The sequence below is a fragment of the Ahaetulla prasina genome, chromosome 2 (genome assembly GCF_028640845.1).
Source record: "Ahaetulla prasina isolate Xishuangbanna chromosome 2, ASM2864084v1, whole genome shotgun sequence".
In the NCBI taxonomy this organism is placed as follows: domain Eukaryota; kingdom Metazoa; phylum Chordata; class Lepidosauria; order Squamata; family Colubridae; genus Ahaetulla; species Ahaetulla prasina.
Genome location: NC_080540.1, coordinates 49758244 through 49830332, shown reverse-complemented (window position 1 = coordinate 49830332; position 72089 = coordinate 49758244). Strand labels below are relative to the sequence as shown.

General features: G+C 38.0%; 1 protein-coding gene across 1 annotated transcript; it reads right to left on the bottom strand.

Moving 5' to 3' along the window:
• Positions 1–25135: 25135 nt before the first annotated feature.
• On the bottom strand, positions 25136–60865 carry LRRN1 (leucine rich repeat neuronal 1). Its single transcript, XM_058168715.1, has 2 exons — positions 60437–60865; positions 25136–28334 (listed from the first exon to the last, which is right to left on the bottom strand). The coding sequence occupies exon 2, from the start codon at positions 28133–28135 to the stop codon at positions 25985–25987; it is 2151 nt and encodes a 716-aa protein (XP_058024698.1). The 5' UTR covers positions 28136–28334; positions 60437–60865; the 3' UTR covers positions 25136–25984.
• Positions 60866–72089: the final 11224 nt, after the last annotated feature.

Genomic DNA, 72089 nt, shown 5'->3' with positions numbered 1-72089 from the left:
AGAAATTCTGACATGGCATCTGGAGACTGTAAGGATCTGGATTGTAACAGAAACAGAGTTGGAAGGGACCTTGGAGGTCATTGAGTCCAACCCCCTGCTCACGGATTGGGGAGCCTCAGGCTTAGAATTGGTCATAGTAAGATGGAATTCAGAAGCCAACCAGACCAATAAAATTCTGCTTTTGATACTAGCAAGTTAATTTGGGTCTGGAATCTGGTCTTCCTCCCTGAGGTCCAATCCTCCACACTGCAAGATGCATGCTTTAAAAAAAATTTTTTTTTAAAGAAATTGTGTCGAATTCCAGTGATTTCTTTTATAATTAACAATTAAGACCATGCAGTCATAGGGCCGGTCCACAACTTATTAAAGCAGTTTGTCTTTCCCTGGGATTACATGGCAGCTTCAGAAGGCAGCTAGGTAATCCCACCCCAGTGCCGGGTTTCAAAAATGTTTACTACCAGTTCTGTGGGTATGGGCGTGGCATGGCTTGATGGGCATGGCAGAGAAAGGATACTGCAAAATCTCCATTCCCTCCCCAATTCAGGGGAAGGTTATTGCAAAATCCCCATTTCCTCCCTATCAACTGGGAATTGGGAGGCAGAGAATAGATGGGGGTGGGCCCAGTCAGAATTTTTACTACCGGTTCTCTGAACTATTCAAAATTTCCGCTACCGGTTCTCCAGAACTGGTCAGAACCTGCTGTCACACACACACACACACACACACACACACACACACACACACACACACACACACACACAAATGCTTTGAAGAATTGTAGACAGGTGTTCTTGCAGGCTCCAGAATACCATTTTCAAAATTATTTTTTGAAGCCTGGATAACTTTATTGCAAATGATGATCAAAGCTTGGCTGCCTGCAATCAAAGCAGGAAATGAAATGGAGGAGAATATGAAGAGCAGGTAGAAGGCAGAGATAATTAGGAAAGGGTTTGGTTTCTTTTTTGAATGGCCTCCTGGGTCAATTGCATTTTAACAAATAAAACAAATGCAAGTAGCTAACAACAAAACAGAATTGAGCCTTGGTTCCGGGTGACCTTTTCAAGGGATAAAGATGTATCAGAGTTCCGGCCAAATTAGTTTTACTGTGTTATCTATCGTTCTTGATACCTTCACATGACATTGTCCTCCAGCAGTCAGTGTTTGGCTAGTCACTGTATCTCACATTCTTATTAAAAGAGGAGAGGAGATGCATTTCTTTCTAAAAACACAGCTGTATTGGGTCAAACTGATAAAATATTACACATGAGGCTATTGGTAATCTGTTTGTCTTTCCATAGGCTTGGATGTTTGAAACATTCACAATAAGAAATAGGAAGTTATCTTGATTTTTGAAACAATAACGTGTTTACTCTATTTGTTTTTAAATGAAGTGATGGTTGCAAAAAGCTGCAGGACTACTGTGATGTGATCTTTTCTTTTCTTTTCTTTTCTTTTCTTTTCTTTTCTTTTCTGTACACTGAGAGCATATGCACCAAGACAAATTCCTTGTGTGTCCAATCCCACTTGGCCAATAAAAAAATCTATTCTATTCTATTCTATTCTATTCTATTCTATTCTATTCTATTCTATTCTATTCTATTCTATTCTATTCTATTCTATTCTATTCTATTCTATATGTCTGTGCATGCTTATGAAGTACAAAACTTCCTTTGCTTGATATTATGAGAAGACCCCCGCCCCTCGAAGAATGAAATATTTTGGGAAATATTAAAAAGGCAGAATATTTTATTTCCCTAATGGAAAAACAGGTGTTTTTTTAAAGACAGAAAACAGACTCAGTCTTTTTTAATAGCCCCCATTAGATATTTTATGCCCATTAAAAAAGATTGGGCCAGCCTATTCAGAAACCAGCCCCAGTTTCCCTGCCCCCAAGCAGAAACTGAGGAGAGCAGCTTTTAGAAATGCAGATTTGGTATTCCATTCAGAAAGACTGGGTCAAGGCAGAAGCTCAGATACTCAGCAAACAAAAGGTTGGCAAAATTAGCTCAGACAAACACCTAGGATTTGCATTTCCTTTTTTGCCTATAGCAGCGGTTCTCAACCTGTGGGTCGGGACCCCTTTGGGGGTCGAATGACGATTTGGCAGGGGTCACCTAAGACCATCGGAAATATGGGAAGTATACTTGCGAGTTGAAAAATCGCGCTCCAATGGTTGACTCCACAAGCCAGCTGCAGGCTCTTCAAATCGCTAGCCGAATTCGGCTTCAGGCGCGATCAATTAAAAAAGAGAGAAATCTTTGCTTTGATGTCTCCCTCTCAAGCCAGCTGCAATCACTCCCAATCGCTAGCCTAATATGGCTTCAGGCACAATAAACTTAATATTTATTTATTTATTTATTTTTATTTATTTGATCATATTTATATACCGCCCTATCTCCCGAAGGACTCAGGGCGGTTTACAGGCACTTAAAAACACATAAATACAATATAAAAGCAATTTAAAAACTTATTCTAAAAGCCCAATAATTAAAAATATAGAAATAAAACCCAATAGGGGAGGAGTCTCCGATTTAATGCCTCCGTCCTCAAGGCAATCGCAAGCAATTCAGATCGCTAGCCAATATGGCTTCAGGCACAATAAATTCAAAACGAAAATAATTTTACGGTTGGGGAATTTTACATCGTGGGGAATTGTATTAAACGGGTTGCCACATCATGGGAAATTGTATTAAAGGGGTCACAGCACTATAAAGGTTGAGAACCACTGGCCTATAGAGCCAGCTATGATCCCTACATAATCCCTACGTGACCCATCGGAATCTGACAACAGCTAATAGAATTTTAAAGGACATGCTCTTGCACAGGAATAGGAAACTTAAATACAAAGCCCAAAAGAAGGTATAAAAGCCACCCACTCCCAACTCCATTTTGTCAGCTGCACCAGAACCATAAACGTTGGTGGTTCTGTTCATTATTAAACCATCTTTCCAATCAGCCTCCATGTTTCCAGTGTCTTTCTCCCAGCTTGGAACTGAACCAGATGGATATTTCTTCCAACAAAATAGAATCTGTATTTCTAAATTTGGATAATGTATTGTATTTGAGCTTGGTGCTTACAAATATTTGTTTTGTCAGCTGCCCCTCTGTTTTCTTGGTTTGCCACAAAGAATCATTCTGTAAGTCCTACTTGGGGATATGACACAAATGCTGCTGATGGCTCCTAATCATCACTCTCTTTTTAAATATGTGCAGTATATCCTGCAGGACAAACTCTGTGACAGAGAGTCAATAATACTTGAAAGAAGATTTTCATAAACTGAGAGATGGCTTGGCTGAGTTAAATGCTCATATTGTGGTATGTGCCAGTCATTTTACCGGGAGGCATTTCTTTTAAGAGATTGTAATCAATTCTTCACAGAAATCATCAGGTACCTATAAAAAAAAATACAGTAGTCTCTCTTCTTTTCAAAAAGTTTTCTAGGTCGCAATACTACTATCTTTTAGATGGCTGGACCAACTTTTTTGGACATACACCGAAAAGGAAGATAATTGTACACATGCACGCACACGCACAAACATATACCCCATGCATTTCCTGTTTTTCCTTCTAATTTCAACAACCAAACCAGGAAATGTGAAGAAAAACAAGCATAGCATGGAGATTGGCCAAGGGGAAGCCGTGTATTGCAAAGGATAGAAAAGAGATACTGGAAACAAAATATGATGGCAATAAGGCAAAGGGAAAGATAACTAGAGGAAAAAATGCAAGAGAAGAGAGAAATAGCCCTATTTAGGAAGTGCAGTATGGTGGCAAGGAAAGCATCCTGTGAGATACTCTGTGAGGGAGATGGATGGTCTCCAAATTTGATACATAAATAAAATTAAATCTACTTAGAGCAGAGCAGCAGTTGTTGGTTCCTTCTACCCATTCCTTTGTTTCATCTAGTTATGCAATTATCTGTGAGTTATGCAAGCCCTCACAGATAATTATGGGAGGGAATATCAACTTCCTATAGATAAATTTCATATAAAAATTTCTACAGTAAGCATTAAAGGTAGGTGGAATTGTCACATTATCCTAAAACAGCATACAATCAATCAATCAACCAATGCAAGCTCCAGGGCTTGGACAATTTTGTTTAAGGAATCCCACTTTACCCTCCTAGGAAGCAGATCTAGCTAACTGGCTTAGGACCAGGGTATTTACGAGACTGCCTTCTGCCACCGATTGCCTCCCAACGACCTGTGCGCTCCCACAGAGCGGGCCTCCTCAGGGTGCCGTCGACCAAACAATGTAGGTTGGCGGCCCCCAGGGGGAGGGCCTTCTCTGTGGCAGCACCGGCCCTATGGAATGAGCTACCACCGGGGTTACGCCAACTCCCCGACCTCTGGGCCTTCAAACGGGAACTGAAGACATTATTTCACCAAGCGGGACTAGCCTAAGAAATATTTTAGTGAAATTTTAAATGGGTTTTAAATCGGTCTCTGACCATTTTAGTGATTCGGCCATTAAATATTTGGTTTTAATTGTTTTTACATATTGTTATTTATTATATTTATATTTGTATTGGTGTGTGTATTTTAATATGGCTGTAAACCGCCCTGAGTCCTTCGGGAGATGGTGCGGTATAGAAATGTAATTATAAATAAATAAATAAATAAAAACTATTTTTGAACTGGAGAGCTAAAAAAAAAAGAGGTAATTTCTGGTTATTATTTGGATGGGAGACAAGAGTCCAAAGCTGTGGTTTTGACTGGGAAGTTTAAAAAACATAAATCTAGAAAACTGCTTTGGCTTCATACCAAGAATATTGCAATGATCTAGCCATATAAATTAGTAGGAGTCAAGATGAATGAAAAGATAGCATTTCTCTTATACTAGCTTCTCTCCGATGGGTCCATGGGTCTTAGTACTCTTACTGCTATCTCTGATGATTACTTGTAAAGGAGAGAGATATGAGTACACAGTGGTAACAAATGATTCTATTTACTATGAAGAGCTTGTACAGCAGTAAGTGTGGAAACTGAACCAAAAGTCATTTGGCTGATTCCTGAATCTGTCATTAATCACTCCATGACAGTGAAAGTAATTCTCTTTTGCCTCAGTGCCAATTTGCCTGTGACCTCCCTGGAAAGAGGAAGCTCAGAGCCCCTTTCATTAACTTTCATGGTTCTTGAGTAAATCTTGTATTAATCCTGAGGTAACCAAGGAAATTTGTATGTTACTTGAGGCCTTATTAACTCACAAGCTTGCCTTTTACCTGGTGCATATGAGCGTGTAGTTTTGCATGCCTGTAAATAAGGTTATTTATCCAGATTCAACAAGGGACACTTGCCACTTAGGTAACCCTGTGAAGGGGGAAATGAATAAGTGCTGCCCAGACTCTCCCAGTGATTGTGAGAATTTTCTCAACCCTGTTGAAGTATAGCCACTAGGTATGCCTTGGTCTACCGAAAAGCCTATTGGGCACTGTTGGCAAGAGAGAACTCTGCCTCCAAGTTTTGCCTCTTGTCTTTTATATCTCTCTTGTCCCAAGCAATCCAGCCTCTTTACTGTGATAGTTCAGGCAATGGACAACCAACAGGCATAATTAGGACGTGTCTGCATTTGTGTCTCTGCATCACTGCTATCAACCAACTCTGAGACTTGCTGTGCATGGGAACGGGATTAGTCTCTACCTATTGCAGTCCTGAGGGAAACAATTTTCTATCTACAAAGTAATGCAGAATAATATTGTTATAATCATAACGGGTTATAGGAAAGCCATAATGGGTTATAGAAACAATTACTAGAAAATATACATGAAACAAGTTTAATTTATACAAGTGTTTAGTATTGCTGTTCTAGTGGATTTCTCTGCTGGACAGTAGTTAAACTAAATGATTGCTAAAATCTCTCCCTAACATTCTATTCCACTGTTTTATTATATATTATACCTATTAGCCCTGCTCACTAGATGCACTAACAGATAAGGAGAGAAATAACAAAGGCTGTGTAAGTAGCTCTAGATCAGGGGTGTCAAACTCAAGGCCCCAGGGGCCGGATCCTGCCCACGGGCTGCTTAGATTTGGCCTGAGGGGCTGCCCTGGAAACACTGAAGGACCAGCCTGTGGTGCCTCTGCCAGTGAAAATGGAGCTTGGGGGCCTGCATGTAGCCCCCTTGAGTTCTGTTTTTGCTGACAGAGGGCTGCAGAGGTGTCGCAGCTGAAAACAGAGCTTGGGAGCCCATTTTCACTGGCAGAGCACTCAGGCCACCACAGGTACTAACATGAGTGATGTCAAGCTGACCACGCCCATCCTGGCCACGCCCCCCCAGCCCCCAAGGTCAAACACAACCCTGATGAAATCGAGCCCTCAATAAAATCGAGTTTGACACCCCTGCTCTACATTGTTTGGATATTTGCATGTCATCTTCTAGAGTAAGGACTTAAGTGAATCAATCTGGCATCTTGTTTAGGATGTTCAACATTTTCTCAAATATGAAAACTGTTGCTTGACAAAGATCATCTTTATGTTTCTACAGCTGCTTTACAGTAGAAACTAACTTGGGAACTTTGGACAAATTTGCAAAGACCCAGCTCTCTGGAAAAAGCTCTAAAGCTGGGAAAGGTAGAAGGAAAGAGAAGAAGAAAACCAGGAGTAAGGTGGGTGGATTCAATTACCATGGCAATGAGTGAGCCATTGGGAGACTTGAAAAACTGATTTCGGATAGATCATCATGGACAAAAATCTACTTAGGTGGTCACTAGGACTCATTTACAGTGACTAAATGGCATATTAATCAGCAGTCTTAAAGTAATTTATGGACTAATTCTTTTCCTTTCTGGCTAGCAGAGAATAGATAACTACAGTGGTGTTTTAGATATTTCGCTGGTTCTACTCAGTTCAGACGAACCGGTAGCGGTGGCAGGAGGCTCCGCCCACCTGCCCAGACATAATCACGTCCCATTTTTGATGCTCTGCACATGCGCAGAAGGTCTTGCACATGCGTGGAGGTAGGCGCTCACCAGGGGTGAAATCTTCCCCGTTCAGACCGGATCACCCAATCCGGTAGTGATGGCAGCAGGTGGTTCAGAGAACCAGTAGCAAAAATCCCTGCCCCCCCATTCCCAGCTGAGCTGCGCAATCATCAGAGGTTGTTTTTTTTTAACTTTTAAAAGCATTTTTTCCTTGGCCGAAGAGGTTGTAGAAAAAATGCTTTTAAAAGGCTCTTCTGGTGATCCCAGCTGAGTTGCCTGATCATCAGAGGCATTTTTTCTTTTAAAGATATAAAAAAAAGCTTTTAAAAGGAAAGAAAAACCTCTGATGATCAGGCAACTCAGCTGGGATTGTCAGAGGAGGCTTTTAAAAGCATTTTTTCTACAACCTCTTCGGGCGAAGACGTTGTAAAAAAATGCTTTTAAAATAAAAATAAAAAAGTTGGCCATGCCCACCCAGTCCCATTACCCCACCACCACCAAGCCACACCCACAGAACTGATATTATCAAATGTTGCATTTTACCCCTGGCGCTCACATTTGCGAACCAGTAGCGAAGGTAAATGAATACCACCCCTGGATAACTAGCAATAATAAATGGATTCATATTTAAATCTATCTATACAACAGTATGGATTTACTGTTGTCTTTTGGTGAATTAGTTTTACAATATGTTTACTTTTTAAATGACAGTTACACCTAGTGATGCCAAAAAAACTACAGCTTAATTCATTTGCCTTTTGTAAAAGAATATTAAATAACTTACATCATTAATTCCCTTAATTTATTTAGCTGAAATCCTTTGCTGTCACTTCTTTAAAAGTGTCCTGCATATAATACAAGCATCAAATGTAATTTGTTGTTTGATATTCTGTTTAGTTACTTTTCTCATGTGTTTGACTACACCTCCTTTGGGAACAGAGAAAAACATTCAACCTCATTACACCCAACTTCTGGAACAGATGCCTAAGAACCAAACTCCCAGCCTATAGGAGCAAAATGCTCTAATTTGTGTTATATTTGTCCTCCCTTTTTGTTAATGGATTGGCAGATAAAAGAAACAAAGGTATGGAGGAGATGTGAGGTGATTTGAGGTTATAATCAGGGGTGGGTTCAGGCATCCAAATAGCTGACTTTTGGTTTGTTTGTTTGGCATTTGAAGCTGGCTGGCTTTTGAAGTAAAAGGAATTGGCAATGGGTATTCTTGTGTGTCACTGTTCTTGCGTCATTTGCCTTGGCACCCAACAAGCTTCCTGCCAGCTGGATTTTTTTAACAATGTTTTTGTATTAAAAAAATAATAAACACAAAGGAAGCTGAAATCCTAGCCTCCAGAATGATTTCCAATAATACCTCTGAAAACAATAGATATTCTTAGTCAAAATAATTGCGACAACTGCCTTTTCCCTTCTTTCTTTCTTTTTCTTTCTTTCTTTCCTTCCTTCCTTCCTTCCTTCCTTCCTTCCTTCCTTCCTTCCTTCCTTCCTTCCTTCCTTCCTTCCTTTCTTTTTTGTATGTTTGGAAATGTTTCTAGCTGCCCAGGAAAAAATAGCTCCAAAATATCCCAGGGACATCCCAGAAATGCTGCTGAAGGAATATTTGGCCATATTTTTGGCCATGGTAGTCATTTCATGAATGTACCTTCTGCAACCATTTAAAAAGTTAATCTACAGAATAGCATTAACCTCATTTCCTGATAAATTTGATATTTCACTCATACAATTCATGAATATGGGTAGAGTGTCTTCTTTTCTTCAAACTGTGAAGATCTTCATCATTTGCAGTTGGTTCATTCAGCACTCTCGTACTACCCACGCAATCAGCTCTGAAATAATGTTTTATTTATTTATTTATTTATTTATAATTACATTTCTATACCGCACCATCTCCCGAAGGACTCAGAGCGGTTTACAGCCAATGTTAAAATACCCACACCAATACAATATAAGTATAATAAATAACAATATTTAAAAAACAATTAAAAACAAATATTTACTGGCCGAATCACTAAAACGGTCAAAGACCGATTAAAACCCATTAAAATTTCGCTAAAATATATCTTAGGCTAGTCCCGCTCAATGAAATAATAAAGTCTTCAGTTCACGTTTGAAGGCCCGGAGTTGGCGTAACCCCGGAGGTAGCTCGTTCCATAGGGCTTGTGCCGCCACAGAGAAGGCCCTCCCCCTGGGTGCCGCCAACCTACATTGTTTGGTCGACGGCACCCTGAGGAGGCCCGCTCTGTGGGAGCGCAATCGGTGGGAGGCAATCGGTGACAGAAGGCGGTCTCGCAAATACCCCAGTCCTAAGCCATGGAGCGCTTTAAAGGTGGTAACCAGCACCTTGAATTGCACCCGGAAGGCTACCGGCAGCCAGTGCAGGCCACGCAGGATGGGTGTTATATGGGAGCAACACGGTGCCCCCTCTATCACCCGCGCGGCCGCATTCTGGATTAGCTGGAGCCTCCTGGTGCTCTTCAAGGGGAGCCCCATGTAGAGAGCATTGCAATAGTCCAGGCGGGAAGTGACAAGGGCATGAGTGACCATGCGTAAGGAGTCCCGATCAAGGAAGGGGCGCAACTGGCGAATCAGGTGAACCTGATAAAATGCTCCCCTAGCGACGGCTGTCAAGTGTTCTTCTAGAGACAGCTGATCGTCCAGGAGAATGCCTAAGTTGCGCACCCTTCCCCTGGGGGTCAGTATTTTCCCCCCAACAGTCAGCGATGGCGTAAGCTGACTGTACCGGGACGCCAGAACCCACAGCCACTCAGTCTTGGAAGGGTTGAGCTGGAGCCTGTTCCTCCCCATCCAGACCTGCACGGCCTCAAGACACCGGGCCATCACCTCGACGGCTTCGTTGGGGTGGTTTGGGGTGGAAATGTACAGCTGCGTATCATCAGCATACTGATGATAATCCACCCCGAAACCACAGATAACCTCGCCCAGCGGCTTCATGTAGATGTTGAACAGGAGCGGCGAGAGAACAGACCCCTGAGGCACCCCACAAGTGAGGCGCCTCGGGGTCGATCTCTGCCCCCCTGTTACCTATTTCTGTCCAAATAGGCATAGGATTCACTCCCTAAAGTTTCTGTTTACAAAATCAGCAAAATGTATGAGAGTCATTGAAGAGACAGGTGAGAAGACATTGCAGTTTGAGCAGATTTTACTGGTTTTTTCTTTTGCCTCGAAGTAATCTAAATTTCTGTAAATTTCTGTTACAGAGATTTACAGAAATCTCTGTAAATTTCAACAAAAGCCTGGAAAGCATCTCCACTCATATGTAGATTCATTGTTTTAATGGATTTCCTTGCAATGATTCCTTGAAATCATATGTTTAGAAACGATACAACATTAAAAAAACAGGGTTGCATAAGAATGCAGCTTTGGTACATGAGGCTATTATATGGGTTACTTTGCAGACTATTTGCTTCTTAATGTCTTTTGTAGGACCTGAAAATCATAAAAACTTCACTGCCCTAATACTGTAATGGAAAGCAGCTGTGAATTGTGCCTGTCTAAGATCATCACGTTCAAATTCTGTTCAAAGTACTTTAGAAAAAAGTTAATGCATTGTGATAGTTGTTCCCATATTGTGCTGTTTTTTTTGTTTTTTTTTAAATCTAACACTATCATGGGGAACAGTTTCTTTAATTTACAATTTTGTGGATCTATTTTCTGCACAGGTTATTGCTAGTACATCAATCAGTTGAAACTGCAAGGTTTTTTTTAAAATCACTATTGAAAAAGCCAACTCTTCTAGAACCAGAGTTGCTTAGTTAATAGATAAGATCAGAAGGCCTTGATGTGAACTCTAAGACTAAATGTTGCTGCCCCCTCATTATGAATTTATACAAATATGTTTGACAATTTAGTGCACAATTGGAATCATTCTTTGGGGTTTAGCCTATTTTATTTATTTTGATAAGCCTGCTGTAGGCTATAAGGAGGTTCAAGACCCAGTGACATCATGGCTATAATACTTGAATTTGAAAAGTTTGTGCATATTTTTAACTGTTGCATGCATATGGTGTTAGAAAGGATCATGGTCAAAAAACAGCATAAATAAATAAATAAAATAAATTCAAATAAATTTGAAAGTTTTATTTTTAGGGTGTTTAATGATTTCTCTGACTATTATTCCTTGATTGGTTTTGTACTTATTTTTTTTTTAATTTTGTAAGCTGCCCAGGATCGCAGCGGTAAAATGGGCAGCCATATAAATTTAATAAATAAATAAACCTTGAAGGGTCATACACTTTATGAATGAGTTGTTGCTGAGAATAGCAGTCTCACATACGTATTATTTTGATATTTTCTCAGGCATTAAAATGTCCTACCACCAATTTGATCCGCTCTGCAAATTTCCCCTTGTTAACAACTAGTTCCATTTGGAATCACAATCCACGATGACAGAAGTAGACCTCCCATCATTTTGTAATGCTTTACCCAATCCAGGATTTTAAAAAAAGAAAGTAAGTTTATCTTGATTTAAAATAGAACATTCAAAATGCTTGCTTAATTTTAACCAGACTCCAAAGGTCTGACGTATTGACCTTTAAAGTAATAATAGTTTTATATTATGGGGAGGATCACATTTTTATGTTGGACATGCAAAGGTCACTGGGGTGGGGATGAACATTTTTATGCTGTGTATGTATCCCTATATTTATTTCAGCAAGCACTGTTTATGCATAAAGAAAGAAGAAATATATTCATTGCGAATTTACCAAAAAAGTTTGGCAATTCAGTCAGTAGAAATGGCTTGGTGAATAAGAATTTATCATTCATATCAGTCACTTTTTAAGTGCCATTTCAAATGCACATTCTTTCTTAGCTGGCTTCGAGGCATTCTGACAATCCAATCAATGAAACCAATATAACTTCATAGAATATGAAGGTGAAAAATATTTCTGAAATACAGGCTCATATCTAAGACATTCATTCATTGGGAAACTTTAAAAAAATCATGACAGATTGAATGCAGAAGATCTCTTAGATATATGTTATATATTTTGACCAAGTATTTGCATGACAAAATAATTAATTTCAATATGATACTTATCTACTGGGACCAAAATTATTGAATTCAAGGAGATCTATAAGTTTGTACTGCCAAGTTCGTTAAAAACAGATATGCTGATAAGCATATTTACAAACATGACCAAATCTTATATTAAGGTCAGAATGGTAGCATCCTGCTTTCCATACAATTAGAGAATGAAAAAACTGAGACCTGAACAGTTCAGGAGAGGTAATTTAGAAGAAGTAACTTGGACTTAGATTGCATACTTGTGGATGCCTAAAATTATTTGAATTGCTTTTCTTTTTCTTCTCTTCTGTCATTTAGTTAAATAAATCCCAATTGTTAATTTCTGGATTATTGTTGAGTTTCTTCTTCATTCCTTGTTCCCTGGCAGGACTAATCTGGTGTTTAACAACCACTGAATACCTTCTTCAAGACCATCTCTATCAGTGGTGAGTTTCAAATTTTTTTACTACCGATTCTCTGAGTGTGGCTTGGTGGGCGTGGCATGGCTTGGTGGGTGTGGCAGGGGAAGGATACTGTAAAATCTTCATTCCCTTCTTGATCCAGAGGAAGGTTACTGCAAAATCCCCATTTCCTCCTGATCAGCTGGAACTCAGGAGGCAGAGAATAGATGGGAGCAGGGCCAGTCAGAATTTTTACTACCAGTTCTCCAAACTACTCAAAATTTCCGCTACCATTTCTCCAGAACTGGTCAAAACCTGCTGAAACCCACCTCTGATCTCCATACTCTTCTACAGAAGCAGAGCTGACCTAAGTGAAGGGACAGGATGAGCGTTACTACAGGTAGTCCTTGACTTACAACAGTTCATTTAGTGATCGTTGAAAGTTACAACAGGATTGAATAAAGTGACTTATGACCCCTTTTCGTAGTCACAACCTTTGCAGCATCCACATGATCATGTGCTCAAAATTCAGATGCCGGTGCATACCTATGATGGTTGCTGTAACCTGGGGTCATGTAATCACCTTTGGTGATTGTCTGACAAGCAAAATCAATGGGGAAGCCAGTTTCAATTAACAACCAGGTTACTAACTAAACAACTTCACTGATTCATTCAACAAATGTCATAAAATGGGGCAAAACTCATTTCATAAATGTCTCACTTAACGACTGAAATTTTGGGCTCAATTTTGGTCATACGTCGAGGACTACCTGCACTGCTGCACTTACTACCTCGAACTATTATATGTGTACAGCATATCCAAAGGTAGTTATTTCCAGAAAATTAGCCCTGTCTCAGTCCAAATATATGCCTATCCCATGATAGTCTTGGTAAACTTTACCACCTCAGAAATCACAGACTTAGGTTATTGGTTTTCTACTCATCCAAATAATTTAGCTCAAGGTAAAATTTCATTCCAGTTCCTATCTGGTGTACAAGAACCTGCTATGGTGTCTAAGCTTTCTTTTATTTTCTCTTGGTGACAATTAGATATTTTTTTAAAAAATACAATGAATTTTATGTCCTTTAAATATACAGGATTGCAAACATGTAATTACTTGAAGTAAATTATACTTCAAATAAACTACTTTGCAAAGCCTGGGAACAAACCTTTGGCTCAGGTCTGAGGATCCTCTAGTTCATCATCCAGAGGGTATTACAACAGTATTGGGGCAATCTGGAGCCAGAAAAATGCCCTCTGCCTGTTTGAAGTTCTCTGAACAAGAGTAGATTGACTGCCACATGCTTTGCCTCTCTTGTGCTGAAGGAACTAATGCTGATAGAAGAATCAGGGATGTATGGCCACTTCCCACCTGTAATGCTCTCAGCCATAATTCATGAAAAATGAAAGACAATAAGGCACCAATCTCCTTTCTAAGAAAACAAATTAAAGAGTGGGATGTAAATTGAATATTTTACAGTCCAGACAATTAGCAACTGTCTAAATTTGTATCTCTCTGGTGGAGATGAAGGCCTAGGCCAGTGATGTCAAACTAGAGGCCTGCAGGTCTGATGTATCACGTGCAGGGCACACCCATCCTAGCTCCAAAAGACAAAAATATCACAATACATCACGTGATGTCACATGACACAATAGAGTTCAACACCCATTTGGCCTAGGCCATATGATTTTCCAAGACACAATTGAGGTTGATGCTTCAATTATTTTCTTGAATCTAGACATTTTTCTTCTTATAGAGACTGAATTTTGAAAACAAGAAGGAAGGCTATTGAAGGCACTGAAATACTAATATATCTCTTTATATTTTTTTCAGGTGTGCCAACTTGACATCACTTATCAAAGTAGCTTAAAGAATTCAGTAGGAGAGCTTTTCACATGATGCCCTGTTTTTAATCTTTTATCAACCATGCTCTGCAGAAATAAAACATGTGCCAGCTCAGCCAAAGTTTAATGCTTGTTGAAATCACCTTTATACCTCAGAATTTGGGGATGTGCTGCTGCTTTAATTTAGAATGAGAGCCAGGGACGTCTGAAGGGTCAATTAAAAAATCAAGATGGCAGTCACAACCATGCATTTGATTGATTATGCACCATCAATAATGTCAGCCTCCACTTTAATTTAGTGTTAATTTCTCCTACTAGATTATCTATTTTAGATAATAGACTGATAATATTTTAGATAATAGACTACTAGACTATTTTATTACCTTGTTAAAAGTTTGCTCTACTGATTGTCTTACATGCTTTATGGAGAAGGGGGGGGGAGGTTTTCACTGTTCCCAGCGTCGGCTGACATTGTATGTGGGGGAGAGGGGAAATGCCATTTTCAAAACCAGAGGTTTGAATTGTGTTGGTGCGTGAATGTAACGGCAGCTGCTGATTCCACATTCCATTCAGAAGATTGACAGAGGGAGAATATCGGAAGTGAAACTACACGTGGCTGAGGAGAAAGAAGACATTGGACTATTACTGTATGACCTCTAGTAGGGGGAGGGTTCAGGAGAGAATATGACTCTGGGGTTTTGATTTACTTCCAGTTCCAGCTTTGCTTTTCACCGCATCCAGACTTGTATGATAAAGATTACCAAATTCTTCAACATGATGAAGTTGGGTTTTTATTTTCTCAAACACTGATCTGGGGCAGGCTGACATTAAGCTGGAACTCACCCAAAATCAGTCATCCCGGATCACAACCGAGGGGACTGAAAACTTTTTTTTTCCCCTTAACGATGTCGGAGCACGAATGCGAACCTAATGAGGAGCAGCTGGCAGACATCTCATCACAGGACTATCATAGAAGAGTTGATAACGAATCTTTTCTGGGGAGAAAGCCAACCTCAGAAGATGAGCTGGAGGAGACAGGAGCAGCCTTGGCAGCCACAACGGACCCTCCCACATACTCAGAAATTTCTACAGAGTGGCTGGGGACACTGAAAAAACCACATAAAAAACTCTCTGCTTGGCGACAGGAGGAGCAAATTAAGGATAAATTACAAATTGCAAAAGCCGTCAAACTGTATCGTGAGGCAAAAGAGCGACAGAGAGAGCGTGAAAGGTATGAAGACCGTAATACCGTGGGATACCGTATTTCCTCTGATGGCTTGGAGATGGACCCTGCCAAAGTCCGAGCAGTACTAGAGTGGGCACCTCCTCGCACCCGCAAACAATTACAGAGCTTTCTGGGATTTGCTAATTTTTATCGTCAATTCATTCCCTCTTTTGCTGACATTGCCCTGCCAATCACCAATCTCCTCAAAACAAGAGGAAATACTAAACCCAAACCATCCTTACCACTGAAGTGGTCAATGGAGTGTCAGGCCGCTTTTGAGAAGTTGAAGCGATTGTTCGCCGCCGAGCCTGTCCTCAAGCACTCTGACATGGAATCCCCATTCGTGGTTCAAGCTGATGCTAGCGACGTAGCAGTTGGAGCAGTTTTACTCCAAACCAATGCTAAAGGTGAGCTACAACCATGTGCTTACACATCTCGTAAACTCACTGAAACAGAACAGAGATGGGCCATCTGGGAAAAGGAGGCTTTTGCAGTGCACTGGGCTCTCCAAACATGGAGACAATTCTTAGAGGGGGCCAAACACCCTTTTGAAGTATGGACTGATCATAAAAACTTAGAAGCCCTGAAAACTCCCAGAAAGCTATCACCAAAACAAGCTCGATGGACCCAATACTTTAACCGCTTTAATTTTGCCTTGCGCTACATTCCTGGGGGAAAGAACTTCCTCGCGGATGCCCTTTCCCGTTTACCTCAGTACAACAGTGCTCGCAAGGAAGTAGCACGACCTATACTCCCAGTGCAACAGTTAGCAGCCCCGGCGATTACTCGTACCCAAGCTCATACCGATCCAATGTTACCAGACGACCTCACCAATTCGCTCAAGGAAGCCTTAAACAAAGATGACTGGTTCTTAGCCCATTCGCACGAGTGCACTCTTCGCGATGGACTAGCTTGGGTGGGAGCAAAGTTGTACGTGCCTGCATCTCTGAGAGAAGTCATACTTCTACGTTGTCATGATGCTAAAATGGCTGGCCATTTTGGATTCGTCAAAACCTTACACCTCCTGAAAAGACAGTTTTGGTGGCCAGGTCTTAAAAAAGACATTGAATCCTATATAGCAAGCTGTCCTGTTTGTGCATCAGCTAAAAGACCACCAGGGAAACCTCCTGGGTTGCTGCAAACAGTAGCCCGTCCAGAAGCCCCATGGAAAGAAATTTCCATGGATTTCATAGTGGAATTACCTGAAAGTGGAGGAAATACAGTAATCTGGGTGGTTACTGACCTGTTCTCCAAACAAGTACACTTTATCCCATGTTCCAAAATTCCTTCTTCAAAACATTGGCAAAACTGTTTGTCCAACACATCTACAGACTCCATGGGTTCCTAAACGAATAATCTCAGACAGAGGTGCAATTCACTTCTAAGTTTTGGAGAGAATTCTTGCGGTTGATAGGCTCCACCCAAGGTTTAAGCTCCTCCCATCATCCTCAGACTAATGGCGGCTGTGAACGCTCGAACTCAGTACTGGAACAATACTTACGATGTTACATTAACTATCAACAAGATAATTGGGCAGACTTATTACCATTTGCGGAAGTAGCTTACAATAATTCTGTTCATAGCAGCACTGGATTCACCCCATTTAAAATTGCCTCTGGTCAAGAATTTGTCCCCATTCCCGAACTCCCTGAACAAAAACCATTGATTCCGTCCCTGGCTGAATGGATAGAACAATTGCAAAGTACATGGAATATTACACGAAAAGCAATTGATGATGCTCATCACTCACACAAAAAACAAGCAGATAAAAAGAGAGCTCCTGAGAAAAAGTTCCAAGTAGGAGATAAAGTTTTCTTATCTACTAAATATCTACAAACAACTCAAAAATCTAAAAACTTGGACCAAAATATGTGGGCCGTTCCCATCTTGAAATTCATAAATCCGTAACAGTCCAACTGGAACTACCTAAATCTCTCAAAAGAATTCACCCAGTTTTCCACGTTAGTTTGCTCAAACCTGAGCACACATCCCCTTTAGACCAAATCCTACTAAGGCCCCTGTACCTATCCTCATCAACGGGGAAGAACATTTTGAAATTAAAGAAATTCTAGACTCTAGAAAACATAGAAATAAAATCCAATATCTAGTAGCATGGAAACACTTCCTCTATCACAAGCTGAATGGGTTAACAAAGAAGATATTCGCCCCAAAAACTGGCACTATTTTATAACAAATATCCGGATAAACCCTAACTTTTCTTTTCCTTTTCCAGGACTAACGTCCTTCTTTCAAGGAGGGCGAATGTCAGCCTCCGCTTTAATTTAGTATATTTCTCCTACTAGATTATCTGACTATTTTATTACCTTGTTAAAAGTTTGCTCTACTGATTGTCTTACATGCTTTATGGAGAAGGGGGGGAGGTTTTCACTGTTCCCAGCGTCGGCTGGCATTGTATGTGGGGGAGAGGGGAAATGCCATTTTCAAAACCAGAGGTTTGAATTGTGTTGGCGCGTGAATGTAACTGCAGCTGCTGATTCCACATTCCATTCAGAAGATTGACAGAGGGAGAATATCGGAAGTGAAACTACACGTGGCTGAGGAGAAAGAAGACATTGGACTATTACTGTATGACCTCTAGTAGGGGGAGGGTTCAGGAGAGAATATGACTCTGGGGTTTTGATTTACTTCCAGTTCCAGCTTTGCTTTTCACCGCATCCAGACTTGTATGATAAAGATTACCAAATTCTTCAACATGATGAAGTTGGGTTTTTATTTTCTCAAACACTGATCTGGGGCAGGCTGACAAATTCATTTCTGACTCCTAGCAACCACACAGAGTTGCTCCATGATGATCTATTCCTAACCTGTTCTTTAAGGTCTCCCAACGGTCACTTATTGCCATTGTAACTGATTTGCAGTGAATATTGTGGTGGAATTAAAAAGGAAGGTTTTAATTGAAGGCATATGGCTGCCATATTGGCTTTTTAATATCACTTCTCTGCAGATACCCATGATTGTGTACTCTACAAACACAATTCTGGAAAAATAATTTGGAACTATTTTTAAAGACTTTATGGCACTCTGAAAAAAAAAGTAAGACTTCGTAAGACTGGCATGAGCTTGAATAAGGAAGTTCTCTAAGGCAGCCAAATTAATAGCAGAGAAGTGCTCTGCTTAAGTGTTTCTTCCCAATTATATCTGACATGTGTAAAACCTTATTTACAACCATTGATTAGTTATATTGTTCTTATTTGAATGTTTGTTCTTTTGTATTTTAATGTAATATTACCTCATTGGTTATATTTCTATAAATTGCTTGCAGATATTTGCATGACAGAAGACAGGGACTTATTTTAATAAATAAAATTAACCTGTAGAACTTTTATTGTAGCGCAGCTTGTAATGTGAACACCATAATTTTGTTCTTTAATTTGTACGTATAATATACACATATTTTGTTAGGCTGCTCAGAACGTGTAATTATCATTGATACTTATGAACATTAGTATGAAATGTTATAGATGTTATCATCTATATGATAGATTTTTCCACGGATATTGCATATGTCAATTTTTTGTGATATGGCAGAAATAGTTCAAATGATTAGTCAACTCTTATTGAGATTGATTGTGAACCTTAAAAGTTGTTGTTTGCTAAATAATCTAGACAATTTATCCACACAAGGGCTTCTGAGGATAGAATCAGATATTCCAAGGAGCAGAAATACAATGCAAAGAATTGCAGCCAGCAAATTGAATTAGGACTGGAGTATCTTCAGGATCAGCTTATCCCAATGTTTCTGACTGTTTGAAAGAACAGAGAGAAGAGGGTATCTCCAGATCCCTCAGGAAATAACATCAGTAAGGACCTTGACGAAGCATCTTTTCACTGACTGCACATCCCCCATCCCCTTGGCACAGCAAGAACCGTAGAATAAAACTTGCAATCTGTTAGTTTTAGAAAGGTCATTAAATGGCCACAATAATATTGTGAAATGGTCCTTCTTATAATCTAGGAATTGGTTGAAATAGGAGGAAGAAGATGCGTAGGATATGTTCACTGCCTTGGGTTGTTTGTAAAAATAATAAAGACAGGATACAAAAATAGTTACTTTACTGATCTCTGATGTTGAATTTTCATTTAGACGATTGTTTTGTTACTAGTTTCTGTATTTTCCCCCTATTTATAAACACAGAATATAGGAATTGCTTATTCAGTAACAAATGCAATGGCATATAAGGTCCATAAATAATAGTTAAAAATAACTAAAAGTTTTGGTACAGTGCTTATCTTGCAGACAATGCTGGTGGATAAAGATCTATTGTGGGAGGGAGGGAAGGGGAGAGAGAGAGGTGACAGGGGAGAGGGAGAGAGAGAGAGAGAGAGAGAGAGAGAGAGAGAATAAATACAGATCAGATCTTATGTAGCATTTTCTTTTTTTGAAGCAAATTGACAGTTTAAGTTCATGGTACATGAAATAGTGGATAAGAGTTGTATTTTTCCATTCTGATGCAGAATGGCTAACTGAACTTTGCTTTATCTTTTATTCTATTGTAGGAAATTAAATGTTTTTCAATAAAGTTATAGCTTCCCTCAGGACAGCTGAAATTGGAACTGAAGTGCCTGAAAATCTATTCAAGTTTCTGTTACAAAGTTAACTTTAGATCAGAAATGAAGTGTAAAATGAAAGGTTAAAATACTGAATATGTTTACACTGTGAGTTATGATCTAAAAATCATACCATAAAGATCATAAAGCCTTGCAGCATTTCAGAAACCATTGCTTAGAAAGCAAAAATTATAATCTGTTGTGGAGGACAGAGATAAAAATGAATTTCAGTATATTCCACTTTTAATCCTCAGCATTGTTGTTGCAACACCATTATAGACAGCATTGATTGAAGAGAAGTAGCATCATTCAAGGTGTGACAATTTTACCTGCCCAAAGCACTCTTTCGGTTCCCTTTTTTTTTTAATTTATTTACATTTATATCCCGCCCTTCTCCGAAGACTCAGGGCGGCTTACAGTGTATAAGGCAATAGTCTCATTCTATTGGATATATAATTGGATATATAATTCTTGTCCATAAAATTCCCTTTTTGATAGATTCTAGATTAGATAGGTAGGTAAATAGGTAGATATAGAATCTTATTTACTCTTTTATTACTTTATTGCTTGCTTATTCAATTCTTTTTTTCTGATTTTGCTAGAATTTTGTCCCAATTTGCCAGTTAATTATTTTTGATGTTTTGCTGAAGGTTATAACTAATTATCAACCTATATTTTTGCTAGCTGAACTAAGAGGGGTTTTTTGCTTTGCTTTGAATGTTGGGTGCAAATTAAATAAGAAATGACTCACAGAAACTTTTCAACACATTCCTGGTGAATAAATGCCTCTTGATTTGAGAAATTTGAAGGTGAAATAAATAATAATATCATGTTTATAGGGTGCTTTTTATTGATGCTAATCCATGTAGTAATTGCATAGTATTCTATGTAAGAAGCAGGAACATACCCTGGGAATAGTTATCTACATCATCATCATCTACCCATATGGCTAGAGGGAAAACAGGAAAAATCATGTGTAAATACATGTCCATTTAGTCCCGGAGAACAATTACAAGATCAATGTTATGTGCTCAATTATCTTTTTATCACCCAGGTTAATCCACAATAAAATCATCTTGGAAAGAGATGCTAAAATTGTAGTTTTCTTTGCTGCCTGTCCTGTAAAATACACATTCAATATTTGTGTCCAAATCAATTTTTCCATTAGTCACAATCAACGGATACTAGCAGGCAGGATTTCACTACCTGTTCTCCCTAGATTAATTCCATAAATTGGCCTATCACATAGATGATATAATACTATGTAGAATAGTAAGAAGGCATAGAAATATCTGGACAGAAATATTTAATTTTTATCAGCATAGGTCAAAGGCATAAACAAAGACAGCGGGAACAATGGAAATACATGCAGGAACCCAAGCAATCTTTTTTGGGATTACATCATGGATTTTTCTACTTTTACCCAGAGTTTACTACTGTAATTTTCTTTGTATTATCTGAAGGAAACTAAGTTAACCTAAATTGTTATAGAGTCTTCTGCTCAAATGTTTGTCCAACAGTTTGTTGAATGTGAAGAACAAAGTCCAGCATCCTAAAGTTTTGCTTCATGACTACTGTTAGATAGGCAGGTAGAGAGCATGGCTAAGGGGACTTTGCTCAGATCAGCTGGTATATCCTTGTAATCTTTTCTGGAACAAGATACCCTGGGAACAGTTATCCACATCATCATCATCTACCCATGAGCCTACCTTTGAAAATATCATCATCTACCCATGAGCCTACCTACCTGTATCCAGAAGCTGCTCCTGGTACGTAATGCACCAACTCATTTAAAGACAAGGAAACCTTGATATAACTCTAGTGGTATGGCTGTGGTATTTGATTTATTTCAATTTAGATTTTTAAGGCCAGCCACCCATTTACTGTTATTGGCCAGTACAAGTCAAAGAAGCCTTTGGAGTTTGATGACCAGGTAGAACCAACCATTCCAGGGTTTATCTCACTTGACATTGATAGCATGTCACGTATCCTATAGAATACCTTGTCTGCAGAAGTTCAGATGAAGTCTCCCATTACAGTATTCCTGAGCAGGGATCTCCAACCTTGGTCACTTTAAGACTTGTGGACTTCAACTCCCAGAGTTCCTCAGCCAGTTTTGCTATCTTAAAATGACCAAGGTTGGAGACCCCTGTTCCAAACGGCAGTCATGACAGAACATTACTGCAGGGAATTTGGTGGTGGATGAATTTTGGATTTGTATGGAGAAAACTTTCATGTTTGCTTCTAGATGATGTATGTGTTGTAAACTGCCAGTTTGATTAGGCAGTTAATACATTATTAAAGCTGGATGCAGTGTGTGCAGAGATCAGCACCTACCATTATTTTGAATGTCACAAAATAGAGAAGTGGAAGTATTAGCAGAATTAGAGGGAATGGTTTTTTTCATTACTCTACTTGGCAGATATCTTGGTTCAGACAACATGAATTGAAATCACTTGATTACCCTGAAATGCTATAGGCATGTTCCTTTATGGTGACAGGGATAGTGTGTAGTAATTTAAAATGTTTGTAATCACTTATCTGTGTGCAACAAAGATCAAATTCATTAATAATCTGCTCTCCTTTTAACTCCTTTTAAATCACTCCACGTGTAGTTCTTGGTTCTCAGGCCCTGACAGGTTGTCCAATCACTGATGGGAAGTATAATCAAAGTTGCACTGGCTGATTGCTTGGGATGGGCCAGAAATCAGCTAAAGCTTTGCTTACTATTTGTAGTTTTGAGCTGGCCTAGTAAAACTATTTCCTGAATTAGATTTGTACTGAGGCAAAATGTTTGCATGCTTTTTTATGCAGCACATAACATTATTTCTCAAAGCAGTATTTAACAGCCAGAAGTCATACTGCATAACTCAATCTTCAACTTATTGTTCAGCATTCAACTGCCATTTGTGACACTCTTGTGTGAGTGTTCATTTGTTTTCACAAAGAGGAAAATTAGACTTTAATTGGCTTCAGAACGTTCAGAACAAAAAGTGTAAAAAAATTTGAAACATTTGGCCTAATCTTGCTTAGCTAGTTACGCTCTGAAAAATACGTTTGAATGGCACTGTGGGAGATAACTGTCATTCATTTAAAGTAAAAAATGCAGCAAGGTAGATTATATTGAAGGTTAAACTCCTCTGGCTGAGTAGCTTGTGCTTGATCTGAATCACATTGACATATCCATCCATGATTAAGGTCCCCAAGAGAAAGCACTTCCAAATAAATAAGTCGAAAGATTAAAAAGGGAAATATTCTGAAACAAAACATATATAAGGCATTAACCAGTCACTTGCTAAGCTACAGCATAAAAACTGCACTAGGAGGTTATCTTCTCAAAGAATGAAAAAAATGAATGAATTTTCAAAGAATGACTTCAGAATGCAGAAGGCTACCAGTGCTGCTGCCACTGACTTTATTATTTTTGCCCAAAAAATAATCTAACCATACTATACCAGCTGTCTTAAAGTGATTCTGCCACAAAATGGACTCAAAGCTTTATCCACACATACGTAGTCCTGTTGAATTAGCAAATCACAAAATAATTGTTTTTGTCCACTCAAGAATTTGTTCCAAGAATCCAGATAAGTTTTCATCTACATAAGTCAGGGTTGTTAATCTTTGGTTCTATAAATGGACAGGTGGACACCTATTCCATTTATTCCATGTCACAATTACACAAGTCCATCTTTTTTCCCCAACGTATAGGTCTGAATCTAGCCAAACTGGCCAGTTAACATGAATGAGTGTAACACATAATGAGAAAATATACATTTTTCAGACACTGGGAAATGCTATGGGGAATAAGGGCAAAACACACCAACCATGTCCTACTTGCTCCATAAAATTATTCCAGAATAACTACTAATTTTGTTTTATGGAAAATCTGGAACAATCAAAATTTATTTCAGCTGTGCTGCAGCTGATCTGAAAGGATTAAGAAGATCTTCAAGAACATGATTTGTTTCAGATTTGAAACAACACAAATTTTGTTTCACTACTGTAGATGTTGCTCAATTACATCTTCCAGCTGTTGTAGCTTTGTAAAAATGTTAGGAGTTATAATTAAGCAAGAGCTGGATGGGTATAGACTTTTATCATCTTAATTTTGCTAATGCATCTTTGATTATGGGACTCAAAAATAAATCAGAACCCCGTGATTTATATAACTGTTTCATAATAAATATTAAAAAGGGCAGCTGCTTAAAAAAATAATAGAAATTTTGGACTATGGACAAAAAGAAACTTGACTGGAATTTGACTCAGAACCTCCTTCATGCCATTTCTTTTGACTTTAATAACAATATAGGTAGTCATGTTAAAGTGGAAGCTCTTTAACTGGACTTTCAAAAATCTCAGCTTTCCAAAGTTTCATCAAAAAATTTTGAGCAAATGCAGCAAATCTAGAGTAAGAAGTAAGATCCACTAATAGTAACTGGCTGAAGAACACAAAGTAGAAGTAAAATGGCCAGTTCTCACAAAGAAGGAATAAAAAATATGTGTTAAGATTGGAAGCATTTAATTCATGACTAAACTGACCTAACGAAGAACTATAAATAGACCACATTTACTGCAGGTATCAATAGAGTATGTGGCTTAAAAATGAACTTAAGACTGCAGTGCTAAAGAATATGGCTGGATCCAATTCTGTTTGTAACTTATCTTAATGGCAATGGTAACTTCTGTGTATTTCATGCTTCATATGTTTTAGAAAGTAAACAAAAATAGCAATAGTACTTAAACTTATATACCACTTCATAGTGCTTTACAGCCCTCTCTAAGCAGTTTGCAGATTCAGCATATTGCCCCCAACAATCTGGATCCTCATTTTACCCACCTTGGAAGGATGGAAGGCTGAGTCAACCTTGAGTCTGGTGAGATTCAATCTGCCAAACTGCTGGCAGCTGGTGATCAGCAGAAGTAGCCTGCAGTACTGCACTCTAACCACTGCGCTACCATGGCTCTAAATGTATTTCTAAATGTAAAAATGTATATCTGTAAGGATAACTATTATGAAATTTATATAAAAGCTAAACTTTTTCTTCAGCACATATATTTCTGATTAATCAATATTTGTAGCTTCACTATATAAACTGTGAATATTCATATTTACTAAGGATATTTTTTTTAAAAATGATTCTAATTTGACCTTAGAGAAGTATCATTTTATAGAAGAATGAATATATTTTATGTCAAAACGTAAATCACCCAATAAAGCTGGTGATGAAACCTAAAGATACATTATTGCAACTCTTCTAAAAAACAAACAACAAAACTATAATTTATTGTACTCTCATCTTCATTCTATGCCAGGTGTTGGTGGATTACACAGAAAAAACTACAGTATTTAAAGTTTCTACTAAATATAATAAAAGATAATTAACATTTAGTTTGTTACATTGAAAAAGTGTACATATTTTAATTGTTTTGTTAGCTTTACCTAAGTTTCTTCAACTATTAAAAAAGAAAAATCAATTGTTCATAGTCAAAAACATTCAAATCAGTTGATACAACATTACAGTACAGCCAACTAAAATTGTTCAAAATCTTGTCATCTTATCTCAAGTTTAAAAGAGTCCTTAGACCAGATTATGACAAAGCTGGTTTAATGTATTTTCAAGTTGGAATCATTAAGATTTTGTAGGATACTGTACTTCCTGTTGATGGCTTCAGAAGAAAGGGGATCAAGCGACTTGAAAATCAAAGGGTAATCCTAGCCTTTAATTTTTTTAATAGTTAGATCAACTTTGTTAAATTAAGTACAACTAAAAAATTGGAAGCTAGGTGAAGCTGCCATTTTTGTGTGAAAACAATTGCGATACGCTATACTAAAAAAAATTGAAATATCCACCTGTCCTCACCACTCTGCCACAAAACTAGCAAAGTCAGAAAATACAAAAGTCTTCAAACTTGTCACTTTTGCAGAATAAAGCAAAAAAGTCTTTGTGCTCCTTACTACCAGAAGCAAAATATTATCTGAGTTACCACATATAATAGCTTCTGGATGTGTCCACTTGAGTTGGCTTGGTTTCTGCCGAGCCTTCCTTTTCTTTTTCACAGTCACCTTCCCAGAGATTAATAAGTGGAGGATAGAGTTCATTCAAAGGAATGGAAGAGGTCTTTTGCATATATTTTTTCAATGAATGATGATAGTTTTTCCTTTTAAACCTTTTTGCAACGTAGACAGAAACAGAGGCAAGACTAATAACAGCAAACATGGATCCCATGACTGCAGCTAGGGCTGTGCTTGTCTCTTGGTCAGTAATATCAAGGGCAAACGCTGCATTTTTTGTAGTAACATTTACACAAGACTTCTGAGTTTGCTGATGGATATTAGATACCGTGAGACAGACTTCATAATCTGTGGAGGGTTGCAAATGGGTAAGATTGTATTCATGCACATCAACTGGGACCCTTGCAGTGTATGTAATGTGTGGGTTATCAATCTTCATAGTTGCAGATGACCATTTTAAGTTAGATGTCATAACATTAGAGTTAGCTTTCCAAGAAACTAGGATGGAATGAGACTCCGCTTGCTTGACATAAATTTTCAGCACCTGAGTACCATCAAGAAGTGTTCCATTCACCCTTATAGTAGCCACTCTTGTATCTGCACCTTCTATATTTTGAGCTACACATGTGTATCTTCCTGAATCCTCCATCTGAATATTTGATATTTCCAGTGTGCCTTCACTACTAATCTTATATTTGTCTGAAAGAGTTTCCACAGTTATTTTATTCCCAAGTGGAGTAACCCAATAAATCTCAGGCTCAGGTTCTGCCATAGCCCGACAATCCAAAAAGACAGTCATGCCAATGTCCAAATTCAAGTGGTTTGGGAAAGTATCATGTGAAATCATTGGAAGACACTGTTCACTGGAATCCTGTACTAATACCTCCTTTACTTGTTGTCCTTTGTATTCTGGTGGCATAGCACAAAACATTGATAAGGGTTCCATGAAACGAATATTGGTCTTGTTTGAATTGATCCAGTGAATGACACAGTCACACCTGAGTGGATTACTGTGAATACTAATCTCCCGCAAATTTGGCAGGGATTCCACTGTTTTTTGGTAGACCGCATTCAAGGCATTATTATTAAGCATCAAGCTTTCCAGAGCAGGAACATTCCGAAATGCTAAACGATGTATGTAAGATAACTTTGGGTTATTGGTTGCTTCAAGCTTTGTAAGTTCAGGAAGATTGTCTAGTGCATACCTATCAACAGACACCAGCTCTCCCATGTTGTTGATCCCAAGTTCTTTCAACCGAAGCATGTTTCTGAAATCTCCTTCTTGGATTTTATGGATTGGGTTTTTGTTAAGATCTAAAAATTTTAAATTTGGGACTTTTTCAAGGGCAAGCTGAGGAACTTTAGCCAATCTGTTATCATAAAATGAGAGACTTTCAAGACTATCCAACCCCACTAGAGCATTTCCAGGGATATCAGTCAGATACATTCCAGCCAGAACTAGACTTCTTAAATTGGACAGTGATTTGAAGTTCATATCTAGTATTCCAATCACAGGATTTTCTCCAATCATCAAAATTTCCAAGTTAGGTGTAGAATCAAACCAACGACTGTCAATAACTTTTAATTTATTGGAATTAAGATGAAGTCTTAGAAGATTCTTCAAGCCTGAGAATGCATTTGCAGAAATTGTACTGATTTGATTATGGTTGATATAAAGTTCCTGTAGATTGCACAGGTCTTGTAGGCAATAATCTGTCATCTCTGTGATCTGATTTTCCTCCAAGTGTAAAGTAGTTAACTGAGAAAGATTTGATAATCCCACATCTTTTATGCTAGTAAAATTATTTTGTGAAAAATCCAACTCTGTTAAATTGAAAAGTTGCTGGAGTTCATCTGTGGTCTTGGCAATATTGTTGCTTTGTAAGAGAAGGACTTGAGTATCACTGAAAAGGTTACTGGGGATTTTTGTTAAACGAAGATCATTGCAGTCAACTGTTGGAGCTTCTCTGTAGGTTGACTGAGGAGTAAACCAGGGTCTTATTTCACAGACACACAATTGTGGGCATTCGTTTTTTTGTATGGAAGTTGCTTGAAATGAATTTATGAGCAATCCCAGTGCCAGCTGGCAAATCTTTAAAGCGAAACTAATATGAGCCATATTGTTTTCTTCTAGCTTCTCCTTATTAATCACAAGAGCAGATCAAATACAGCCTGACAGCGTAGGAAATCAAGTTTTTGTTTTAAATGTTTGGGCATCCAAAGAACGGAAGTTTTTCTTATGATTTTATGAACAGCAAATATTCCAATGATTTTTTCATTGATCTTTAAGTTGCTTCTGTCACTATAAAGCAGTATGTCTGAAAAAAAAGAAAAATAAATTTCAATTCACATATTTCAACATTAAAATCTTTCTTTACTTTTTTTCATTTAGTTTAAATACTAGTACCTTTCTGCATTCAGATAATATTTAATATAAAATAATTTAAAACCTGTTAATATCTGAAATACACTAAAGTGTACTAAATTGACCATGAAGTGGTTGCATTTTTCAAACAGATTTTTTTTTTAAATGCAAAGTTTAAATCAGAATCCAAAGTAGTTAATTAAAAAAAAAACAACCTCTGGCAATATACTTTACCATGGTTTTTGTACCACTTAATACAGCAGCCTCAAAGTACATAACATTTTTTTTTACAATGTGGCCAGATGCAACATCTGGAGTATATCTACATGGTTTTATTCACCAAATGCAAGTTATAGGTTAATAGTAGTAGTGTATAATTAATCCATTTTAAAAGCATAACAGGATACAACTAGCACATTTTACTGAAAAGTCTTTATAAAAATGTATAACGGAGTCTGTAGCTCCTTACCCAAAACATAGAATAGCATCATTTTGTGTTCAGTAGTATCTTATGCTCATTACAAGTACAACCCAAATAGATTTTGAGAGTTTCATAACAAAATTATGATTACCGACCCGTATGCTCCCACAGAGAGGGACTCCTTAGGGTGCCGTCCGCCAGGCAGTGCTGACTGGCGACACCCAGGGGAAGGGCTTTCTCTGTGGGGGCTCACACCCTCTGGAACGAGCTCCCCCCAGGACTGCGCCAACTTCCTGACCTTCGAACCTTCCGCCGCGAGCTTAAGACACATCTATTTATTTGTGTGGGGCTGGCCTAGGGTTTAGTTTTTAAAAATTAGTTTTAAATGGGGTTTTGTACTATTTTAATCAATATTTTTAAATTTGGCCTAATGTAATAAGTTTTTAAAATATTGTTTTAACTTGTATTTATTCTTATGTTTTTTATGTTTTTATATGGCTGTAAACCGCCCTGAGTCCTTCGAGAGATAGGGCGGTATAAAAAATTTGAATAATAAATAATGATGTCTCTGACCATTTTGAAGGGCCTAAAAGACCTGGTTCTATGCTTAGGGCCTTGTTGGGGCAATAAAAGTTGACTTTGTATATAATATACAAATGGATGAAGACTATTGCTTAACACAATGTAAGCCGCCCTGAGTCTTCGGAGAAGGGCGGGATATAAATTCAAATTAAAAAAAAGTGTGTTCACTGAGCTACTTCTTGGTTGTACCAGAGATGTGATATTTGATATTTCTCTGTTGCTTTATATTTTAAGCTTTGTAATACTTGACATTGTCTTTATTTTATTTTAATGTGCTGCTCATTGCCCAGAGTTGCTTGTTGAGATGGGCAGCCATATAAATTGATTTTAAAAAGTAAATAAGCAAACTATTTTCCTCTGTACATCTATTTTTCGTCAGAATAATCAGTGAGATAGAGTTGGGCTTTTGATTAAAACAAAAACATTTTTATTTTTTCAAATAACATTAGTTTTAGTACAATTGATTCCATAAATTAACACTCTCCTTATGAAAATAATTCGGATTCAATTTTATTTAGGAGATTGTTGGTTTTCAATTTTATATTTATAGAATAAAAATGATTCCTCCTATATTGGTATTAGTTATACTGTATTAGTTATACAGTAAAACAGAAAAACAGTATGCTTTAGGATGAATATTGTTCCTATTAATATTTGCATACCATTAATTGTATATCATATATTTTGATACTCCAAATAAATATATATCGTTTTAGGCAAGCAGCAGTTAGTTAGATGACCTTGGTTGAACAAGGTAAGCAGGAATATCTGTCTAATATATATATTGAATATATAATATATATATTAATTCATAGTTCAATATATATTGAACTACGAATGAAAGAAAAATCTCAGTGCTACAGACTAGATTGGGACATAAAACAAATTCCATCACATTACAGGAAAACTTAATTTGCATACTTACCAGGAGTCAAGATTGACTCAACAGTCTTTATCTAACCCTTTACAAGTTAACAATGAGTTAAAATTTAAAAATATAACTTAAAAAAGTAAAATTTAATTCCTACTTAGTGAAAATGCTCTTTAGAAATACCCTGTTTCCCCCAAAATAAGACATCCCCTGATAATAAGCCCAATCGGGCTTTTGAGCGCACGGCAATACGGCTCTTATTTTAGGGTTCAAAAAAATATAAGACAGGGTCTTATTTTCGGTATGTTGTGCCATATTCCTATATATACTGTATGGCTAGCCATTAATTGTACAAATAAATTAAATCTATTGCATGCTAATAGATTACATAGATTAATTTCACATTTCTTCTTTGTTAAACTTATCGCTTTGTAAAAGTATCGCTTAAGGAGTTAACAGCAGAAAACACATTATAAATAAATGGGGGGACTTGAACATATTGGAGTCTGATTATATTTATAAATACAGTTTTTGGCTTTTAATAATAAATCTCTACTTATCCAGGGTTTTCTAATTAAAATGAAGACGCCAGTTTACATAGCCAATTTTAATTTAGCAATGGCTCTATTGGAAAAAGATCAAATTTTAGAAATACATCATAGAAATAAATATACCATAGCTATCCAATGAAAACTTATCTGAACAAAGTAAATCTGCAATTTTCAGCTGACAAACATTTTACAGAAATAGAAATGCAATTTTATGAATGGACATAATCACACAATCAATAATAATGCCAGGCAGCAAAGTAAATTGGATTAGAATAGAATAGAATTTTATTGGCCAAGTGTGATTGGACACACAAGGAATTTGTCTTGGTGCATATGCTCTCAGTGTACATAAAAGAAAAGATACGTTCATCAAGGTACAACATTTACAACACAATTGATGGTCAATATATCAATATAAATCATAAGGATTGCCAGCAACAAGTTATAGTCATACAGTCATAAGTGGAAAGAGATTGGTGATGGGAACTATGAAACGATTAATAGTAGTGCAGATTCAGTAAATAGTCTGACAGTGTTGAGGGAATTATTTGTTTAGCAGAGTGATGGCCTTCGGGAAAAAAATGTTCTTGTGTCTAGTTGTTCTGGTGTGCAGTGCTCTATAGCGTCGTTTTGAGGGTAGGAGTTGATTAAATACTATAGATTAAATACTATAGCAAGCAGCTGATGAAAATCAAATTGAATTAGAAAACTGAAAACTTTTATTCTATTCAGAATTTTAAAATGTGCCTTAATAAATCCAGGCAAGGTTTTGTTTCTTGCTTTGTTTCTTTAAAAAGTATGTACAACTTTCATATAGTTACATATTTTATCAAATGGTGATCTGGCAATGGACTTAAAATCTGGTTATTCACAAATATACAGCACAGCGGATAACTCTTAAGAGTAAAGATAAAGCAATAATAAAGGATTTTCTTTGCTCTGGTAATATTTGAAAAGAGGTCTCAGTTTGCAAAGACTAATAAAATTGTCTTAAGAAGGAATCGTTTAAGGAATTCTTAAATAACTTGTATGAAAATTGGTGTATTGTGCTTAACAGATCTGTGACTATTCTTGCCTGCCTGATGGTTAAAATAGTTATTATTCTACCTCTTATTTTGTTGATGATTCTATGGCATTGGTATGTAAATAAAGCAATTAATTTCATATACAGTTGCTTATATTGTACCAAATACGTTAGTGAAATTATTTTTTTAAGTGCTGGATGATTATTAAAATGCTTGAGACAAGAAACTACATGTCAATCACAGAACATGCACACAAGTTCAACAAAAGAAGTGTTTCCCAACTATCTAGCAAGTATCGTAAAATTGAAGCTATTGAATGCATATTACATAGCAATAGCACTTACTTATATACTGCTTCACAGTGCTTTAGCCCTCTCTAAGTGGTTTACAGAGTCAGTCTACTGCCCCCAACAAACTGGGTCCTCATTTTACCGACCTCAGAAGGATGGAAGGCTGAGTCAACCTTGAGTCTGGTGAGATTCGAACTGCCAAATTTCAGGCAGCCGACAATCAGCAGAAGTACCCTGTATTACTGTACTCTAACCACTGTGCCACCGTGGTTCTTATATAAGACTCATTCTCATTACAACTTTCTCATTTCACTACTTTGCCTGAAAAATAGACTACATCCAGTGAATTAGGAAATTAGCAATTTTACTTTGATTCAGAAAGCATTTGGCATCTTCCAAGCAATTTTCAACAGACTGTTGAAAGAATGTTTTGAAAGAATTTTCAAACCAAGTCTGTCCAGCAAGGCAGAAAATTATGCTGGCATATTAAAGTATGTAATTTCTAAAAGCTACCATCTTGGTTAAAAAGCTTCACCTGGTTAGTAAGCATCCACATATGAACATATCTTTATAGTTAATAGAGAAATTACTTATAATAAACTAAGCCTATAGGTATCTACAAATGATTAACCATAAGGTACTGCTTTGGAAAGGGCTCTGGAAATTTCAGGTATTAAGCACCTTTGAAAACCTTAAGACATGGTTTCCAGTTCTGGCTTATTATGGAAGAAACAAACCATGCTCTGGAAACTCATTTGTTAATCTTCCTCACCTGCTAGAAGGAACCTAGCAAGAATATTCAATGAAAGGTTCAACATTGTCCATTGATATTTGAAGTATCTCAATAACTCAATAACTATTTGCAATGTAAATACTCTGTTACATTAAAATTCCTTTCTTTTCAGGAACTCCAGGTTTTAAGCAAAGCAGTATTCTATTAAAGCTGAAAAATAGAACGTAACTCAGAATTTTAATAATAATCCTTAAATTCCTCGATGCAAGAGGTGGCCATTACATTTGTGAAGCATAAATTATGTGAAGCCAAGCCAAAAGGTGGGGTGGATAAAAATCAATGATTTTTTTGATTTTTTTTTTAAAAAAATCAGATTTTTTAAATTTAAATTGGATTTTTAAAATTTTATCAAATTTATTTTAATAAAATGCTTGATTTAAATCAAATCCACCCTGCCAATAGCACATGTTTTGTATGGTAGCCCTTCTCCAATTTTGAACCACTAGAACTTGTTCAGTCCAAATTCCTAAGATTGGCCCTTCAAGCCCCAAAATATGTTTCTAATGGCACTTTGAGGCTAAACACAGGCCTCCTGAAAGTAGAGAAAACACATATTAAACTACTGGCTTAAACCATCCTTTGGTTGCCCCAGGGATGATTTTTAATCCACATAGAAAAAGATAGATGACAAGTAAGATTTCATCTCTCCAGGTCTTTTACTCAGCATGGGATATAATCAGGTCAGGGCACTCATTAAACAGTGTGTAGCAGAAACAGAGCACCAATTAGACCTAACCAGGTCTTCAACCTAACCTCAATGAATCAAACAGGTATTCTGCCTCTCCTGTGGCATATGTAACCATTCTTGAAGTACCTCACCACACAGTGCCTTTACTCTGGTACAGTGTCATGCTCTCTCCTCAGCTGTCCAGGAAGATTCCCTATCCAGAGACAGGGAATGTTTCTCTAGATAGGGAATTTATCTAGCTTCTGTAACTTTGGAAACACAGAAGCAACAAAACATATACTTCTCCAGCGCCTGTAATACAGAGACATTTGTATTAGACTAATTTTATCATTGTTGAATTAATGGTAAATTTACACAGGACAATTCTACATTTGCCTCCTGCTCTCAGATACCAACCTTGCTACAACATTCAGTGTTTCCAGGTTCTGCATAACAGCATTTAAAATATATCAGATGACCTGTGACAAACAGTTTTAATGACCACCCTAGACCGTTATTATAGATATTTTTTTGTATTAAGATTTATTGTATTTATTGTGTTTTATGCTTTGTCATATTTTTATGCCCATTTATTTTTATCCTGCTTTTTAGATTGTTTTTGGAGGTTTTGATGTATTTTTTAGCTTTTTATATAATTTTATTTTTGTGTTTTACATTTTTTATGGTTTTAAATACCTTATACCTCCCTCCCCTTATATTATTCTTTGACAATAAATTTTTTTTGGCAAAATGGAATGCAGAAATGTGTGCCCACAATAAACCATTCTGAGGCTACAACGTTATACAGCAATGTAATAACCACTTAGGTGTTTCCAACTGAGTGTGTGACTATAAAGGCACACGATTGAGACCATCCATTCAGGATGATGATTCAGTAAAACTGGCAGATGATCTAAGCCAAATGAGAGTATTTCTTTCTAAACTATATACATTATGGAAGATAACACAAGATGAGGTGATCACCACTTGTTTATATGACAAAGTGGAATTGAATTTCAAAGACTAGTCCATTAATGGTGGTTACTCATGATAGATATATGCACTTTTCAATTTCAAAAGCAGATTGCTTATATTTCTGAATATCAACTCCTAGGTATAACAGCAATAGGGGGAATCTAATTGGCCATTGTAGAAAGCAACGTTATAATAAGCTAGACCTGACTTGATTCCAAAAGGCTCTTTCATTAATTTCTCCACAATATAATTTGCTTCTATGCTATTACTTTTGTTAGATCATTTTGTTGGATTGTTACCATGCCAACTTTGTTGCTATTTGGGAGGCGAGTGGGGGAGTGTCAGGTCTATTTGGAGGTTTTTTGCTGGCTTGGTGGCACAATTAATAACAACTGCATTTTTAACTATAACAGTTATGGTGCACAGCCATCCAAAGAAAGAAAAAATGATAAACTGCAACGCTGCTTTTCCAACAATCCTTAGTTTATCTGGCTTTAGCAAAATAAGCTTCACCAAACCATATTAGAATGATAAGAAATAATAAATTATTTCAACTACTTTCTACATAACCAAACTGATTTTTGTTCTGTTCTCAATGACAGCAATATCCTCAAAAGCATTTAAAAACCATGGGGAAAAAATTAACCCTGGGTGGCAAATACATCTATATATTAGTAGTTTTTGCCATGTGAAACTATGGTCAATCATTTCATTTCCCCCCAGAACAAAGTCCAATCCAGAGAGCCAAGAATTAGTAGGAGATACTTCGAAAAGGAATTCACATTTTTAAAATAACTGCAGTGGTCCATACCAATTACAGTGCAATTGAGAAATTGTTAACAATTTCTTCAAAGAATGCTCAGAAAATACAGTTTCATATTATTTCTATTACCTCCATATTACAATCACTTCGTTCAGTGTGCAAAAATTCAGTGTGGCTCAGGCTGTAAGATAGCCTGTTATTAAACACAGCTGCCTGTAATTACTGTAGGCTTGAGTCCCACCAGGCCCAAGGTTGACTCAGCCTTCCATCCTTTATAAGGTAGGTAAAATGAGGACCCAGACTGTTGGGGGGCAATAAGTTGACTTTGTATATAAATATATAAATAGGATGAAACTATTGCCTTACACAATGTAAGCCGCCCTGAGTCTTCGGAAAAGGGCGGGATATAAATGTAAAAAAAAAAAAAGCTAAGCAATATTAAAATCTTCCACTCCCCTCAGGTTACTACATCAAATTAGATCCTAGTTCATAGTTTTAGATCAGTGATGGTGAACCTTTTCAAACCAGAACACATGTGCACAAGTGTGCACTGGAGCACCAGAAAATCAAAGACTAGCCTTTTTGGCTATTTTCAGGCCATTTTTCAGGCCAAAAACATCCCAAAAATCAGCCTGAAAACATCTTGAAAACGGCCTAAAAATCAGCCTGAAAATGTCTTGAAAATGGCCCAAAAATTGGCCTGAAAACGGCCCTGTTTTAGACGTTTTCTGGTGCTCCGGTGCCTATGAAGACCTGCTGGCTGGCACGCATGTCCACAGAGGGCTTTGCGTGCCACCTCTGGCATGCTTGCCATAGGTTCGCCATCACGGTTCTAGTTACTAACTGCTTCTTTCTTGAAGGAAGATTTAATGACAGAGACAAGTCTTGTTGAGAACATCTGGGATGAGTTTGACACTGTGGCTCCTGAGGACGTGGACAGGCTGCTGGGAAGGCTGAATGCCACCACATGTTTATTGGATCCGTGTCCCTCCTGGTTGGTGCTGGCCACACAGGAGGTTACATGAGGCTGGCTCCAGGGGATTATTAATGCTTCTTTGATGGAGGGTGTTGTTCCTACCGCCTTGAAAGAGGCGGTGGTGAGGCCCCTCCTCAAGAAGCCTTCCCTGGACCCAGCTGTTTTGGGAAATTACGGTCCCATCTCCAACCTTCGCTTCGTGGCGAAGGTTGTTGAGAGTGTGGTGGCACGTCAGTTACCCCAGTACCTGGATGAAATGGTCTATCTGGACCCGTTCCAGTCCGGCTTTCGACCTGGGTATAGCACAGAGACGGCTTTGGTCGCGTTGATTGATGATCTCTGGAGGGCTCTGGAGGGCTCTGGACAGAGGTTATTCCTCTGCCCTGGTCCTTTTAGATCTCTCAGCGGCTTTTGACCATGGTATCCTGCTGCACCAGCTGGGGAGTTTGGGAGTGGGAGGCACCGTTTTTCGGTGGTTCTCCTCCTATCTCTCCGACCGGTCGCAGACGGTGTTGGCAGGAGGGCAGAGATCGACCACGAGGCGCCTCATGTGTGGGGTGCCGCAGGGGTCTGTTCTCTCACCTCTCCTGTTCAACATCTATATGAAGCTGCTGGGTGAGATCATCAGTGGTTTTGGGGTGAGTTACCAACTGTACGCTGATGACACTCAGCTGTACATTTCCACCCCAGGCCACCCCAACGAAGTTGTCAAAGTGCTGTCCCGGTGTCTGGAGGCCATGTGGGTCTGGATGGGGAGAAACAGGCTCAAGCTCAACCCCTCCAAGACGGAGTGGCTGTGGATGCCGGCATCCCGGTACAGTCAGCTGCAGCCGCGGCTGACTGTTGGGGGCGAGTCATTGGCCCCAATGGAGATGGTGCGCAACTTGGGCGTTCTCCTGGATGGGCGATTCTCCTTTAAAGAACATCTGACGACCGTCTCCAGGAGAGCTTTTTATCAGGTACGCCTGATTCGCCAGTTGCGCCTCTTTCTAGACCGGGATTACCTATGCACAGTCACTCATGCTCTCGTCACCTCTCGTCTGGACTACTGCAATGCTCTCTACATGGGGTTCCCCTTGAAGAGCACCCGGAGGCTTCAGTTGGTCCAGAATGCGGCTGCGCGGGTGATAGAGGGAGCCACTCGTTGCTCCCATATAACACCTATCCTGCGCAAGCTGCATTGGCTGCCTGTGGTCTTCCGGGTGCACTTCAAGGTGTTGGTTACCACCTTTAAAGCGCTCCATGGCTTAGGACCGGGTTATCTACGGGATCGCCTTCTGCCACCGTTTGCCTCCCACCGACCCGTGTGCTCCCATAGGGAGGGCCTCCTCAGGATCCCGTCAGCCAAACAATGTTGGCTGGCGACCCCCGGGGGAGGGCCTTCTCTGTGGGGGCCCCTATCCTCTGGAACGAGCTTCCCCCAGGACTTTGTCAACTTCCTGATCTGCGGACCTTCTGCCACGAGCTGAAGACATATTTATTCTTCCGCGCAGGACTGGCATAGAATTAGTATTTGTAATTTTAAATGGGGTTTTATGGTTTATGTATTTTAATTTAGGGTCCAAATTTAATTGTATCCATTGATTGTTGATTTTATCTGGCTGTGCACCGTCCTGAGTCCTTCGGGAGAAGGGCGGTATAAAAATTATTATATTATTATTATTATTATTATTATTATTATTATTATTATTATTATTATTATTATTATTATTATTATTATTATTATTATTACCTTTTTCATTTGAACATAATTCAGTGTGCATCACATAGGATTCTGAGGGACTTTTGTCTCATCATAAACAAGAAGAAATTGGGGGTCTCAATAGTAGTTAATTGAGCAAATATTTTTCCTAAATCTACTTTGTCTTAACCAGGTGGGATTGCATAAATTAGATAAGTAATTATGCTTACTAAAAACTTTACCATTATACATTACTTGATGAAGGACACTTTCAATCCAATTATACTAGCATATTATGTAATTATACTGGCATGATTGGATTGATAAATTAGAATTTTCAAGAGTCTTATATCATACAGGTAGAAACATTGTACATAAAATAAAGTTTGAAAGAATAAGATCATGACTAAGAAATATGATTTTTCAATATATTGGCTAATTCAACAATCTTCATAAATCATTTTGGTTAACTTGCAAATAATATTCATGCCATCATTTTCTTAACTATCCCTTATCCTCCAATTACCAATTTCTAAAAACTAGGTGAGGAGGGAGAGAAGAAATTGCAGTTGTATTTTATTTCTCTTTCAAAGAATTTGAAAATCAAGGTATAGCAACCTGATGCCCTGATATGCAAGGAGTTGTCAAAAAAATGTAAAAGAATTGGTATTGAAATTAGACTTTATTAATTAATTTATTAATTTAAAAACATGGTGATTTATACCAATGCTTCCTACAAAATCCAACCCCAAATTATATCCTATTTCAGTTATCTAAGGTCCTACAATAGAGCAAACACGAAAGATTAAAGAGTCTGTGATCTGCTTCAGAAATATATTTGTCAATAGGGTAAATGGGCATTACCGGTAAATAGTCAATCCCAGTTGGAGTAAGCATGAAGTGATGCTCTTGGAACAGGACAACCTTGCATTCAGATTATTAGGACCTGAGATGGACATAACTGAGCAGAGAAGGACTCAGAGTTATGCTAGCTGAACATAAGAGTGTAGTTTGCAGTTGCTATGAAAGAACCATAAATTATGTGTTTAAGATCATTAAGAAAAGAAATAAACTATTAAACTATTTAGATACAAAAATTCATAAAATGACATCTTTAAGAGAAAAGTTGAAAACCAGCCAACTGATTTAAATAAATAATAGGACAAACTTCAGTCAAATCAACATTGTCAATTCATTATTAATTAGGATTGGATGATGGCCACCAAGTCAGATTAGTTAAATAAATTCATAGAAATTAAAACTGGCTATCACTAATGGTTAACTATAAGCAGTAGTAGGAACCAACAATACTGCTCCTTTGAAAGACAATCACTGGGGTCCAACTGCTGTCTCGTATCCTTAATGTGTGCTTATCAAGTACATCAGGTTAGCCATGGTTGGAATTAAGATCCTTAACTACAGTATATCAATCTTTGGACCTTTGAGCAATGCAATTATATAATGTCATTTATATGACAAAAGCCAGGAGCCAAACAGCGTAATTAAACATTCACTTTTAATTCTTAAGAAACAAGGATGACACTTTTTTAAAGAAAAAGCAGAACTAGAAGAAATTAAATTAAAAAGTATATTCCAGGTATAGAAAATCTAGTAGTTTTACCTAGAATTATTCTTTCTGAAATGCATGTGTTCTTATTTGAATGCAATGAAGTTTCTGGGGGATTCCTACTGCCAAAGAAAACATTTGTAGATTTAAGATCATCAAATCAAAATTAATGATACAGTTCCTAAATATGCATTTATTAAATTACTAATGACGTAGGCTATTAAAATAATATTAATTGTGCTATACTAACATATACAAAGTTGATTTGTTTTTTTATAGCTTGTCTGTTCAAAAATACACTAACCTGGAGAACATATTTTCTTTCACTTTAAATGATAGCAAACTGTTCACACAGCAAAATTATAATTTACAGGAAGCGTTCTACTTATATCCCAGAATATGATAAAGGAAATGTTCATTTGAAAACTGGAGAAAAATAAACTTCATTATTGACACAAATAAACAGTAAACTGACCTCGTACTAAATCTTTTGTTAGTTGAAGTGCTTTGTATTTTTAGTTGAAGCTTAGTTAACAAACTTTGAAACAGGTTTTATAACATTATAAGTAATGCTGCATTAAAAATAACAGATTTTTTTCAGCATGCTGACTCTACATCTCAAAAAGATATATTATTTTATGTCTGTCAGAAGATTTATTTTAGCTTTTGTACTCCATTTGCAACAGTACAAATTCATGGCATACATAACTGCATCTTACAGCAGGATATATATATAAACATCAAGTTGGTTTTCCTGCTGGAATAAAGAATATTTGTCACTGTATATAATACTGCTAGGAAATATATCTTTGTAACATCTGTTCCATTCATTCTACCTAAAAAATATTTTTCAATGTAGTGACTATTACTATCTCTTAGTTTGACGTAATTTGTACACATACTAATTAGGCTCCAAAATGTTACTTTGGAATCAAAGTACCATTAAAATCAGATATTCAGAAATTATATCAGCATAAGCTTTTTTATAATGAATATTACAAAAATACCAAGACGTTGCATTTTGTACTTCATTCCATAAGCTTGTTACACAAGCATGCTTCTACATTTGCTTATGAAGATTTAGGATTGTCCTTCATTTATCTTTGGGAAGTATATTTCTCTTCTGGAAAAATGTGTGTATGTGTAATTATATATACACATATATGCCAATTAATTTCCATCTACTAATCCAGCTTGCCTTCCTTTTTACAGGCTTATGTGAATATGTGCTTGTTTCACCGAAAATGCCTAAGAAATCAACATTTCTTAGAAGGCATATAAGCTTGTTTCTAAACTTATACAAACTCAGTCACTTTAAAATAACATCTTACAAACATCTTAAAATGTAACAGCTATTCCTCACATACAACACAAAGTTATCTTTTATTAAGCTACCGTAAAAGGAACAACTGTATATTTTCAGGAGTCTTCTCAAACATCAAAGTTCAGAAGTGTCAATACTCTTCCTATCCGGGAATGGGACAACTTGCCACACACAACTTGCTGTAGCCAACCTGCAGTGGACGAACTTGCCATGGACAACTTGCCACAGAACTATTTAACAATTCTATTTAATTATTTAAAATTAAAAAAAATTATTTTAATTTTTGCCAAATTTTATTTTGCATCCTTTCTTTAATGATTCTATTCCACCATATCTTTGATATAAATGTAACTCTTGTCCTGCAGTGAATTGTCCTATGGTGAGATGGCTGTGGAGAGTTGTCCTGCAGCGAGTTGCCCATGGCATGTTGGCCATGATGAGTTGCACTCTTGAGTATCTTCACATTATGCATGCAGATCTGGGGTGATAGTAGCTGAACAGGATTACAGTATAAACTGTCTGTGATTATACTTGATAATAAAAGATTAGCAGTCATGAAGGAATTTGTGTAGGACATGCGTTAAGATGTTGGACTAGGATTGGAGAGATCAGGTTCTAGATATTCTTCTACTATGGAAGCTCACTAGCCAAGTATGAGCCAGTTACTCTTATCAGGGCTCACCCACCATCTTATCCAGTTATGTGAAACATAGGAGGGAGTCCTATATGCTTCCATAAACTCTCAAATTAAAATCAGGCTATACTAAAAAATATTCATTCATTCATTCATTCATTTGGCCCCTCTGTTTTTTCAAACATGTAACATTGAATTTATGTATGGTTTGTGGGTCAAACTAAGATTAAGGACATACAATTCTGAGGTGCAAGTTTTAGAGCATTTGAATGGAACAGCCTGAAATACAGAAAAGCAAGCCCAAAATTATTTATAGATATAAATCTTTAACAAATAGAAAACCTTGCTTTGTCTTGTAAGATCTTCATATTCTTGAATGTTACAATGACAGACAAATAAGCTTGCTTGTTTACCAGAGATGTTAAAAAACTGTCCACATTTAAAATTAATATACTATTAAAACCAGTTCAAAAAGCCAAGCCTATCCAGAGAGAAACAGAAGTATCGTTATTATCATTGTCTATTGTCCCTACAACTCCTATCTAAATTTAGTTTTGTAGAAATTGTTGTAAGGATTGGATTTTAGTTCTGTACTTGGGTAACAATAAGTAATATTTCTCAATATCAGTATGTTTTTCTATAAGTAGCTCTGGGCTATTTTACAGCACTCCAATAAATACTTTTTGCTGCTTTGAACCTGTAATATATTCATGTTTTCCCCCTCCTCATATAGAAAAAAGAATACTGTTGGGTTGGGTATGCGTTTGTAAATAAATGAAACAACATTACCGGTTTTGAGGAAAATTTCTTACTTCTCTACAATGCAGCTCAAAGAATTCAGGAAATGGAACAGTTTTGGCAGCTCTGTCAATTTAGCTTGGCTCAAAAGGAGAGATTTATCTAAAAAGCTTGTGGCAATATTTTAACCATGTGTACATAGGCATTGGCATATAACATTACCTGCATTGTAGCTTTTTTTTTAAAAAAATCATACATTGTTAGCAGTCTTTAATACTATTAGCTTTGGTATCCATGACAGCACAATTTATGGTAATTCTCCTTTTTCTTATATTTATTTCTTTTTATATAACCATTTCCAGAAGATACAATAGGGAGATGACTCCTTACTTCCAAAATAAGTTTTTGAGGGATTCCCTCTCAAATGTTTTAATATGTACAAAAGCTTTACTTGTGATATATTCACACAGGTCATTACACTTAAATAAAGTAAAAAAATTCAGAGAAGAAAAGCTAAAGCAAGCCTGAATATTTAACCTTGAGGAGCAAAAAAATCAGGATTTGATAGCACTCTTCAAATATACCCCAGGAGATGTTACAGACATGAAGGCCAAGATTCTAGACAGCAGAAGATAAAATAATGGACTTAAGTTACAGGAAGCTAAGTCCAATTTAACGTTATTAAAAACAAGAATAGTTTAACAGTAGGATGAAAACTGGTGTCCCTGTTCTGTGGAACACTTCCTTCTCCTCCAAGTTACATATGACCCCCACTCTGGCCGTGTTCAAAGGAACTCTGAAAACCTGACTTTCCCTAGGTCTAGGCTTACAATGGATGGCAGGTCCTAAATTTTTGAATATCTTTTCATGGTTGTTTTTCTTCCACGGTTTGGGTTTTAATTGTATAATTGATTTCATTGTATACTGCTGAAAGTTTATAAAGTTCTGAACAAACAAACTGGAAAAAATAATGGGCTTTGTTTTGAGTAGAGGCGGAAATTTATTGGTTATGCTCGAAGGATGGAAGGGAGGGAGGAGGGAGGGAATATGATCTCATGGATCTAAAAAACAGCTCAGTTTTAAAATTCAGCATTAACTGTACAGAATATTGTTCTGTTTCCTGGTTATATCTCATAAGCAGAGAGAATATCTATAGTATATCTTAAATTTGGAATTGTTAAATCTAGATTGATCCTATCTTACTATTGTAGCAAACTAATCTTCTTTGCCATAGTTAGTAACTATTTCAATTTTTATCCTAATATATTCAAATATATTCGGGGTTGTCTTTCTTCCATTTCCTTTTCACAGCAGTCCTTTCTTCTCCTTTCACTCTCTTCCTTTCTTCATACCTACCTCCTATTCCTTCTTTACTTCCCTTTCCTTTCTCCTCCTCCCCACTACTTCCTCTCTATCTAACCTTCTCTCCTACTCTTATTTTCCCTACCTTACACCTCCTCTCCTCTTCCCTTTCTTCTTTCTCTCTCCCTCCTTCTCCCTTTCCCTCTCTCTCCCTCTTATCTTTCTCCATTGCTGTATTTATTTTCAATATTTCTAGTGTCCAGACAACCCCGATTTTCTCATTTATTATACATATTTCTCAAACCTCCCCTCCTATATTTTAAACATCTTATTCCATTTATATCATAAAATCAATTAATGCAACTTTCCACCTCTTATTTTCTTAACATTTTTGTTCACAGTTCAATACTTATTATTTTCTTCCAATAGTGTACATCATTTTCTAACATTTCAATTTTATTCCCCTTTACATATTAATTTCAATCATTTTCATTTATAAACCATGCTATCTTTCATATTTCATCTGCTGGGTTTTCCATTCTTTTATATATTTAAAATTTACTTCCTTACCATCAACTTTAATTCTCTCTCATTCCATGCATTCTCAGACACAAACAGAAAAAAAACATATCATCTACCACTATTTTAGTTTCTTTTCTTCTATTCATTTTTCTCCTACTTTTAACCATTTTCTTTCAATCTCTCCCAGATCTCATCTCTTAATACTTTTCTCCCTTTCTCCCATTTTTTCATCTTCTTCTCTCTTCCTTTCTTGAATCCTCTTTTCCACCTTTCTCTGACTTTTACTCTTTTAATATTCCCCCTCAATTTTTCTCTATTTCCTCCTCTTCTCTTTATTCTGTCACTGCTAATCCCAATGTAATCATCTATTTTTTTTCACTCTTTTAATGTTTCCCCTCAATCTTTTCTTTTTTTCTTTTTCCCCCTTTTTCAAAATTTCTTTCCCTCTCTCCATTTTTATTTTTTCACTACCAATCCCAATATGATCATCTATATTATCCTCACTCATTTCTTTTTCAGCATTATATCTCATAATTTCCTCATAATTTCTTTTTTATTTTTAAGCCACAGTTCTGCTTGTTTATTCCCATTAATAGACTCTCACACCATCTGAAGCATCTCCCATAATTCCTCCCAATTCTCCATATTTTTGATATGAGGAGAAAAACTTTTTAGATTTGTTTATCTTAACTTATATATAGTCCAAATTCAAATTTGTTACTTTGATTTAATCCAAATTCAAGTCCATATAGCATCTCTTTTCTTCTTTGTTTCTGAAAATGTCCAATTCAAATGTACTTTTAAGCTGTTCCAATTAAAGTCTTTGTCGATTCCACTCCCTTTTTTTACAATCTCAAGACAGCTGTATAAACAAAGCCTCCTCCTGACTTTCCCACGTTGATCTAAATAATGCGATACTTTCTTTCCTCCAGCAGATGTCTCTATCCAATTCACAAATGCTTCAGCAACAAAACGTCACTTGTTAATACACAAAGTTAATTACTTCCTGTCTCAATCCTTTTGTTAGCAACCGATGTTTTCCTTCAATTTTCTTTCCCTTTTAGTATTTTTAGTTTCTTCCAAAGCCAATTTTAAATTCAGATGGAAAGTTCCTTTTTGGGGCTTTAATTACAAAGTTCAATTTTACTTTTTGCTTTCTTCTATTTGTATTTCCACATGCCAATTAGCTGCTAATTTCAAACTGAAAACTTCTTTTAAGCTTTAATAAGTTTTCTTCTTACCTATGAATTGGCAAATCACTCATCTGGTAACAATACTCCATTCAATCACCACTCCTGCTCAGATCTTTTTGTGTGGCTGCCCCAGCTCTAATGGCTGTCTTCCCATGCTGTCGAATCGAAGGCTGATATCAGCGCTCCAGGGAATTTCCCACTTCCCTGTTCGCACTGATCCGTGCCTCCCTTCTTCGCTGTCTCTACAAGACAGCTATGGTCCACAAAGGACCCCCAAACGGCTGGGATATTGGCGTTTCCTCCGGAGCCGTCGGGAACTGCCGCCCCACAGCGACGTTGGCCATGCCCCTCCTTTGCCATAGTTAGTAAAGCCAAAGAAACTATAAATCTTACAGCACAACGGAAGTTGTTTGCCCTTATAAACAACCTCAGAGGCTCTGCAACATTTGTCCTGCACTTTGCCGGCCAAAATGAATCTGCCCCTCCGACTCTCTGTGCAGGCCTGTGCAGCCTCACCCGGCATGTTCAGGCTAAAATGGATCTCGGGGGCGAGGGGCAGATCTGCCCTTCCAATGCTCTGCAAGGTACTGGGAGACCTGCACAGGCCTAAACAAAACTGCAGAGGGGCACACACATCTGAGAGGCTGGAGAGGAGACTGCTTGTTCGATCTTCGCAAGGTAAGTGATCTGGCGCAGCAGGTTGAGTGGGGGGTGGGTAGGGGGGAAAGCAATTGTGAGATGCATGAGGTATTTCAGTGGGTCGGGGATGACTTGGGTGGTTTTGGGCCTGTTCTATCACATGGCCTTCTCCACCCTGAAATACCTCATGTGCACTTAATGAGCCCTGCATTCGATTAGCGAATGTGTGGGCAAAAGGAGGGAGTGATCCCTTTCAAAGTATGAGGTTCCCTCCCATGCATTCTCGGGTTATGAATTGAATGGGCAGGCTCCGTTACATTCGTACCTCAAGGACTATCTATACAAGCACATCCAAGCTCAGATGATGGGGTAAATCCTTTAAGGTATTCAGGCCTTCAAGCAAGAGATTCAGAAGAACATGATTTACCTTCCCTATACAAAATTTAGACCAGCCGCAGCTTATGTGTTACAAACTGAGTGTTGTATTACAATCCTAGTGTAAAGCATATTAGAAACTGAAGAAGTCAAATTCGAGTGATAACTTGAATAGTATGAAAGTGTCCAAATCCCAGTCTTATATCACAGACTAAAACAGAGCAGAACAACCCTTTGCTTATAGGAGAAGCTGGCAGACTTTGGAATATGTTTGACGTTTATTGGGAACAAGGTAACAAAATGTGATTCTTAATACAGGTAGTTTTCAACATACAACTGTAATTAAGACAAGAATTACAGTTGCAAGTTGTGCTGGTCATTATGTGGTTATCACATGATTTTGCCAACTTTATAATATTTGTGGTAGTCATTAAGTGAATGCTGTGATCATTAAGTGAGCCCATAGGATCTATTTTTGCTAGAAAACTGAAAATTATGGTAGTAAATTATGGTCCTGACAAGAGAATATTACATATGACTGTAAATCACTCTAACATCTGTAGTCATGAAAACCTTCGAAAGGCTAGTGCTGTCCCACTTGAAAACCATCATGGATCCACTGTTAGTCCCCTTGCAATTTGCATACCGAGCAAATAGATCAACAGATGATGCTGTTAATATGGCTCTCCATTACATCCTACAACAGTGATGGCTAACCTTTTTGCCACTGGGTGCCAGGATGGGGTGGGGGTGGGGGAAAGGTTCGTGCACGCATGTGCCCACACCCATAATTTTATGAGCCCCGCCCTGTGCATGCATGCGCAATCCCCCCTCCCCGCTCCTGGCACGCGATGGCCCAGTAGGCCCGTTTGTATTTTATTTATTTATTTATTCGATTTGTATACCGCCCTTCTCCCGAGGACTCAGGGTGGTTCACAGTTTTTCTTTTTCACTTGACTCCAGGTCCTCTCTATGCATCTGGGAAGGGCAAAAACAGCCTTCCCCACCCCCTCAGAGGCCCTCAATAGGCCCGAAACAGCCCATTTCCCAACTTCCAGTTGGACAGGAAATGACTTTTTTGCTGTCCCCAGCCTCCAGAGCCTCTCTAGGAGTCTAGAGAGAGGGTCTGGAGGCTGGGTACAGCAAAAAAATCACTTCCTGACCAACCAGGAGTTGGGAAATGGGCCATTTTGGGCCTCCAGAGGGCCTGGGGAAGGTTATTTTTGCCCTCCCTAGATGCATAGAGAGGATCTGGAGTCAGGTGAGAAAGAAAAACGGGCCTTCCCCACCCCCCGCAGGCCCTCCGGAGGCAGGAAACAGCCTGTTTCCCTACTTCTGGTGGGCCCAGAAGGACCAAAAATTAGCTGGCTGGTGTGTGCATGCGTGCTGGAACTCAACCGGCGTGCCCACTGATATGGCTACGCGTGTCCCATAGGTTCGCCATCACGGTCCTACAACATCTTGGATCTCCACAAGGGTCCTCTTTGTAGACTTTAGCTCCACATTCAACACCATCATTCCAGACACTCTTCTAACTAAGCTAAACCAGCTACAGCTACAGGTACCTGAACAGACTTGTAAGTGGATCACAAGCTTCCTAACAAACAGGAAGCAGCAGGTGAAGCTAAGCAGAATCACATCAGATATCTGTACAATTAGCACAGGGCCCCCCCAAGCCTGCGTGCTCGCCCTACTTCTCTTCTCTCTGTATACCAATAACTGCATCTCCAACAATCCATCTGTCAAACTACTGAAGTTTGCTGATAACACAACAATTATTGGTCTCATTCGAGACAATGATGAATCCATGATGAAGGGAGGTTGAACGACTAGCCTCGTGGTGCGACCGGAACAATCTGGAACTGAACACACTCAAAACCGTAGAAATGGTGGTAGACTTTAGGAGAAACCCTTCCATACTTCCACCTCTCACAATACTAGACAACACAGTATCAACAGTAGAAACCTTCAAATTTCTAGGTTCTACCATATTGCAGCATCTAAAATGGACAGCTAACATCAAAAACGTCATCAAAAAAGCACAACAAAGAATGTTCTTTCTGCGCCAACTCAGAAAGCTCAAACTGCCCAAGGAGCTGCTGAACCAATTCTACAGAGGAATTATTGAGTCTGTCATCTGCACTTCTACAAGTGTCTGGTTTGGCTCTGGAACCCAACAAGACAGACACAGACTTCAGAGGATAATTAGAACTGCAGAAAAAATAATTGCTACCAACCTGCCTTCCATTGGGGACCTATATACTGCACAAATCAAAAAGAGGGCTGTGAAAATACGTACAAATACCTGACATCCTGGACATAAACTGTTTCAACTCCTACCCTCAAAACGATACTATAGAGCACTGCACACAAGAACAACTAGACACAAGAACAGTTTTTTCCTGAATGCCATCACTCTGCTAAACAAATATTTCCCTCAACACTGTCAAACTATTTACTAAATCTACACTATTAATCTTCTCATCGTTCCCATTACCCATCTCCTTCCACTTATGACTGTAACTTTGTTGCTTATATCCTTATGATTTATACTGTAATTGATTGTTTCTTGATTGCTTAATTGTAGCCTATGACTATCATTAAGTGTTGTATCATTAAGTGTTAATTTGTACCCTATGACTATCATTAACTGTTGTAAGTGTTGTACCTTGATGAAGGTATCTTTTCTTTTATGTACACTGAGAGCGTATGCACCAAGACAAACTCCTTGTGTATCCAATCACATTTGGCCAATAATTTTTTTTATTTCATTCTATTCTAAATGTGGGCTGACTGCTGAAACCAAAATGTGATTGCGTGACTGCGGGGGGGGGGGCAGTAGTTGGATTTCAAATTCAGATCATAACTCCCTCTTTTGGGGGGTCCATTGCAACTTCAAACGGTCACTAAGCAATCAATCATTAAATGAGAACTACCTATACAGATAAAGAGACTCTCTATTAATACATATGTATAGTGATTTATCTGCCTCCTTCTCCTAACAATCACAATAAAATAATAAAATGAAAAACAAATGAAACAGTAAATGTAATTAGTTAGTTTGCTAGAACCATCCTTAGATTGAAAATTAGCTAGTATTACCTATCTTCTCTCTGGCCTCTTATTATCAAGAGGCAGCACACCGTTGGATGAAGACTAGTGCAGACCATAGGAATGGTCAATATACTGCAGTATTAGGCATTCATTAAACAAAATGCAAAAAAATCAAAGCTACAGTCTCCAGCAAAGGCAAAGAATGTTTATGGAATCCCATAAAACAACACAGCAAGCAAATTAAAATTCAATTTGATTTTTGAAGACCTGCTGGATGATGACTAGAAATAGTGGTCTTCCTGACATAGAAATGTCACAGAACTGAGTTCAGAACAAAAATGGATTCTGAAAATTTATTTCAGAATCATTATCTACTATGGGCAAATACCGCTTGGTACTGAGAGCAAAAGCAAGATAAAGCCTTCACCAAGGTTTAGCACTCTTTACTAGAGGCTCCATGTACTTGTATAATCTGGGTTACAGCTGAGGGAAGACTGGAGCCCAAGGGTTTATGTAAAGGGGATTGTTGGTTTAGGGCCACTTTTTTTGGGGAAGTTTGCTTTATTATTTTATATTCTTAATGCTAGTGTGAGCTGCCCAGAGTTATATGGTCAGCCATATAAATCTCGTAAAACTTGTAAATAAATAAAACATAATAACAACCATTCTGTTGCAAGACCTTATAAAAAAGGTAGAACATTCACCTGCAAATTATAATGACATAAATATGTAACTGCAAAGGACTCCCCTCCCCCGAGAAATAAATCTTGTACCATTTTCAGACCTCACAATGGCCTGCCAGCTGCAGATGTACCAAATTTGTACTATAATTTGTGCAATATATGTTTCCCCAGTTTGTGAAGAAATATAACTATTTTTGTTATGATCAACTAACCACAATTTTAATGGCAGAAAGAACAATTCAAACTGCAAAATGAATTCTGAAACATGATCCATTATTTTTTTGTTTTTCTGGTTTATATACAATAGAAACTCTCACTAATGTTGAACAGGTTGAGTCAATTGGCCAATAACTACAAAATCAGTTCAGCTATTGTAATTAAGTATAAATGCAATTTAATATTATTGCTCCATTATAACAAATGGGAAAAAAAACAAACTAAGACAGTCCATGAGAAACAAGTGTATGAAACAGAATCTGACACTATAGCCTATGTTGCCAAAAGTATAAATGGCAGGTTTAGGAAGAAGAAGGTGATACCGATAGCTGGCACCACTGAGGTTGAAAAGTCTTGCTTTAGACATGAAAGGAAGCTGGGTAACTTCGAGCCAAAAAGTCTCTCTCAGCTCAACTCACTTCATAGGATTATTATTAAGGGGAAAATAGATGAATAAGGTGTGTGTTGTGCAGTTTGCCATCTGGAGCCCTTTATAAAAATAATTAAGGCAGAATATAAATACATTACAAAATTGATACAAAAAACTGAATACTCCGAGTTGTAGGTGCTGGGGAATTTTGGTATCTATTTTGTGACTAATTTGGAGGAGGCTAAGAATTTCTAGTAATCATAATAAGTCATGTTTAGGAAGAAAAAGTTCCATTCTGTTACCTGGGAATTGCTAAGGACCATGTCACATTGATCATAAGGAGAAACTGTTGAAAACAAAATAATATAGGTAGTCCTTGACATACGCCCACAACTGAACCCAAGATTTCTGTTCTTAAACAAGACCATTGTTAAACGAGTTTTGCTGCATTTTACAATCTTTCTTGCCACAACTGTCACTGCAGTGAATCACTGCAGATGTTAAGTTAGTAACCACAATTGTTAAGGGAAAATAGCTTCCCCATTGACTTTGCTCATCAGAAAGTCACGAAAGGGGATCACATAACTCTGGGACACTGCAACCGCTATAAATATGAGTCAGTCACCAAGTGTCTGAATTTTGATCACATGACTAGAGGGATGCTGCAACAGTCTTAAGTGTGAAAAACTGCCATAAGTCACTAACTTTGAAGGGTCACTAAATCAATTGTTGTAACTTGAGGACTACCTGTACTATGTAACGCAAATGGCTGTATAATCCTTGCTGCAAAGCAGGAACACCTCTGAAGACTAGCCTGAAGATTAGATGCTTTGGAATCTATGTTAGGTGGATTTATGGGAACCCCTTTGCAATGTTTAAACTTACCTCTCTCCCTTTCCTTAATTACTGCTTTAATTTGCCTATCTGAGCCATTCTTTTTTCTCTCTCCCTTGTGCAATTTCTGCCAAAAGGAGGGATAGATTCTATATGTGGTTCCCTCTGCATATGTATCTGCGAGAATGGTTTGTGTATGCAAGCCTGAACTATGCAGATGGGTACTAATTAATTTTGTACACGGGTACCTTATTTTACAGGCAGTTAATTTAAATTAGCAATCATTATTCAACGTAATATAAATGTGTATTCTTACTCAGGCTCTGTCCTTTTTTTGAGAGTTTGGCCTTTTAAAGAAATCTGCATGATTCTCTATAACCACATTAAATTAAGAATCATCTTTCGTTGGTGCATCTCCCTTCTGATACACAACCAAAACACAATGTAGACTATATGTTTAATTTATTTTGGTTTTCAAGGAACAGGGACATCTCAAATCTCTCCCCCATGAGCATGAATAGATTGTCAAATTAGAGTTCTTGAAAGGATGGTAATTATATTATGATGGTATACCAAAACCACTAATACATGACTTAGATGTCTTGGAATGCATTGTGGTTGGTCTTACTAATCGCTGATGCTTTAAGTGGAACCGAAAATAGAGAACTTTGTAGGGCTGTCAATAAGACTTGTAGGTGACTTCTGTGATCTACTTCAAAGATCTTCATACTGAATTTGGAAGTTGAAGTATGAAATAGATTGCTAGAGATATGGAGAAAGAGGGCACAGCATAAATCTTATTATTAAGTTTCTAGCGTATTAAAAGTCTGCAGCAAAAAAAGTTTTCTTTAGCATGTTCTAAACTCAGCATGCTCGGTTGAGTAATTTTGTGCCATGAGGACTAATGTCCTCATTTCTTCTCCCCAAATTTAATTACTGAACTCTTAGGAGCTTATTTTTAATCAGTTTTTGTATGTAGGTTTGAATAAACTTACTTGCATTTGAGCCAGTTTGGATGATACCATTGGTGCAGAATTAGTTTATGGGGATTGTCTGATAATGCTTCTTATACAGTTAGTTTAGAGCAGTTTCATTTTTTGGCATCTGCAAACGTAGAATATTACAATTCTTTTCCTCGAATGTAGCTTGCAACTTCTAACTTTTAAGCAATGAAAGGTATCTTAGTTAATTTTAACGTCATCAGTGCTTTCCTGAGAAAGATGAAGGTGCTTTGTTTAAAGAAGACAATTATGAGATGTAATCTTCATAACATCCCTTGGAGCCAGACAATTTTAGGCCAGTCTGTACTGTTCCCTGGTTGACGAGGTGATTGAAAAGAGTGGTTGCTTCTGAAAGTAACAAGTTGACCATGTTAAGTCAGCTTCATAATGGGCTATGGGATAGAGGCTGCTTTTATTCCATTAATTCCGTTCCAAACTTCCATTAATACATTTCAGACTGATCTTTAGAAGAATTCATAGACACCATATTATACCAGTGCTAAAAGCACTGCATAGGCTGCCAATTTCCTACTGGACAAGATACAGAATGTTAGTTATTATCTTTCAAGCCCACTGGCTGCCAATTTATTTCTGGGCAGGACACAAAATGCAGTTATTATCATCAAGCAGTTATTCAAGTGCCCTATGGCACTTGAATTAAGCCTGAGAGAATATTTTTTTTGTAAGTCTTCCCCTTGGTTTACACACTTTTGCTTTATGTGAATTCAGTAATTTGCAACTAATTGTTTTTGACCAAGAGTATTTGGATAATGTAGTGCTTAAGACTAAAGCTGTAAAACTTATGAAATGCATATGTCGATGCAGCTGGAATTACCAAATCTGACACCACAATCTGTCATTCTTTTTCTTCCATTCTTTCAAGATCACTTTATCTGGATTTGGTTTTAACTAATTCTTTTTTAAAGAGAATGAAATCCTAATATAAAGCAAAGGAAGACTGCCCCCCCCGCCAATCTATCTATTTGTGTATCTCTGTATCTAGCTATCATCTATCTATCTATCTATCTATCTATCTATCTATCTATCTATCTATCTATCATCAATCATCTATCTCATTTTTAAACTGCTCATCTTCATCACTAGGGACTATATGACTTACATTTACCTTGAAGTAATCTAAATCAGTTCACCTATAGTTGCCCTAGGCTCATGTCACAATAAGCTGTCTATGTTGCCATTCCAGACTTTAGAATGCACACACTAAAGTTCAGAACTTTACCCTCTTTACTGACTTTTTAAAAAAGTTAAATCAGGCTTTATATTCCTGATTTTAAGTGTTCGCAATAGTTACTATTTTATTTAAACAATGATTTTGATTTATTGTAATGTATAACAGTTCTTAATAATTGGTAGTCAAATATGTTCAATAAAAAAAACCCAGATAAAATATGAATTATTTTGCTGAATCAGATCACTGCGTAGTGGCACAGTGGTTAGAATGTAGTATTGCAGACTGGATCAAGGTTGACTCAGCCTTCCATCCTTCCGAGGTCAGTTAAATGAGGACTCAGATTGTTGTGGGCAATATGCTGACTCTGTAAACCATTTAGAGAGGGCTTTAAAGCACTGTGAAGCAGTATATAAGTCTAGGTGCGATTACTACACTGATTAGTGTTCCCAATATGTTATGCAACTTACTGTTCCATTAAATTATAATCTAACAATTGATATTCATTTGTGCTTTTTAACTGAAAAAATGGGCAATGTGATACTTTTTAGTAATGAAGATTATGAACATAAATGTTTTATACCATGAATCTTTTGAATAAGGAATTTATGGATGTCTGTTTATATATTCCTCCATTTAGTTCAAAAGTAGTAGTAAACTACTACAGCTGATCTGCTTTGTGGGGCTTGAGGATTTTGCCCAAAAGTTTGTCTGAATGGCTTCATTCACTGAAAAGGTAAAATAGCCTTAATTGGCATTGGTTTTCCATCATGGCTGCATTTGCAAACCTGTTCTAAAGCAATTAAGTTAAATTAAATTTCCAATATTTCAATGCCCAGTTTTAGATTTATCCATTAATCTTACTGACATTTTTATCTATCATCTATTATTTCAATCCAAATTAAAACTAATTCAGCAAATGGAGCAAAAACTCAATAACACAAGTCTAAACTTCGCAACAAGCAGATATCTACTAGATAATTTCACATTACGAAATATAAAAGTTAATGTTCTGACTGTTTCATTAGCTAGCGTTAAAAAAACTAAACAACTAATTACTTCAGAATCCCAGGGATATTAGCAGTATAATAGCATGACAACATCTTATACTGTAATGTGGTTCAGTTTGCTTTTTAATCAATTCAACCAGTTTTATATCTTTAATGATAGTACAGAAAAGGAAATACTAATGAAAATTTTTCCAATCATTCTGAATTCAAAAATTGATTCTTACTTAATATATTTACTAAGTATCATTTCAAAGAATCTTCCTAATATTGTTATGTTTTCTTTCCTCTTTCCCATTTTCAGATGCAAGTAACAAGAAACCATTCTTATTTACATAAGTTTTTAAAATGTAAAAGTTTTTATGTTTGATTCCATTTTTTCTCACAATGCCACTACAGGTAGTCCTCAAGTTACAACCACAGCTCAGCCCTAAAATTTATGTTGCTATGTGAAATGTTTGTTAAGTGAGTTTTCCCTCATTTTACAACTTTTCTTGCCATAGTTGTTAAAAGAATCATTGCATTTGTTAAGTTAATAACATGGTTGTTAAGTGAATCTGGCTTCCCTATTGACTTTGCTTGTCAGAAAGTTGCAAAAGGGGATCACATGACCCCAGGATTCTGCAACTGTCATAAATATGAACTGGTGGCCAAGCTTCTGAATTTTGATCATGTGACCATGGGGATGCTGTAACGGTTGTATGAAAAACTGTCATAAATCACATTTTTCAATACTGTTGTAACTTTGAACAGTCAGTAAATGAACTGTTGTAAGTCAAGGACTACCTATATAAGATAGTTTAATTTTATATTGGCAATCTACTTACAGCTACATAATAAAGGTCTGAATTAAAATCAAGAATTCTGCAAAATTTGTTCATAAGCTGATGAGATATTGAATTAAATGATCGGGGACATTCATTCATCTATCAAGCAGTGGCAAGTTCCTGGAACATACAATAGCCTTTTGGATAAAGTGTTTAATTAGATGGTTGGTTGCGATTAACTTTTACTGAACTGAAAACAGGCACAATGAGATTATTATGAAAAATAAGTAAAAAGGGAAGAAAGTTGAGGTATGTGGTTTACACCTACCTTTCATCTAATTTTCTCCCTTGCTTTGTATAATTTTTCACTAGCAGAATTGAAAAACCTTTTTAGCTTGGATGGATGAAGCATCACACATATATTGTTCATGTAACTATGGTAACCTACAAATGACACCAATGTTCCTGTTTTATACACAAATGAAAGGACAGCTGTGGGGATCACATGCTTGCCAGAAAGAATGATATCTATGAATGCACCAGTGTAGAATAGTGGTAAAAATGTTGGATTGGAAAACACAGGTTCAAATCAACCCTTAGCTATAAAGCTTACTGGATGACTTCAAACCAATCTATTTCTTAGCTCAATCTACCTCACAAAGTTGTTGTTGGGGAATAAAAATAAACATGGAGGACTGTGTCAAAGTCTTGAAGGAAAGGTGTGACGTAATTCCAAGAAATAAATTAATAAATTGGTATAACCTTAGTCTCAAATTTACAACTTTTGTTTCTTAACTAAAGGTCTTCAAAAATATATAAATTAAAGCTGCAGTGGAGGCAACATTTATTCAAAATATCCATGGCCTTTACTTCTATTTATGTGGTATCTATTTTCTAACTGAATATGAATGACAGTTTGGGTGAAAGTTTGCACCCAGCTCACATTTTCTCTTCCTTTGTTATAAATTAAATGGACCTAATGAATTTTAAGCAAATTAAACTCTGAGGAAGATGGGCAGTTTAGAAATTGGATGAATAGATGCTTAATAATAAAAGCCATATTGTTAGAAATCCTCCACAGCCTCAAATTACATACTTTTTCTAATAATTTCTAGGATTTAAGTAATTAAAAGGTTTAGGGAATTTCCAGCTGCTAATACTGTCCAGACTAGTAATATAGATTTCCCCCCTAATTTCAGCTATGCTTAATTCAAGTATAGAAAACAAACCCAAATTTTCTATTGGACTGGATAGTATAAATTACATTTAGCCAAAATGATATTGAGATCTCCTTATGATGCATTACAGGAACCTAGTTAAATAAATCAATTATCTTCCTCATTTATTTAAGTTATTTCCAAAACAGGGATTTTTATAATTATATGAAACTTAGAGATGACTACTTTGACCACTTCTTTCAACTTTAGCAAACTCAGATTAGAACAGAAATAATTTATGGCTTCTGTACCATATTAAATTGCAGTGCCCCTTTATAATTTATGAAGCCAATAATAAAAAACATACTTTCACTATCACATTACATGAAATTTATCATTCCATCTTCATGAAGAACTTACCTTCATCTCAAAAGTCAGGAGTTAAAGCATTCTGTTACTGAAACTCCATTCCTGTATAAACTTCACTGCTTCTGGCATGAAACATTAACTACCAACAAAGCCATGAACAAGTATACTACAAAAATGTGTCATGAACTAACACCATTAGAGCAACAAAAGGGAAGATTTCTGGACATCTATTGTATTGTATACTTATTATAAAAAGACTAAAAATGGAGGTACTAGTTCACTGAAACCAATTCCATGATTATGGTCTAATTAGGAGAGGAAAATCAACCTTCAAATAAGGTGCCACAGATTCAAACATTTATTTTTAGAAAGATTTTCCCAATTTTTGGTCTCCATTATGTTTTTTGAACTAGAACTCCTGCCATGCCTGAATGCTGGTCATATTATTTCAGGCTGCATGATGTCTAGAATACCTGAAGGCCATCAAGCTGGGAAATGTTGATCTAAAAGGAATGTAAGAGGAAAGCTGGAGGGCAAATCTGGACTTGGAGAATTAACGGTTGGCTAAGTCTGTCACAAAAAAGGAGATCACTGAGCACAGAGACCATCTGTGTGTCTCGTCTCTTTCAGTAGACTTTTGCTTTGTAATTGACTTTAGTGACCCATTTATTAATTTTATAGGATTTTAAAACTTTTTGCATCCCATTAGTCACCTTGAATTCTCACTTCGGTAACAAAGTGGGACATAAGTCAATCAATAAAAGTATAGTCAGAATAAACGCTCATTGACTTCAACCGAGATCTACTCCTAATAGGGAACAGGATTTCAGCTTCACTCAAACATGTAAAATAGCAGACAACATCTGTTATGCTTTTCCACACAATAATGTCATGACTAAGACAATGCTCCCCCTTCCCCAGTTCTTTGTGTAGACTTCTTCAGTAAGGCCTTGGACCAGAAGGGTTAACTGTTTTCTTGGTAAATAGAGTCTTTTATTTTAGCTATACAGCTCAACAAAAGAGGCAGCAACTGGTGCCTTGTGTGCAAGGAGGCATATACATCCACATTCACTGCATGGTTTTGTCTAATTGGGCTGCACAATATCAAAAGGTGAAATACGCAGGCTATACACAAACAAATGTTTAGGAGTCATGAAGGAAAACCTTAAACTCTCCCTAAATAAAACATTTTTTTTTAAAAAAAGGTCACTATTAAAAAGCTACCTTTTAGGGTATTATCTTATCTGGTTTGGATATAAGAAAGCCAGCTGCATCTTTTATTTGGAGTCAGTGTCTTGAACATAAGTGAAAGAGGGAATGTACAAAAAACCACTAGAATAAAACAGAAAATCTATTCAGGACAAAGGTCTTACAGTTTTAAATAAATAACATAAATACTTCTGTAAAGTATTTAGAAAGTGTTATATATATTCTAAAAATAATGCACAGACAGCATTACATTAAAAATTTGCAGAGCATAATATTGGCTAGAAATAGTTTTGTAAATAAATATATGTTCTGCTCATTTCATTTATCAAGGAAAGAACTGGTTGTACATTGATAATATAATATTGGGCAAAACCAAAGAAAGAATTGGAAAATGAAAGTTGAAAGTTTGGTCCTATTTCAGCCCAAAATAAAATTTATACTTAACTACATATTACTAAATTCATGTCTTCTTTCGAATAATTAGAATTTTGTTCCACTAAAAGAAAAAGGCTTTCCTTGGAACTGGATTCTTTTTCAATATGAAGGCCTCTTCTTCAACTTTGCCTTCTGAAGTGACCTTGTGAAAGGCCTAAAGTCCTCACCTCAAAAAATCTCACACTTGACTTCCAGGTTTTGGTTTCTGCATAACACTTTAAGCATGCAAGTTCATAGGCAGATGTTATCTTCACCTTCTCTTAAGCACTCTTGATCATTTCAACAAATTTGGAAAGATAAAAGGAGTCTCTTTGCACTTTAAAAGCAACCTGGAATCAGTAAGTTACATTCCCCCCCCAAACAGAGTACAGTATGTTTAATTGCATAATGGTCAGCTATCCCAGAGAGAAAGCCATATAAATTTCTAAGCAAAAAGGTGGGGGGAATCCTCACACTGAGCCTTTATGCCATTTTCTTAAGGTCTATTGTTAAACCGAAGCCTCCTTGTCTGTTTAAATACCTCCATGTGAATGGATGAGCAAGACATCTGCCAGGGTCCACCCACATTTGCATGCAAATCAGATATTTATGGAGCCACACATGCTGGTCCCTGGACAGGCAACACCAGTCACTCCCCAGACTAAATTGGAATCAAAAAGTTCAGCCTCCTGCTTCTGCTGTGGGGTAGACTTTATTAGGCTTTTTAGTGGAAATTCATTAAAAAGCAGAAGGGGTAAATTAGGGAGGAAACTGCAAAAGACAGAAGCAAAATGCATCTTAGAGAAGAAGGAAAGAACTAAAGTCAAGTCCATGCCACATGACCTTCTAGAAAGCAATCTTGCTGCACAAATTCTCTCCCTGCAATTTTTAAAAAAAAAAATATTTGCGGCCAAGAGAGCTTAAGAAATATCCATCCTGAACAGGTCATATAATAAGAGCCCAAGGCAACTTTTGGACTTTTTGGACAACTTTCTTGATATTGATAAAATGGTTCAATGTGCAAACAGGACAATACACAGATCACATGTTTTTTGTTTTGTTTTTTCACAAAGGAGGAGGAATCAGTCTTTAGACTGAAACCTTCAGACCAGGAATCTGGCTCTCCAGAATTTTAGAAGAAATATATATATATAAAGAAGGGAGGGAGGGAGGGAGCCACCATTGCTTCTCTCCCACCACAAAGGACACTAGCTGGCAAACTTTCCACACTTTGTCTGCCCGGACTAAATTATAGCTGGCAGGAACAGCTCCCTTTAGACTCTCCACCAGCTGGATAGAAGACACAGTAACTCTTTGAAATCCGCAGGCACACCGCTCATTCCCCCCCCCCCAGCCGCCCCGATTCTTTTCCCCTTCGGGTGAAGTAAGCGGGCGATGGGGTCCTTTAATTGCTTCTTCGTTAACGGAGGCGAATCCTTTCAGCCGGCCCTACCCCGGTTCTTCTCTCCACCGTCAGCCTCCGGGAGCGTTTGGGACCTTCGCGTCGCTCCCGAAAATTCTCCCAAGCGCGGAGTCCCCCCAGACAAAACCTTTCCAAAGAACAAGCAGCAGCAGCTGCTGCTGCTTAGGTGACACACATCTCGCTCGCATCCCTCGGGGAACTCGCGCGCGGCTCCTTCCCTGAGAAAACCCATCACCTTACATGCATTGAAGGCGCCTAGCTCTTCTCTTTTTTTCTTCTTCTTCTTTTTCCTTCTCTCCCCAGTTTCTCGCTCCCTCGCTCGCCCACCTCCTCCTGGCACAGCCACGCGCTCCCTTTTCTTGCACTCACTCCGTCGCACTTCGGACTTTTCCGTTAACACACACACAGACATACACACAAAGCCCGCCGCCTCCCCTCTTGCCCCGCTATCAAGAACAGAAACCAGCACTTACCTAAAGGGGGAAGGGCACGAGCGGCAGACCAGAGGGGGAAACCGCTCTTTGGGTCTCCCCATGCAGAGCTCCCCCCGGAGCGATACTCCCCGGCCCTGCCCGGGGGAGGGGAGGGAGAAAGGGGGGGGGAAGGTATTGTACAGGTGCCACCACCCTTGGAGCAAGAGATGGTGCGAAAGATGCCTAATACTGTGATTCCATCCGTTCAAGTTTGAAACGCTTCGACCCGACGAAAGGGCAAGAAAAGCGGGAACGCCGGCCAGGCGTTGCCCTCTCCTTCTCCACGCGCTGTAATTCCCACTCGGAAAAGCCGCGGCTGGTTAGTTCCCCCCAATCGCCTTTTTTTCTTTTCTTTTTTTTTTCTTTTCTTTCTGCCTTCCTTTCTTCCCGCTGTTTATCCGCTCCGCTCAGCTTTTGCCTCCTGCCGCCTCCTTTCCAAAGCTCCCTTTGCCCAGCCCGCAGCCGGCGTGCAGCTGGTGTAAGCAAAGCGAGTCAGGTGACGAGCCGGATGCCCATTGGCTGCCCTCCCTCCGGCTCTCCCCCATCCCCCCCCCGCCTCCCGCCTCAATACACCAGAGACCCTTAAGGCCGACACCATCTGCACGGGCTGGAAACAAAGAAGGAAGAGGCCGCCTGGCTTAATAGGGCCGGGTGCCGCTCTTGGCCTGTCGGAACTGTGTGGGAACGGAGGGGCTGAGGGAAGGAAAGAAAGAAAGAGAAAGAAAGAAAAAAAAAGAGAGCCGTCTTGCTCCCCTCCCCACCCACCCCTTCCCGGTCTCTGGCTCTGGGGCCTGAGCGAGGGGGCCGGGTGTTGCTCCTCTCGTTTTGTGCTGGAGGCTGGCAGACAATGCGCGAGGGAGGCAACAAAGGCGAACAAAGCTGGCCGAGGGAGAACGCGCTGAGGGTTAACCTGAGCGTGTGTGTGTGTGCGCGCGCGTGTGTATATAAAAAAAATACATGCTCTAGCATAGGGGTTTGTTTGGGTCATTTTCAAACGGTGCGCTTTTCGCCGGGTCCCAGAAAGCTGGGGCGGCTGGCTCGCTTTAAAATGCTTTTATTTATCACAGGGATCCATGAAGGGGTTGGCTGATACCTTAATGAGAGAACGGCGTACAGCGGCGTCTTTTTTTCTGGCTTGTTTGTTAGCCTTATTGATAATTCTGCTCTCAGGACAGGGAACTAGCGCGCAGTTTGCGGTACTACTGTACAAGATAAGAGAGGCTACATTTTGTACGGTGGACCAAAAACAACAACAACAACAAACCACCCACACCAGTAATACTTGAGAAACCGTTTTTAAAGATGTTCCTGGGGCATTACTTAAAAGATAACCGGAAAGTGAGAATTCCACACTTAAAAGAGGGCTACTCATCCAAAGGTTTTATCTCTGGTGGTCAAGAGACTGATGGAAGAAAGAACTTTAGATTTAGATGGATTTAGATTGAGATAGATTTAGATCCAGGCGGTTTTATACCTACCGCTAGTGCCAAGAGCAGATGAGTAATCTGTGAAAGCACCTTGATTCTGAATAATCTTTAGATTTCTTCCTGGTGGTAGAGGCAAGGAACAGCTTCACTCAGTTCCATCTGGTTCCCACCTGGACCTGATTACAGCACTTAGACATTGACAAGTATTCTCCCTTGAAACTTCTGTTGGTGCATCAAGACTGCTTACCAATAAAAATAGTCCATTTGCAATGGACAATGTCCAAAATTGCTTTTGATAGTGAGATGGGTGCAGTGGTGAAATCCAATTTTTTTTCTACCAGTTCTGTGGGCGTGGTGTGGTGTGGCTTGGTGGGCATGACAGGGGTAGGATACTGCAAAATCTCCATTCCTACCCGACTCGGGGGCCAGCCAGAGGTGGTATTTGCCAGTTCTACAAACTACTCAAAATTTTCATTACCGGTCCTCCGAACTGCTCAAAATTTCTGCTTCCGGTTCTCCAGAAACTCAGAACCTGCTAGATTTCACCCCTAGATGGGTGGCATATAAATTAAATAAATAAAAAAAATATTGAGGCAACATCATGCTCTTACTGAAAGACCAGAGCAATTTGGTCTAGTGGTTAAGGCACCAGGCTACAAAGCAGGAGACCTTGTGTTCTACTCCCACCTTAGCTATGAAACCCTTTGGGCCAGTCACTCTTTCTCAGCTCAAGTCACCTTACAGGGTTGTTGTGGAAAAAATAGGAGGAGGAAGGTATGTTGGATACGGTCTCTGCCTTGAGTTACTTGTTAAAATAATAGATGGGATACAAATAAATACATTCATGAAGCTGTCTTAACTTTTAAGGCCTCTTGATGACTGAAGGACATCCCCCTCCTTTTTCTTTTAAATATGAGTTACTGCACTCTTACCATACTTTTTCTAAAAAGTCCCTGCTTTTTAATTTCAGCACCACATTACATACATCTTGCTGATCAAGCATGAATTCATCTAATACGTTTTTTGCCATTAGCACATTAATACTTAAGTGGTGTATTTTTTCTGGATCTCTCCCATACATGCTTCTTTTTATTTCCCTCTTTTATTGAATAAAAATTATAAATATACAATAAAAATATAAATATATTGTGAAATTTGCAGTGATTAAAATCAAACAGTTCAAGCCTAGTTCATCTAGGGGCTATGAAACCAGTCTTCAGTAGAACAGAAATTAAATTACTTCGAATAAAGAACTATTAATCCTATTTGACGTTAAAGCAGAATGAAGCAAAACTGTCTTTACCTGAAGGAAAACAGAAAGACTAAGTATAGTTCCTTAATGAGGGGCTTTCATATAATTGGAGAAATACCATGCATTCTCGCGAATATGATCATACTTATTTTATTTATTAAAAATATTTAATTTCCGAAAAAAAATACAAAATTACAACAAAAAGGAGAAAATGGGGGAAGGGGGCAACCTGGAAAGTTTAGAAAATGACACAAAAAGCCCCCAAAGTAACATATAGGAAGGAAAAGTTAACTTCCAACTCCCTTCGATTCAAATAGAGTTATAAAATGATTTCCCTTATTTTAAAATATAAAAGATGCATAAAACAAACTTTTTAAGGACTATCGGTGCAGAGCATGACAGAACATCTATGAAGCTGCTCTGAAACTATTAGCAAATTTATACGGGTGTAAGAAATGTATCACGTAACCATTGTCCCTCATCATGAAAGAGTTGCATCCTACATTGTGATAGTTTTCTTGTCAGTGTCACAGAACTGAACTTTAAGGCAAAATATCCCAAATGACCTTCAGATCAGTGGTGAAATTCAAATTTTTTTACTACCAGTTCTGTGGATGTGGCTTGGTGGGCGTGGCTTGGTGGGCATAGCAGGGGAAGGATATTGCAAAAATATCCATTCCCACCCCACTCTAGGACCAGCCGGAGGTGGAATTGCTGGTTCTCCAAACTACTCAAATTTCCACTACTGGTTCTCCAGAACCTGCTGGATTTCACCCCTGCTTCAGATATCTTTAATTTGCTACTCCATTCGCTCCTTCGTTTGCCAATTCTGTGCAGTATAGTGAGAAAAGAGACTGTTGAATACAGGAACCTGCTTCGTTCCTGTATTCCTACCAGCCCTTTAACATGAATCTGTTTAAGATCTTCTGACATAAACAGGAAAGAGCAGGAACTCAGAGGTCTCTGAGTGAAGTTACATAGTTAACCTTACTGAAAACAACGGTATCCTCAATTAGTGTCAGCAAGAGTTAGCTCTCCAGGAAATCCAATTTATTACCTAAAAAGAACTGGGTTATACATTGTTTGTAAAGGGCAGAGGGGCATGTAGAGAGAGTCAGATTTAATCCAGGCTTCCCAGAAGTGACAGTTTATCAATTAATATGTTCCTTGGTAGTTGGGGTACTCTCCATCCTAAATTTTATTTTTTAAAGAGTCTTTTAATTAAGAAGAATACAAAACTGTATTCATTTGTTTGCAAAGCAAAGTACTAACTTCAAGCATATTCTATATTTAAAATGCCCCTAAACCCCATTAATATTCATAGAAAATAAAACTGTGCAGCTGCAACCTGGTATTTTGTTTGCCTCTTGATATATCAGTGGGGTAACTGAAAAAGGTGCTTTTTCAAAAGGCAACTGGACTTCATTTTACCTTGAAAACATTTCACTTCCCATTCAAGAAGCTTTTTCAGTTCTGATTGATTGGTGGAGGATGGAAGGATTTATAGAATAGAATTTAGAATAGAATAGAATTTTATTGGCCAAGTGTGATTGGACACACAAGGAATTTGTCTTGGTGCATATGCTCTCAGTGTACATAAAAGAAAAGATACGTTCATCAAGGTACAACATTTACAACACAATTGATGGTCAATATATCAATATAAATCATAAGGATTGCCAGCAACAAGTTATAGTCATACAGTCATAAGTGGAAAGAGATTGGTGATGGGAACTATGAAACGATTAATAGTAGTGCAGATTCAGTAAATAGTCTGACAGTGTTGAGGGAATTATTTGTTTAGCAGAGTGATGGCCTTCGGGAAAAAACTGTTCTTGTGTCTAGTTGTTCTGGTGTGCAGTGCTCTATAGCGTCGTTTTGAGGGTAGGAGTTGAAACAGTTTATGTCCAGGATGCGAGTGATCTGCAAATATTTTCACGGCCCTCTTCTTGATTCGTGCAGTATACAGGTCCTCAATGGAAGGCAGGTTGGTAGCAATTATTTTTTCTGCAGTTCTAATTATCCTCTGAAGTCTGTGTTTTTCTTGTTGGGTTGCAGAACCGAACCAGACAGTTATAGAGGTGCAAATGACAGACTCAATAATTCCTCTGTAGAATTGGATCAGCAGCTCCTTGGGCAGTTTGAACTTACTGAGTTGGCGCAGAAAGAACATTCTTTGTTGTCCTTTTTTAATGATATTGTAACATCCTCAATATTTTAAATACTGTATCCTCAATAGAATATTTAACAACACACACACACACCCCAAAAAGTGAAGAGATGTACAATACTACAATATATACATGGCATGTGATTAGTAACCCAGAAAACAATTTGTTAGAGTTATGGCTTGTTCATATCAAGTTTCTTAGTGCTCTTTTCAAGAAATTGATTTAATTTCCATTAACAAATGTGTGCCACAAAATTCTGCATGGGAGTGAGAGCTCTCCCATTAGGTAAAATAAAAGAATCAAAATCAGTTCCAGGTTCCATTTGAATCTGCTACCTATACAAGAACCAAATCAAAAGATTTTTTTGAAATGATCAGTTAATTTTTAATTGAAATAAAAATTAGAATTAGCTAGCAAAATTGCTGATCAAGTATTAAAATCAGAGGGAGAACTGTTGGATGGAAACAGGCTTTTTTAGAACAATATAGGATGGCTGAGCCTTAACTCCTTGTTCAAAAGCAAAGTCGGGTAAAAGTATTTCTAGAGACGTTGAAACTCCCATACGTTACTATAATAATGTAGGTCTTGGCATATTCGGGTCTTTTCCTGTGTAAAGTTGAGAGTATCTTGGCGACGTTTCGACGAGGTCTCACTCATCATCTTCAGGCTGGTGTTTTCAGTTTCGTGCTTGTGCGAGCAAAGCGTGGTCGGAGCTGCCGTCTCTCTATAAATACTGGTGGGGAGGTAGGGAGTGTTGCTGTGAGTGGGTTGGTTGGCTGTGTGGTTGCATCTTGATTGGTAGATGGAGTGGGTGTTTGCAGATTGGTAATTATTACAATTCTGATTTTACAATTCTAAGTATTTTATTGTTTTATTTTCTCATCCGAGGGTTGTAATAAAATTTTCATTTGATAATAGAGAAGAGGGTATTTCAATTGACAAATCAATTAGCGGATAAGGAGGACTGGGCTGCCATGACTACTTTCTGGAAGGGTTCCTCCACTATGCGATGAGTAGGAAGCACAAAAAGCAAAGATGATCTCCCTGCTAGGTGGTACCAGGCCAGGAGAGCAAAGACAGCACATCAAACCAAATGTTGAAGTTCTGGTTAATGAAAGATACTAGCAACTACATAGACTGAGATGCTCTGTTTTGTAAGGAGCTATGTTTTACATGAAGATTTTTGTAATTTCATATATTTATGTATATATATTTTTTATTCATTAGAGAATTTTGTATTTATGCATGCAAAACTTCAGTACTGGGTTCTTGGGCTAATGAATTAATCTGTCAACTGTCCAGTTGGTGAAACCAGAAAAAAGAACTCCTGGGACATTATTTTACCAAAAGTATAAAACTTCATTGAATAAACCACATTGGCACAGAAGAAGCGAACCCAGCTCTAGGTTTTCTGCACAAAAGCAAGCATAGTTAATTCCCCCTTTTCCCTACAGGCCACCTACAGTCCAAGCCGTCCACCAATCACTCCTGTTCATTTTGTTATGGGAAACAGTCAGCCTACCCAGGACATCTGCTTGGTGTGTCCTTAAGATGCCAGCAAGGTCCCACACAGTGCCATTGGATCAGTGGTAGGTTGCTATCGGTTCGCACCGGTTCATGTGAACCGTTAGCAAAAATATGGCCAAGGTCGCTGAACCGTTAACGATGACCAGCTGGCCACGCCCCGAACCGGTCTCCCAGTCGCCACTCGCTCGCCCCAGCTGCCATGTTCATCGCTGCCATGTTTTTCGCGCACGTGCATCCCATTGCCTTGCAAGCCCGATGACGATGTGGGAGTGCCTGGCCTCCCAACGTCCCCATCCCCACCCTCTGGAATGGCAGCAGCAGCTCTGGAAGAGAGCAGAAACAGCCTCGTGTTGTGCTACCTGGCTGCCTTGGGAGCAAGGGGGATAAAGAGGCCAGCTGGCAGCCCAAAGCATTGCTTGTTTTGCTCTCCCATCTCCGCTCTTGCAAGTTTCACTGCCCTTTCTCTTTCTGTGTGGACCTCCAGATCTTTGAGACTGCAGCTTCTCCCTAAATGAGAAAGCTGGCTGCAAAATGAGGGGAGCCGAGAAAAAGCAGGAGAAGCGGGTGAGCAAAGCAAGCGAGTGAACCTTTACCTGCTGGCCTCCTTATTTCCTCTTGCTCCTGAGTGAAAAGGAGGGCAGGGAAAAAAAGCAGAGGGTGCCCCTTGTGCACATGTCTCCTGGGCTTTGCCTGTATGCGCTGCCTCTAAAGCAGAAGTCTTCAAACTTGGCAGAATTCTGGGAGTTGAAGTCCACAAGTCTTAAAGGCGCCAAGTTTGAAGACCTCTTGTCTAAAGCAGTGAGTTAAAAAAACGAGGCCGGGGGGCGGGGGAAAAGAAAAAATGGCTATTGTCAGGGCAAGCCAAACAGCTGTTGCTCTGGAAGGACGTGCGTAGTTTGGTCACTTTTGCTTCCCCTCCGTTAAAGCCCATGCCTCAAGAAAGAGAAGAGGGGGCTTCAGCCCTGCAGGTACCGCAAGTGGAATGGCAGGCTTGTGGGGGAGGGGGAAAGAAAAAGAGAACAAGATCACAACAAGGGGGGGGGGGAAGAGGAAGGGGCAGTTGTGATGTTGGTGCTCAGGGCCGCGATGTAGTCTCAAACCCCTTCCTGTGCCGGGGAAGTGGATGGCTCTGTCATCTATCAGGTTTGTATGTGTGCACGCGCACACACACACACACACACATACACACACACAAGAGAGAGAGGGGGGGGAGAAGGAGAGCGATGAGAATGAGAGAGAGAGAGAAAGCGAATAAGAGAGAGAGGGAAAAAGAGGGAGAAAGATGAGAGGGGGAAGAGAAAGAGAGATAAGAAAGAGAGAATAGAAGAAAAAGAGAGGGAGAAAGATGAGAAAGTGAGAAGGAGAAAGAGAGAGATGAGAACAGAGGGACAGATGGAGAAAGAGAGAATAAGAGAAAGGGAGGGGGAACAAAGAGAGAGATAAGAAAGAGAGAAAGGGAATAAGAAGAAATGGGTGGAAACTAATGAAGAAGCATCTTAGAACTAAGGAGAAATTTCCTGACAGTTAGAACAATTAATAAGTGGAACAACTTGCCTTCAGAAATTGTGAATGCTCCAACACTGGAAGTTTTTAAGAAGAGATTGGGCAACCATTTGTCTGAAGTGATGTAGGGTTTCCTGCCTAAGCAGGGGGTTGGACTAGAAGACCTCCAAGGTCCCTTCCAACTCTGTTGTTATTATTATTATTATAACTTGCCTCCAGAAGTTGTAAATGCTCCAACACTGGAAGTTTTTAAGAAGAGATTGGGCAACCATTTGTCTGAAGTGATGTAGGGTTTCCTGCCTAAGCAGGGGGTTGGACTAGAAGACCTCCAAGGTCCCTTCCAACTCTGTTGTTATTATTATTATTATAACTTGCCTCCAGAAGTTGTAAATGCTCCAACACTGGAAGTTTTTAAGAAGAGATTGGGCAACCATTTGTCTGAAGTGATGTAGGGTTTCCTGCCTAAGCAGGGGGTTGGACTAGAAGACCTCCAAGGTCCCTTCCAACTCTGTTATTCTATTCTATTCTAAATCTATTTCTATTATAGCTTTGTTTTTTTTTCCTAAACTTTATTAACTTTTTAAAAGCATAAATTCCTACACCACTTCAGACAAGTGGTTATCCAACCTCTTCTTAAAAACTTCCAGTGTTGGAGCACTCACAACTTCTGGAGACAAGTTGTTCCACTGATAAATTGTTCTAACTGTCAGAAATTTCTCCTTAGTTCTAAGATGCTTCTTCATTAGATTCCACCCATTTCTTCTTATCCTATCCTCAGGTGCTTTGGAGAACAGCTTGACTCCCTCTTCTTCGTGGCAGCCCCTGAGATATTGGAACACTGCTATCATGTCTCCCCTAGTCCTTCTTTTCATTAAAGTAGACATGTCAATTAGAACACTTGCTAAGCAACCGGCCATTAAGCGAGGACCACTTGTATTTGGTTTGTCTTAAGAGTTCGGAGCTGTATGGAATCTGGTTTCCTTTGACCCTTTGGAGGATTGCAAAAGGTCCGGATGGGGGAATCCTTGTAGGGGGAACTAGCATTGTGACCATCTAACCACACCCACACAGTCACATGACCAACAAGCCACACCCACCAAACAAGCCACACCCACAGAACTGGTAGTAAAAACATTTGGAACCCACCCCTGCAATGGATGTTTGAATACCATTCTCTTACCCTTGCATTCCATCCACCCCACTCCCTGATATTGTCAAGATGTGAGCGAAAGAAAACTGTAGGTTAAAGTGTGAATCAGTTTTGACATAATCGTCTTTTGGCACTTGTGATGATTTGAGTTTGAGATCTCTGCTCAGGGTGCAAAAAAGTGGATGGATGAATTGGGGAAGGGAAACAAATTAGCCTCATATATATATAACATTTCAGATTTTTGCACTGATAAATGCCTGGGTAGCCTCCTGACTAAGGATGAATTCTTGGGAGAATAAGAAATCATTTCACTGTATAGAAGAAGCCACTTGTTTTTCAAGCCAAGCACATAATATATGAAAAGCCTTGACTCAAGAACAATTTAGGGAATGCACTAAATAATATACTACCATTTATAGATTTTGTTATATATACATTATAAATAATTAAATGTCTGTGCCAGATTTTTCCATTTTGCAGGATGGGATTTATTTTAATGGCTTGCTAAGAAAAAGCCAAACAAACAGTTGTCAAGTGTCAAGTAGCAGCTGAAACCACAAATAGCTTGAGAAACCCTTCTGGCATCACTGCATCCAACAATTGCTTATTCTAGACATGGTGTTTATTTATTTTATTTATTTATTTATTTTGTCACAACAATATATATAAGCATCACACAAAAAGATTATATAGTACATAAACATATATATGAAGAAATATTAGGAGGTATAAGCAAAAATTCTATTCTATTCTATTCTGTAAGAAGAAGAAGAAAAAATAAAAACAATAGGACAGGAACGGTAGGCACGTTTGTGCCCTTATGGTCCTCTTAGGAATGGGGTGAAGTCAATAGTAGAAAGTTTTTGGTTAAAGCTTTTGGGATTATGGGAAGAGACCACAGAGTCAGGTAAAGTGTTCCAAGCACTGATGATTCTGTTACAGAAGTCATATTTTCTGCAATCTAGATGGTGCCATCGTGTTTGTTTCGTTGCATTAATGTTTGTATATGCATAATTTTGAGTTCAGTAGAGATGTTTTAAAATCATTTTTCACTTTTTTTTTTTGCAAAACCCTTAAATTGTAGAGTCAAAAGAAATATTGTTTTACTAAAATGGGATAGAGACAATAATTTGGAATTAAATAGCAGAGGTTGAGAAAGCTATCAGGAACCTACAGTATTTTGAACTGAAACCACATACTCTAAACAAAGTTCTTATACTACTTTTTTTATAAGTTTTATTGAAGACATTTTTATGGAGATAAAAACAACAGAAGTATTAGAAAAGAAACAAAATAAGAATAGTGAATAAGTAAGAAATAAAATATAAAAAAATAGAAACTGGAAAGAAAGGGGGAAAAGTAAAGATTATAATAAAGCAGCTTTCAAACTTTTTGACAGTAGTTGTAAATTCATTTATATTTTAACTATCCCTTTCCAAGGTTACATGAAATTTCATTTTCCCAAAGGTGCTTTTCCAAAAGGCAACTGGCCTTTCTTGTTTTTTTTCCTTGAAATCATTTTGTTGTGTTGCCTTTTGGAAAAGCACTTTTGGGATAACCGTAACCAGGATTATTGACAATCTCCATAGACAGGAAATTTCCTTCTTTCCATAAGCCACATTTTCTAATTTTTAAACCCATAGATCACAGGTTCATTTTTCTCTTTTTTTCAGGCAAATGGCCATAAGGTGTTTCTAACCATTGACGAATGAAGTTATTGATCTTTCTCTAATCAAACAAGTCAGTTTTGCCACCTACTAATTTTGTCATCTTCACCAGATATTCTTTTGTTCTAGGTCAGGGGTGCCAAACTTGTAGTGTCAGGTTGTTGTCATGTGACATATTGAAACTCCCCCCCTTTGCTAAACTGGGGGTGGGCATGGCCAGCATGTGACACATTCGGCCTGCGGACTGCAAGTTTGACACCCCTGTTCTAGGTATTACAAAATCTTTCCATTTTGTGCATATAATAATCTTATAATGGTTATTATATACAAAAATAGGGTTCCATAACTCTTTTTTAATTCTACAATTAGAAAAAAATATTGTTTTTGTATATGATAATTGCTGTGAGAATGTTGTTCTTTAAAATGTTGTTCTTTGCATTATCCTACGTATTTGAACCCAGAAATTTCTGGCTCTTTTACAAATCCATCAGGCATGAGAAAGTATTATATAAATATATCATTTTATAAAACTTATTTTTAGCTTATAATATAAGGTAATTTCAATATTTTCCCCATATATTTTCCCATTTTTCCATTATATTGTGTTCAAAGTTCTTAGTCCATTTTATCATACAATCCTTCACTTGTTTTTCTTCCACTTCACAAAGTTCATATAGTGTTGGTAGATGTTTGTTGGTGTTATTTATGTTATTAAAATTTAGACATAAAGGTTTTTTTGTGGAGTTGCTAAATGCTGGTTAGCATTTTGTTGAGTTGCTAAAATCTAAGCATGTACTTGCCACTGAATATAAATCTCTGAGGTCTTTGAAGGAGTTTGTTTTATTTTTCAGAAACAGGAAAAAATACAAGGCTGTTAGAAACCATTGTTGTTTTACCATTAGAAAGATAAAGAAATCCCCGAAAGAAGCATTTTGAAAAAACAATTAAAGAAGAAA

Bases quoted from the DNA above. Each gene is read 5' to 3' on its own strand.
- LRRN1 (XM_058168715.1), bottom strand. From the start codon at position 28,135: ATGGCTCATATTAGTTTCGCTTTAAAGATTTGCCAGCTGGCACTGGGA.